Source organism: Sebastes umbrosus, chromosome 1 (genome assembly GCF_015220745.1).
Source record: "Sebastes umbrosus isolate fSebUmb1 chromosome 1, fSebUmb1.pri, whole genome shotgun sequence".
NCBI classification, from domain to species: Eukaryota; Metazoa; Chordata; class Actinopteri; order Perciformes; family Sebastidae; genus Sebastes; species Sebastes umbrosus.
In genome coordinates, this window is record NC_051269.1 from 38,708,156 (window position 1) to 38,780,244 (window position 72,089).

Here is a 72,089-nt window from a genome sequence, read left to right on the forward strand (position 1 = left end):
AACGTCCACTGTACATTCACTAGATATTCTCAGAGCTAAACTAACTCTTCTGCAGTGTGTAGTGTGTGAGAGTGGAGCGAGCTGAGTGAAGGCAGAGGAGCAGAGTACAGCTACGGTCTCCCCCGCGTCCTCCGACCGCGGCCAACACTGTTTAACAGACGGGCTTCACTAGATAGAACTTTGCGGTTTTGGTGCTTCCTTGTTGTTTGTGTTGGAGTTTTGTCTGAACAGTGTAGCCACTCGCGCATATGCACGAGCGAGCGCGCATGGGACACCGACCCGGGTGATTTATACCTGTAAGAAGTTACAAACAGTCCCTTTAAAAACATATTGAATGGATTTATATGTGGTTGTGGTTTGGGCAGCAGGTTAAGAGTCACAGTTGCCGTCAGAGGAGGCGCTCAGCTCATCACACCACTTTGCGTAAGCTCTGTGCAGGATCTCACAAGGTGTGTCATTAGAAATTTCTGCAATGAAAGAAAGGAGAGAAAAAGAACATGCTTTAAATACAGTACACAGTACAGTCCGCCATATTTAGTGCCATCCCAAATCAATTAGCGGGGAGTGGAAGTGGGTTATAAAACCCTCCGACAGCGAGTCTGCATCGACGCCGAGTTAACCAGCCGCCCTTACTGACGACGTGCAACGCCGTTTTGTGTTCGTCATGGAACACGCTCCAGTGTCAGTTCCGTGCGACTGCGGGTACAAACATTTACACGTAAACTGCTCAAACTAAGATAGACATTTAATTTATGCTACTTTCTTGTCATACAGATGTTATCAATTTAAAGTAAATAGATTTACTGTAGATTAGATCTGTATTTAGGATCAAATATACCCTTGTCTACTCTAGAAAATGGTGACATGTCCATTTGATTGTAAAGTGTTGTATATTTATACACAAATATAACACATATTTATCATTTGTTTTATCAGCAGCTGCAACACCATAATTTATTTAAATCTTGCAATACTGGCATAACAGTACAATAATTTAGTGCAATAATTCAGCTTTTCAATAATCTGGTTCACTCTGGCATTAATACTGCATTTATTTATACGGTACATTTAAACTAATATTCATATTTATCTATGCTATTCTTGCATTTTTACACACTTAATGATAGATCCAGTTTTCAGCATTATTATTAGCACTACTGTTTTGTTATGATTTCTCTATTATATCATAGAGGAATCATAAGATTGATCTATATATATAGACATAGATATAATAGTATTTCTTATTCTGATATTTTTTTATAGTTTCCTTGCTGGAGAGATGGAAGTTTGTCCCGAAGTGTCCGCTGTATTTCTACCCTCCACCTTAAAGAAGGGTGCTTCATTGAGCTGTGAGTGTGACTACAAACAGAGTTCACTCTGTCACTTAGTGGGAGGATGTAGGGACCGGATTGTAATTGGGCCGTAGTCACAGTAGTCTCTACATCAGAAAGCTTCCAGCCAACCTATTTTGCAAGGACACGCTGACTTGTGCAGCTTTCTGCTCTAAACAGGCGCTAAGAGTTTTTGTTTCAGTGAAAAGAACATCACATTACTTCCTGCTTAATTGCTCCTGAATGACAGTTTTATGCCGTTTTAGAGCAAAACCATCAATGCTGTTGTTTTTCTGGTCAGGACAGTCTCACGCTAGCGCGCTTACCCGATTCCCCAAGACCGACAGGAAGAGGCATCCTGACCAGGCCTCCCGAATGCTTCAGCCTGTCCTGCAGAGACTTCTGTATGAGCTCCATGGTGCACGCCTCGTGCCAGACAGGCAGCTCCAGGCCCACCATGCAGCTGATGATCCTTTGCTTTTCGTCTTCTGTCAACAGGCCGCGCTCTTTGGACACGTAGACCATGTACGACATATCGATGTTCACCGCCTCGCCGTGCAGCAGAGACGGGAGAACTTTCTGTATTAAAAAAAGACAAAGATAATGTGAGGATACGTGTTATAAACTCATATAGAATCCAAAACATTCTACAGTATGTACTGTATGAACAATAGCATGTATCAACAAAGCTATGTCTGCCATGATGAAGGATCAATTACCATCTCTAACGCTGGACTGATAAGGTGGCCAAAGTCCACAAGTCTGTTTAGGTCATCCTCCCAAAGGTTTGGGGCAAGCTCCTCCAGCATGGTTACGATGGCGATACGAGTCGCCTGTGATGCAGCCTGTAAGCGGTTGCGTCCGTACACACTGTTGTCAGCCTGGAATTTAGTGTCCAGCAGCATGCGGCCGTGTGTCTCAAGAAGCTCAAAGAGGCCTCTGTGTTTCATCAAGGCCATCTGCAAAGAACCAGCAAAAATGCATAGAAGACTTCAATGAGCAGTTCAAACACGAAAAATAAATAGGCAACATGAAATAACTCCACTTCATCTCTCAGAGCCGATAAGTGTATCAAGTTACTACTTCTGGCTACAGTCAATGGAATTTGAAACTTCCCTTTGGTACTGTAATATGATACAAATGTAAATGGCATGTGTGAACAAACAAACACTCACATTCTCACTCCCAGCTCATCAAATACTGCAGTGGCCTACACTTCAAACTATGACGCTCTATGTACGCTCTAGTTTTGGACGTGTCAGAGACGGCGTGTTAGTTTCCGTTGGTTGCATGCTTTGTGTCTTTTCAAAATAAACTACTGTGTTCACAGGAAATGTATAATGTATACAGTCTCTTATCACAATAAACTTTCAACGAAGGTTTATATAGTTTTTAAGTTTACTTACACAACAAAACTACTTGGTCTTAAGAAAAGATTGTGGTTTGGGTTAAAATCATAGACTGTATTGGACGTAGTCACCATGACGTCACCTATTGCTTTGTGGACTGCTGTTTTGAAGCCTTGAGTTCGGCATTTTGACCGTAGCCATCTTGCCACAACTCTCAGACCAGATAACGCCGTGGTAGTGACCTGTCAATCACAAGGTAGCCCCGCCCTAAAGCATCCCCTGCATTATGGTCTATTTGACTCTAAATAGGGCCATAATTTACTAAATGAACATCATGCTGTATTGAAGAAGACTTGAAACTAGCGATTGAGACCATAAACTCATGTTTACAATGTTTACTGAGGTAATAAATCAAGTGAGAAGTAGGCTCATTTTCTCATACACTTCTATATAATCAGACTTCTTTTAGCAACCAGAGGAGTCGCCCCCTGATGGCTATTAGAAAGAATGCAAGTTTAAGGCACTTCAGCATTGGCTTCACTTTTCAGACCCAGAGGTTGCCCACTGGTTATAATAAGTATGTTCCTCATGTAAAATATCTATGTTTGTTACGTAGCTGCCGTTAGTAAAGTACAGAAGTTGCGAAATGAAATTAAGGTAAAATAAGTCAACGTTGAATTGGTTTCACACGGGACATTAACAGCAGTCTCCTGGGTGAAAGTTCATATTTGACGAGTTGGGAGTGAGAACGCGTTGCTCTCCCAACCCTTTTTCACCTTGCGCTGCTTCACATTAATGAACCAAAATAGAGGGTGCACTTTGATACGCCCATACAGCGTGAAATAGGGCCCTATATGTTAATGAGAATTATATTTATATTGTTATGAAGCATGTCATGGTATTAGCTGATGGAATTACCATTCTCCAGTATGTATCAGCTTTAAGGTAAATATTCCACACCCAGGGACTTTAACGTACCTTTAACATCTCCGCTAGCCCGTTGGAGATGTGCCGTCGTGGAACAGTTTGTAAGAAGGACAGGTCGAGGAAGGCGGCGGCGGGTGGAATGTAGGCGCCCAGCTTGTTCTTGCAGTTTGCAAAGTTAACCCCCGTCTTTGCTCCCACGCTGGCATCGACGTAGGAGAGCAGCGTGGTGGGGACCCTGATGTAAGGGGTGCGTCTTCTGTAAAGTGAGGCCGCCAGGCCCACGATATCCAGGCAAACCCCTCCACCAATGGCAATGATGGGCTCTGTGCGGCGGTCCAGGGAGAAGCTGTTGACCTCCTCTAAGATCTTCAAGGCCATTTTCATGGATTTGTTCTCTTCTGTGGTGGGTAGAGACAAGATCTTGTACAGGACATTGTTGGCCTCTAAGTATTCAGTTAGCTTCTCACCGTAGATTTTGTAGACTTCTTGGTCAACGACCACAAAGCGTTTGATTGGCTTAATTGATTTTTTAATGTCCTCCAGCTGCTGCGGGTCGGTGATGTGGCCCAGCAGGAGTGTGTCGTTGCTCGGGTCCAGGAGGTCCCGGGTCTCAGTTACCTTGTAGGTGAAGACGATGGGGCTGACCACTGTCCAACTGGTGCCCTTTTCTGTGATGTTCTCATAGCTGCCACACAAAACATAAGAAAAAAGATTTATTATAGCGGCATATAGGTTCCAATTATTGTTGATGTTTTTTTAAAGTACTTTTTTTTCTGTCAATACATTGCACTCCATACATGCCAGTTCATTAGTTAAAACTAAAGCAGTTTAATACAACAGCCCTCACACAATAATGTTACTATATTTGTGAAAAAGATGCACAAAATGTACAACCAATGACAGAGGCATTATATCGAATTTCTGAAGTCAAAACAATGACTTGATTATTTATTAATTTTGGCATAAAACTACAGGACACAGGCACTTAAACCTGCAGTACGCAGAATGTATTTGGCATCATTGTGCAAAAAATCCATAATACCTTTCAGCATATTGTAATTCAAGTGTTCTGAGAGAAAACTAGACTTCTGCACCTCCTCATGGCTGTTTTCAGGCTTTAAAAAATCTAGCCTGTGACGGGAGACTTGGCCAATCACAGGTCATTTCAGAGAGAGAGAGCGTTCCTATTGGCTGGTCATTCAACGGAGGCAGCTGTCAATCACTTGCAAACTCCAATCAAACGGTAAAACTAGGCAATATTCTGTTACTGTAATGCATATTTCTCACCTCAAATGTTTTCAGAAACATCTTGTAGTGTACTGTTTAGCTGTAAATTGAGAAAAAAAACGTTCTCATTTTACAGCTAAACAGTACACAATTCATTGATTCATATTTGATCAGCGCTGCCTAGTTTGACCGTTTGATCGGAATTTGTGAGTGATTGACAGCTGCTCAGAGATGGCAAGGCTCCAGATTGGCTCTGATTGGTTGTCTTCCTCTGGTCTTTGAAATCTTGCAGATGCCGTTAGCAGCACCGGAAGACACAGAGGGACATGATTTTTTTCAGATTACCTGTCCCATACTACTGGCTGGATATAGCGACTGTTTTATAAAAATAACTGTTTTTTGATCATATTTTCTCCAATCTGCCTACTGCTGCTTTAATGTTGAGAAATACCACATTGAGCACTGTTGACCTGCCCTTTCTGTGAATTTAATAGAGGAATATTTGAGTGTTTTTCCATGTTTGTTCCCTCATGAAGAGAGTGGTCTGATAATAACTTGTTTATTCTGCTTCCAGCCAAAACAGGGAGAAGGCACTGACGTTTAATCTCTTAGTGGCTGTGGATGTGGTGGATGGGGGGGGGGGCTAAATGTGGTCCTTGAGACTCAGACTGGGCCTCTGTCTATCGGAGGAACCATTTAAGAAGCTAATGCTGAAGAGACAAGGACCCTGTTGATATCAGCTGTTGTTTTTCTCTTTACAGTTTGCTGAGGTTTGGCCAAATTAGGGGATAGGTTGCAGATACAGTATCAGTGAACAATTAGATTTGGCTGCAGTTTTCCATGTGCACTTTCAAAAAGCTGTATGAAATTCATTCTTTATTTTACCTTTGTTTCCTTTTTATTGCAATTCAAGTCTTTATATTCACATTGGGTTTTGATTTAAAGCAGCAGTGGGTAGAATTGGTGCCAATATGATTAACAAAAGATATTTTTATAAAACGGACAGTAGTGCATGAGACAGGTAATCTGAAAATAATCATGTGCCTCTGTGTTCTCCAGTGCTCCTAACGGCATCTGCAAGATTTCACAGACCGGAGGAAAACAACCAATCAGAGCCGAGCTCGAGCAGCTGTCAATCACTCACAAACTCCGACCAAACGGTCAAACTAGGCAGCGCTGATCAAATATGAATCAATATTCTGTTACGTTAATGCCTATTTCTCTCCTCAAATGTTTTCAGAAACATCTTGTATGTCAGTCCCGGATTCCAGAGAAGTACATCAGGAATTCTTGTTTGACAAAGTGGTGATGATTGATGACAGGTAGTCTTAAGCACATGAGTCAGAGGTGCTGTAAAAGTCAGACGGCTGCTTAACCGGAGTGACTGCTCTCCACATCAGAAAGACGCAGCAATTATGGTTTGTTTAAACGCTAATGAACGCTAAAATAAAATAAATAGTACTGAATAAATAGTCGTTGGAAAACAAATAAGAAAGTCACTGATAAATGACAGAAAAGAGTCATGAAGAGAAGCAGTAATGTTTCACAACCTAGACGTTTTTTTATACTCAATAGATTTATAATCTTCTGCACTACTAAAGGAATGCACTTTAAATGAAACACCTATATTCCTGAAACCTAAAGGCTAAAATACACTTGTACTTCAGTTTCCTGCCCCCACACTGCATAAAATAGGTTTCCTTTCAAGTTTTTTGTTTCAAATTGCCATTTAAAAAGTTAATAAAAAAAAATGTTCACTTGTTTTTTCTATATCAATCAAAATTTTTACACTATTTTGCACACAGTAAATGTTATGTTACTTTACACTGACTACACAGATTAGTCATAATTGTTCAGCCATGCTTGAATAATGTTTATTACATTTCGTAAGAGTCAGAGACAGAACAACACCTACATTTTGCATAAATAATTTTTTTAAACGTATGTAAAAATAAAAGGAAACAAAAAAAGAAGATATCACACTTTTTCCTTGTAATTAAAGAACGTAATTAAGAACAATGTGTTACTCACATTTTTGCAGCAGAGACGCAGTCAGCTTTGTCTTTATTGAAATTCTTTCCCAGTTTGCACTTCCAGGTGCCCTTGACCCGAACTAAACTAAACTCAGTTTTATTTTCTTCGGTATCGTTATCCTCCAGATGAACCTTTCCCATTATTGTGGTGATGAGTGTATGTTACAGGAGTGGAAAGAGCTAGTCTTAATGAGCAGATCGTTGGTGAACTCTTTTGATGGAGTATGGTATGATATATAGGAGGATACCTTTGGGACAAGGGAGGAGCATTCGCATTCAGTGGGTTCACATGTCATCACTTGTCAGGGTCTTATACAATGTTTATGTAACTGTGATGTAACACCTGTTTCCACTGACTGACAACACTTTGTGTACATCAACGGAAGCAGCTGTCAATCACTCGCAAACTCCGACCAAACGATCAAACTGGGCAGCGCTGATCAAATATGAATCAATATTCTGTTACTATAATGCCTATTTCTCGCCTCAAATGTTTTCAGAAACATCTTGTAGTGCACTGTTTAGCTGTAAAATGAGATAGTGCATGTGCTCTGGCTGGTGGGCGGTGCTTGGTATATGATCTCAACCTGGCAGCTTGCCTACTCCAGCTGTATTCAGGCAGTCTCATTGATATTAAGATCTCTTTTCATGGGAGAGACCTGAGAACAAGATACATTCACAAGAACACAATCAGAAAAAAAGAGGAATAACACAACTGCACAATGAATATGGTATTAAAAACAGTTACAAGAATCTTGGGGTCATCAGATAATAAAGCTTTAGATCCCAACTGGGAAAGTTTCATGTGAACGCCCCAAATCAGAACAACAACTCAAAAACAGTCACATAAGTTTTTGCGGCAATTCTTGGGGTTGATACCGTTTGTTATACAGATTTGGTGCTAAATTTAAAAAAATTGTACTACATGAGATTTGATAAAAATGATCAATAATCCCTCCAAAATACCACATTAAGACACCGAGACCTTGAGGAACACTATAGAAAAAAGCCATGCTGTGATTTGGTATCAAAAACATTTGACATTTGGAGATTTCTGTAAGAATTGCATTTTTAGGCGATTGGATGGCGAGCTCTTCTGTTGTGTAAACTGCTCAGAAACCCCATTATTGTCAATCTACCTAGGAAAGCTATCCATCCTCTGAATGCTCTAGGACTTTAGTTTGTGGCTGTAAAGTTTCATGAGGCTGTGATTATCCCAGAGGTCATCACAGGTCATTTTATACAGTGAGGTCAAGTTTAAAAAAATGGTCTCACTACAATGAAACGGTTACTCTGAGGACTAACATCATCACACATGAATACAATTGGGCTTATTGGATCCACAAGAGTCTCAGCTTTACAGTGATACCCAATTTATGTAATTCCAAAACTGTTTAGCGACCCGAGTATGCAGAAATATTCAACCACACCATTTTAGAATAGACGAAAATAACACATTTATACTGCATTAAAAAAATGCATGGTTTCTGCCCCAAACTGCATGTGATTATCATAAAGCGGGCATGTCTGTAAAGGGGAGACTCGTGGGTACCCATAGAACCCATTTACATTCACATATCTTGAGGTCAGAGGTCAAGGGATCCCCTGTTTGTTTGGAGGCTTCAACAGTCGAGCTTTGTGAATGAATAACATGATTTCTTCTCGACTGTAAGGAGGTCCATCCAACCGTGTGATACAGAGAACAATGATGAGTCCGAAATGTGTCATTTGTGATAAAGCGTAATGCACTCTGATATACAGCTGAAGTGTTGATGGGGCAGCATGACAGTAGAGAATATCTCCAAGGACAGACATGAAGGTTGACTGCACAGTTTAGTTTACGGCTGGAAGAAGACAGACATCCTTTAATTCTATACAAGACACCTAGTTTGATTTTAAATTTTTGAGTAAAATGCTGAATATGAATCTTGAATGACAGTCTGCTGTCAAGCCAAGTATTCGTATGACTCAGCAAGAGTAATATGGGCGCCATTTAAAGTTTTAATGGCAGGAAAGTCTCTGGTGGAGGTTGAGAATACTATGCACATGATTAAAGAATGATAATTGGAAAGCATCAAAGGCAGACTGAAGATGATCGGGCCTGGGCTGCAGTGGAGCCTGGGGAATATAAAATTGTATCATCAGCAAAAAAATGGACATTGAAGTAATAATTAGGAAGAATTATGTTATTTATGTATAATGTATAAGCAGCAACGAACCAAGGATAGACATCTGTGGCAACCTATCTCTGATGGTCAGCTGGTTCAACCAGCAGCAACATTTTTCACAACAATGGAGGTCAATGACACAAATTAAGTTATCAGGTTTTGGATCCAAAGTCAACAGTCATCAAATTCATACATTTACATGCACAAAATATAATTTTTTTCCCCCTTATTCCGAAAAAGACACTAAGCTGTTTACGTGGCTGAAAATGAAAAATATTCCTCTAATATTCCCGTTTACATGCAGCCGTGCATACTCCGATTAACGTAACCAAAGGCGGACTTGTTTGACAGTGCAAACGCAGCCTCCCTCTTTCATTCCTTCAACCTCCTTCTTGAAAAGGTCGGCGTTACGATATTTGTGCACATCCAAAACCTGTTGATATCCAGGTCTTTCATAATGTTTAGAAGTAGGTGTGTTTCTCCTTCTGACCAGAAATGTGGGCTTTTCTTTTGGGCATGCATCTCTGCAAACTGTCGGCTAGTAATTGAGACGCATATTATGAATGCACTGTATACATGTCCAAAGAATGTTCCTAAAACCTGAACAACATCGGCATATCCCACATGTCTTAATCTGATAATGCTAGGAATAAGGACTGATTCAGAAATATCTAAACAGAATAGGCTGTTTACATGACTCGTATCAATTCAGAATATTGTCATATTTGGAATAATAGTGGTTTATTAGTGTCCATTTAAATGTAGTCACTGAAATTTAAGAAAGATGGAAAATATCTCCAGACTTATCCTCCAAGCTGAATTTGTGGTTTAATCTAAACCCAGTTGCTGTTCCTTATAGAAATCATCTAAATGTCTGAGTCGCTGAAGGGCATCTATGATATCCTTTTATGCTGCAGTGCAGTCCTAACAGGGCATAAAATTAACATGAGTGAAGAAGAAAAAAAATCTTAAAAAAACCCCAGTAAACCCAGCAAACACAGTAGACCACTGTTAAATGTATTGACGGTCAACACACTGCTCATCATTCAGATTACTGAAGTCACTATACAGGTGTTCTACTTAAATTCCTAAAAACATTTAACTGCATGGATAATTTTCTTCTTGCCAACAAATCCAGACAAAATCCAATTATCTTATTTATCTTAATGGGGCTAAAAGGGAGCAATAAATCCATACTATCCATATTTTATTGTGGTACAAGCTCACGTAACATTACCGTCTTCCTGACATTGCATTCCCACCTGCAGCAGACGGTGGAACGTTTGTTGTGGTGGCAGTCTAACCTTGACAGATAGGAGAGAGCTTTGCAGTGTAATACAATCCCATTCAAAAATACAATCAACCCTGGCCTCAAAAAATACAATGGAGCTGAACTTTGACACAGTAACTGACAGATAAGTGCTTTAAGTATCTCCTGAGTGCAGCCAGTAGCTGAACAAGAGTAGGTGGAAACCTTGTATATGGCTGGACGGTGTATGATCAATGTGATAAATTGAGGCCAAGTTGTTAAAAGGATAGTCAGCGGTGTATATCATGTGAATTCCTGGATATTAAATGTTCATCTGCAATAATATTTGTTCTTAAAGTGTACTGAAGTAGAATATCACATGACATGATGAAGCTAGGTTTGAGTCAAATAATAGAAGATTGTTTTAATTTAATAAATTCAACAGTATAATCATGCTATTTGCAACAATTCATTGTTCTGAATCACTCATCTAAAGTGTTATTGACCTTGCACTCCTTTGTTTGAATACTGCTTCCTGAGTCAATAACGGCGTTCTACGTTCTGTTATTTCTTTATAACAGAACTTAACCTGCTCCAGAGCAGGTCATTTCCAGACAAGAGATCAACTCATATAAAAGCACCGCCTACTGAGCAATCAGAGCTTAGTGTGAAGATCATATGATCATTTTACACAAATACAAAGTAGTTACAGGCATAATCCAGGCTAAAATCAACACAGTTTAAACTGACAAGTGCAGGAAGGAGAGCAGGATGTAAGTGCCTACTGCTTGAATTATGTTTTTATATCTATTTTTTTACCTGCTCTCAAATTCGTTTCACACCGCCGGAGTCGAGGACGCAGCTGAAAGAAGGCTGAAATAGTCACACACGTCACAATTACACCAAAGAGCATAATGAAATGTAATCTATTCATTCATCCAACATAAATATAACTTAAATACCAAGGTATGTTGAGTGTGAAGAAGATACAAGACAACAGTTATAATGATCTTGGTCAGCCCGGTCTCATTCCCAGGGGCGTCAAATACCGTCATTTTGTCACAGCCGTCGGCGTAAGATACTGACGCACAAGACACCCTTTAGCACCAGTATGGGACGCACCGAGCTTTCCATTAACTACAATGTAAACCCGTAAGCGTCAATATTGAATGCTCGGGAAAGTGCACAGGGAGTGTGTTGATGTAGCTTTAAGAGCGAAGGGGGGTGGATGTGTTCAACAAACACAGGGCTTTTATCCAGGAGACCGCTGTTTGTGTACCGGGCGTCACGTTAGAATCAGCTGTTTGTTCATGTCCCGTGTTCACAACGTTCAGTGTCATTTTAACTGTACAAACGTAGTCGTTTCAAGCCCAACCATGTTTCCTAAATCTAACTATAGTGGTTTTATTGAGAGGATAGAATTTAGAAATTCAGCTGCAAACAGCTGGTGCATCAGAGCTTGGTGCCAGCGTACAGTATATGGCCTTCAATCGAATGTTAAATACAAAATACAGATAAAAAGAGAAGGCAGAGATAAAATAAACAGCTCTCTTTGACCCAGTATGATGACATTGGTAAGGAGAGCAAGGCCACCAAATGTTTGATACCACTGTCTATTCCCTATCCGATACCCAGTCTCTTCCCTCCTCCCCTCTCAGAAATATTTAGAATATTCTAGATGTCTCCTGGCTAAAGTTCAACTAATCAATACACATTCATAACAATAGATCAAATGACTGTGTGTAATGTGAAATGTGTTGCTCATAATGACAAACCCACAGAGAATTATCACCTGACTGATGTGCCCATCAGCTTGACAGAGCATTTTAGTCTATTTTGGATCATTGTTTTGGTTTTCCACTGGTACACCACTTCTATGTGACATCTACTGTTGACCTGCTATCTCCCCCTAAAGACCCCCCTAAAAAAAGACAAAAACAGGTCTATTGTGGGTCTCAAAGGGTTAACCTTTGCTTAAAGGGACTGTTTGTAACTTCTTACTTGTATAAATCTACCGGGTCGGGATCCCATGCGCACTCACATATGCGCGCTCGTGTGTGGCTACGCTGTTCAGACCGCTCCTCTGCCTGCTTGCCTTCACTCACACAACGCGCGTGTCTCGTTCCACCTCACGTTCATGCGCGCTCACTCCACACTGCAGAAGAGTTAGTTTAGCTCTGAGAATATCTAGTGAATGTACAGTGGACGTTTGTGCAGAAATAACTGCTGCAGCTCCTCCAGACCAACAGAGGTTTCCCGTGTCTTGTGAAGTGACGGGGCTCCGCAGAGAGAAATGTTATCGTCTCCGACCGGGTGCCGGTGTCTCCCTGCGGCTGCGGTCGGAGACGATAACGTTTCTCTTCCTGCTTCAGCCCCGGAGGCTGAAGCAGGAAAAGCCAACACTAGGATCAGCATTGATTCATGGAGAGACCTTTGTCTGGTCAGCTAGCATTACTGCCAAGCAGCTGAAATATAGAGTGATATTGTGCTTTTAGCTGACGTGTGTCGCCTCACTGTTTTGAGCGATGCTCGTTCATGTCTATTTAGAGCGAGCAAGCCTGAATCCAACGCTGACTGTTGTTGACTTAACGGCCACAGGTGTCGCTGTTAACAAACATTTCTGAAAGTTACAAACAGTCCCCTTTAAATACAGCAATGATAGGTATGATATTTTTATATTTATTTATTTTTTTTTACCAAATTGAGTCAAACACTCCAATCAACTGGCTCAAACTAAATCAAAACCCTCCCAAATGAATTATTAATGCTCCCTGAATGGAGGGGAATGACCAGGAAACCCTGTTTGATAATCCAGCTATGGTCCACGTGAGGGGTTTCTCCTCCTCTGTGAGTCCATACCTGTCTCTCTCTGTCTCTACTTGTCTTTCTGACAATGACAGACACATAACGAGCTGTTCTATAACGTCTGCTCCACCACGTGCAGTTCATGTCACTCCCCTCACTCACATTTGCATGTAACAGAAAGTCTCAGCACGTTGCCATCCTCTCCTCTCTTTCTGTCCAAAATCGTCACGCCCATAAACCCCGCACCATGTCAGCCGAGAAAGGTAAGATTATTAATCTGTTTTTGTTTTGTTTTCTGCGTTCAGAGATCAGAGACCATATCATAACACAGATCATAACTTTATCATAACTCCACCAGAGTCCAGTCCGGTGCGTAATTGCGCGTCATTTATGAGACCAGAGTGTTACCAACAGGCAGACAGCTCCACACACGGAAGTTCGTGGTCATAAGAAACGTTTTTATGCTGAAAAGAAACCCAAATGTTTACAATAATTTAAACAGAACATTTGTGTTAGTGTTTGTGTGCATGCATATATCATTTAGTGACGTCAATATGAGCTCATTATTACAGTTTTTCCTCATTCGCTTTGGCTCAATTCTTGAATGAATTTTTTTTTTTTCAAAAGAACGAGATTAGAAATTGCACTTTTTGGCACACGTTTATTTATTTATGTATTTATTTTACTTGTTACATGTGTGCAAAAGAATAAGTTTACACACATTTTGCACAATAACCACTTAAACATTGCTGATCAAAATGTATTCTCTTCACAACTTCTAAACATTCCTTCATTGTTTGAGAGATCTATGCAAAATTCAATTATCAAAATCTGTCAGACATGCATGTATAGTCCATAAATATCTATGGCATGGTGTTATTTACTGAAAAGAAAAATGTTTACAATAATTTAAACAGAACATTTGTGTTTGTGTGTATGCTTATATCATTTAGTGACGTCAATATGAGCTAATTATTACAGATTTTCCTCATTAGCTTTGGCTCAATTCTTGAATGAGAATTCTTTTTATTTTTTTTTTCATTTTGTTTTTCCTTTATTTGGTTTTACTCAGACATTTACATAAACATACAAATACAGATACAAATATGAAGTGAACCAACTTTTCCACTTTTTACAATGAAATTATAGAACACACAAATAGAACATGGGGTGATTTTCATGTGAAATAAGATCAAATAAATAGTAATTTAAAAAAATTACATTTAGAAAAAAAAGAAAAAATTAAACAAAAGAAGGGCGTTTTGGGGAAATATACTTTTTCCACTCCTTCCAAATGTCCTCAAATTTAGTTTCTTTAAGCCTCATTGAGAATGTAATTCTCTCCATTGCAAATATTTCATAAATAACATCATACCAGTTCTCTAATGATGGGGTATCTGGTTTCTTAGTAATTGCTTTAATTCTTGAATGAGAATTTTTTTTTATTTTTTTTAATTTATTTTCAAAACAATGAGCTAAAATCTTTGAACAATCGGTTTGTTGTTCACAACAGATTAGAAATTGCACTTTTTGGCACACGTTTATTTATTTATTTATTTGACTTGTTGTTTTTTCCCCCAGGCCATCAGACTTTTAAATAGATAATTCATACGACACCTTCTCACACAAAAATATATCGTATACTGTATATACTGTATATGTTCTTAATATGCCCTTGCACAAAGTATTTCCTTTTATAATTGTAATATAACTTATTATTTTAATGGAGCTTCACAGCAAAAATCATTTCACACGATTGTACCTGTATAACCGGCGTAACAATAAACATCTTGAAATCTTGAAATTTTCAAATGTGTGCAAAAGAGTAAGTTTGCACACATGTTGCACAATAACCACTTAAACATTGCTGATCAAAATGTATTCTCTTCATAACTTCTAAACATTCCTTCATTGTTTGAGAGATATATGCAAAATTCAATTATCAAAATCTGTCAGACATGCATGTATAGTCCATTAATATCTATTGCATGGTGTTATTTACTGAGAGGAGGTACAATGTGTTGTTTCTTTACTGAACTACCAGGGTTTGTTTTTTGGCATGGATGTCATTTTTTGACAACTTTTCTGTTCACTTTATATGACTTTACATGAAAACTCACAGTACATGTTTGGTACATAAATACATTTACTGTATACATATAAATGTGCATACCATTTTTCTGTGCGCTACAGAATTGTACGGTATCGACTTCTCCCCTTTTACAGATTTTTTATCAATCGTTTTGGCTCATTTCTTTTAAACACTCTTAATATACTCTAAACTGTAGGTGCAGTTGTCACAACTGTTTCATGGGGCATCACAACTCTATTGCACGTCTGCAAAAGGTAATAACTCACCCAAAACACTTCATTCATGCTTCAAAACCGAGTTATTGTTTCAGTAAACTAGCCAACGCCACCAAAATGAAAAGATGTTTTGTCATCGTGTGAGCCGTAACCTATTGGTCAAAATGTTAAGGTGTTTTTTTCACCCTGGCAGTCAACCCTGGAAATGTTCTTTATACAAGTCTCTGTTTTGTTCTTCTGTTTTCTTGACACTGACTGCTTAAGTAAGATACAAAAATGTCAGTTTTGTCTAGCTGAATGATGTTCTGTATCACACTGAGCTTTTTTAGATTCAAACAGCAGGTAAAAGTTTATCGAACGTCAAAAGACCGACTGTAGCGCACTGAAAAGGGATAAACACATTTTTCACTGTAAAAAGAAAATTCACCTTTTTGATCTTTCATGTGAAGTCATATACAATGACCAGAAAATTTGCCATAAAATGACATCCATGCCAAAAACAGGTAAAGCAAAAAACAACTAATTGTGCCTCCTCACAGTACATAACACAATGTAATATATATTTATGGAAAATACATGTATGTCTGACGGATTTTGATAAATTATTGGATAATTTTGCATGTGATGGCTCAGATGATTAAAGAATGTTTAGAAGTTGTGAAGACGACGACAACTCATCAGTTTTGAGCAGCAAGACGTGCAGGTGGTTATTGTATTCTTACTTTTTTGCACACATACACGTGTACGGAGTCCTAGACAACCTTGGAGAAAAGTTTTATTAAGTTGTTCCCTCGAGTTAGGTATCTCGTTCCCTCGAGTTAGTGTCTTCTAACTTAGTAAGTTACTTCGTAGTAGTGAATTTTTAATTGGAAAAATATATACCGAAGTACATCATCTAGCAATGCGTGGACTGTCAGGAATGATTGGAAGAAGTACACTATGATGTAACTTGAGAGAATGAGTTACCTAACTCGAGGGAATGACAGTTACCTAACTCGAGGGAATGAGAGTTACTTAACTCGAGGGAATGAGAGTTACTTAACTCGAGGGAAGGAGAGTTACTTAACCCGAGGGATGAGAGTTACCTAACTCGAGGGATGAGAGTTACCTAACTCGAGGGAATGAGTTACCCAACTCGAGGGCACGACTAAATAAAAAACTTCTCCGAGGGTCCTAGGGGGGCTCCGTACACGTGCAATTTTCTTGAATGAATGAGAAATTAAAAACTGTTGTGAACAAAAAACTAATTGTTCAGAGATTTTCACTCAAGAATTAAGCCAAAGAGAATAAGAAAAGCTGTAAACTTTTCTGTGTGTCACTTAGTCAGGGGTCGTCAGTTTACTCAATGGTAGAAAAGGGTTCCCATAAGGAAAAAGGTTGGAACCACTGATCGACTAAAGAAATCTTAGTGGACTAAGACCAAAAACAACTGATTAGTTGACTAATCAACTGAGCGTGGGCAGCCCTAGTTATTTACATTATATATAGTTGCAGCCCTACGTCATGTTGCCTGCAGCAGGACAGCGCGATAGTTGATTGTTAAATGTTATACCCCCAGTTCCCGACACCCCAGTGGAAGTCCTCGTGGATCTCCTAACAAAAGCCAAGGAGTTCGCCGCAGCGAGTAGCAATGTGCCAGGCAAGTTGACAAGTCAGCTGCAGAAGGCTCTGGACATCGCCAGCGGCCTGGACGACTACCTGGAGAAAATGACCACACAGGAAAGTGAACCTCTGGCAGAGCTGTATAAGTATGTCTTAGCTTCCTACATCTATAACTCAAAAGCACTACTGTGTGAGATAAATATGTTAATATTTTCATTCACACTTTATTGTAGAAAAACAGTTTCCCATGACTGGGATCAAGTGCACAAGGAGGGCAAAACTATGTTCCGGCTTCCCAAAGAGTGCATCACCGGACACGTTGAAGGTTGGACATTTATTTACAGGCGTACCGCTCATTGCCATTTTATTCACTGGTTTACCATATTGTGATAACTGTGTATGTGTGTGTTTTTTTTTCTTGTCAGGTCAGACCCTGAAGATGCTGATCCACATGAGTCAAGCTAAGAGGGTTCTAGAGATCGGGATGTTCACCGGCTACGGGGCGTTGTCCATGGCCGAGGGGCTTCCAGAGGACGGCTGCTTAGTCGCCTGCGAGCTAGAGCCGTACCTCAAAGACTTTGCTCAGCCCATTTTTGACAAGTCTCCACATGGCAAGAAGATTACTGTCAAGACCGGGTCCGCCATGGACACCCTGAAGGTGAATTGTATTGAAGGACTGCCACCTTTAAACCTTAAAAGACCTAGTTAGACCTGTTTTTGTCTTTTTTTAGGGGGTTACTTTAGGGGCGTCTTCAGGGTGAGATAGCAGGTCAGCAGTAGATGTCACATAGAAGTGGTGTACAACATCTGAAACTCAGCACTGTGTGTCAAGTTGTTCTAGTCATAAATCAGAAATAAACATCAATTCATTTATTGATGAATTAATTTGAATAAATTGTGAAAGTGCATAAGGGTTTAGAACATTATGATGGAAGTATAAAATGGTCATCCCCATGCTATATTATGTATTTGGTGCTATATTTAACCATTTTTTACCACTCGAGAATTGATAAAAATGATCAACAATCCCTTCAAAATACCACATTAAGACACCAAGACCTTGAGGAACAACATAGGAAAAGCCAAGCTCATGTGACCGGAACTTGGTGTTCTTTCAACAGATTGTACAATGCGTCACAAACTTTCTTATTTTACAGCTAAACAGTACACTACAAGATGATTCTGAAAACATTTGAGGCAAGAAATAGGCATTAACGTAACATAATATTGATTCATATTTGATCAGCGCTGCCTAGTTTGACTGTTTGATCGGAGTTCGCGAGTGATTGACAGCCAGCTCTCATAGACGGCAGCTGGAAAGCAGACCTCAGATCAGCTCTTACTGCTTGTTTTCCTCCGGTCTGTGAAATCTTGCAGATGCTGTTAGGAGCACCGGAGGACACAGAGGCCCATGATTTTTTTTTAGGTTACCTGTTTCATGTCACAATATAGCGATCGTTTTATAAAAATAACATTTTAAAATCATAATTGGTAACCTGGTTACCTTGTAACGTTTCTAATTGTAGTTACTGCTTCGCATAATGAGAGCAGGCGAGGGTTAACACTGACTCTTATTCTTTTTGGTATTAATAAGTGAACAGACTGTGGGGCACATGGCCAGTTTTCTAATAACTGTCTGTTCCTTCCAGGAATTGGCTGCTGCAGGTGAGCAGTTTGACATGGTCTTCATCGATGCTGACAAGGACAACTACATCAACTACTACAACTTTATTCTGGACAACAGTCTGCTGAGAATGCGAGGGGTCATATGTGTGGATAACTCACTGTTCAAAGCCAAGGTTTACCTTAAAGACACCACAGACAGCAACGGACTGGCGCTCAGAAAATTCAACCAGTTTGTCTGCGATGATCCACGCGTGGAGCAGGTGAGTTTCAAACCTTTACATGTTACAATATGTCTGTCAGGCATTCGTTTTTATTCCATTTTAACAATGTCCTTCTTGTTTTTAAAGGTCATTATCCCTCTTAGAGATGGCATCAGTGTTATCCGCCAGGTACCTGTGGCCTCCGAGTGCTCAGGGACACAGGTACTGTTTAGATAACCCCAGATCTCCATGAGCCAGTACTGACATGGGATCAAACCGTCATCATACCTTCACTTCTCTGTAGCAATATAGCGTCATTCTCACTGATCCGTCTTTTTTATTTGTCTTAGAGTAAAATAACAGACGACGAGGTTTTCCGCGGAGTCAATGGGCGCCCCATCCTCGATCGGATGCGTCTTGACGGAAAGGTGGCCTACGTGACGGGTGCCGGGCAGGGCATCGGGCGAGCGTTTGCTCACGCACTGGGCGAGGCCGGTGCCAATGTGGCCGTGGTAGACCTGGACCAAGATAAAGCTGAGGCAGTGGCTCGAGAGCTCTCCCTTAAAGGTAAGGGGTATTAGCAGAACAAATGTAGAGTTAAGCATGAGCAGCATGTCCCCATCCTGTTTCTAGGGATGCACCGATACCACTTTTCTTCAGACCGAGTACAAGTACAAGTACTTACATTTGGGTACTCGCCGATACCGAGTACCGATACGAGTACCGATACGAGTACTTCTCTGTGCCAAAAGACCCTCGTTAACAGCCAGCTGGAGGGTGTGAGTGACACACGGCAGGCCGGGGAGTCCCGCATACGAGACGGTGCGCCGCTACTAGCTCTAGCTTCGCTTGGAAAGGCTCGGGGCGAAGGTGGCATGCGGCCGCAGCTTTACAGCACTCCCCGCCAGGACCTCGCTGCACCGAGGACAAAGGGCTCGCTGCGCCCTCTCTCCCTGCTGGGGGCGTCCCCCTGCTCCCGGTGCGACTGTCGACTGCCCCGACCACGTCGTGCCGCCAGATCGGGGCTCGGCCCACGCAAAAGGCGCCAGGGGTCCAGGCGCGAGGTCCGATGTCGTCAACCCACCCGACCCGTCTTGAAAACAGGAACCAAGGAGTCTAACGCATGTGCGAGTCAGAGGGTGCAAGCAAAACCCTGTGGCGCAATGAAAATGAGGGCCGGTGCGCGGTACGAGAAACGCCAAGTTCTGGTCACATGACCAGAGCACAGCCATTAGGAACGCTCTCTCAATGAAATGACCTGTGATTGGTCAAAGTCTCCCGTCACAGGCTAGATTTTTTAAAGCCTGAAAACAGAGCCATGAGGAGGTGCAGAAGTTTAGCTATCTCTCAGAACACTTGAATTACAATATGCTGAAAGGTTATTATGGAATTTTTGCCCAGTGATGCCAAAAATATACTGCCTACTGCCACTTTGAATTGGTGAATCTAGTCAATCTGTAATGACAGATGGGTGAATGGTCCTCGTGTTCAACCATGTGCTGGTACAACACCAGCACATACTCAACCACGACAACATGAATCTATTCAAACTGGGTTTGCTCACTTCAAAGTTTTGTCATAAATTGTCAGTGTGGTCATGTGTTGGTCTTTGTCCAGCAGATGGCAGCATACTACAGCTTAAGATCTACTGTGTCAGGTTATACATGTTCCTCTGAACCCCAGTATGTGTGATTTTACCCTTCTGTTTGCTTCTTAAAGAATGAAATGTCCTACACATAAAAAAAAGCAAAATTAAGTTTAATAGTATTTTTCATAACTTGTATTTTTATTTTTTTTATCTCTGGGATTTGTAAAATAAACTTTTAATGTGTCCAAGCAGGATAGAAGTTGCTGATATCATTATAATGTTACAATACGTGCAAAGTATTCTAACAGGCATCCATGTTTTTGGATACAGGCATCAACGCCATGTCGATCACAGCGGACATCAGTAAATCCGATGATGTCCAGAGGATGATTGACGACATCGTCTCCAAATGGGGGGCGATCCACATCGCCTGCAACAACGCCGGCATCAACATGAACTCATCCAGCGAAGACACCAGTCTGGAGGAGTGGGACCAGACCTTCAACGTCAACCTGAGGGGGACGTTCATTTGCTGTCAGGTGTGTATCACCTGTGTGTGTGAGACATGATTCTCTCCACCGTATTACACTATGATGTATCATGTGTTGGGAAATTTTCAGACCAACAAAAAATACTCTGTTTAAACGTAAATATTGTATTAAATTTGAGTTAAAAGTTTTATTTATGGTTTAACTCCAAAAATAGTGTCATAAGATTTTCACTCCCTGCTGTTAAATTAGATGCAAAGACAAATTGTGCTCCAAACAATATACAAATTTCAGTGTTGCTGCAACAAATACTGGACTCTCTAGGTTTTTGGAATATCAGAGAGAAGAGAAAAATTATAATATTTAAAAAAAAAAAGCTTTTGAATATTATGACAGTCTGCACCGATGCTCAATGTCGCAATTCACCAAACAATGAGATACTGAAATTGTGCATAGATTACTTTCATATTTTGGGTAAACTGGAATTATTGTGCAGAATCAGACTAAACTTCCATCTTCAACCCACAACATGTGAAACAGAGATACAAAAGAGTGTGTGATTAGGGCATTTATTTTTTTGTTTATTTTTCAAGTCTATTTTATTTATATAAGAAAAAACAACAACATTTTAACAGGGAAAAAATGTTAGAAACCTCAGGAAGAGCAACAGAGGGGGGATCCCTCTCTCAGGATAGACAGTCGTGCAGTAGATATCGTGTGTACAGAGTAACAACATAATGAAAATACAACAAAAACAATCCATATGACAAATATTGATACATGTAATGTGAACATATGAAGAGATGGATCCAGGAGGACATGAAGGTGCTGCCAAACAGATAGAGCCTGAGCAACATGACTTCCTCTTCACCATCATATCAACTCTGTAATGGTTAAATTATAAGTTATTAAATCATCAGTTAAGAAAAACACAATGTATTTTTCTAATCCAATAGGTTTTTTAAATGGTATTTATAGCTTTGGAAGCAGGAGGATTTTCTAAAATCATAAAGGAACAATTGATCCTTCGTTTTATAAAAAAAAATAATTTAAAATCACCAAATTCTGAAACGTTTTTCAGCGGACGGCAACAATTAAGCAGATCACCATTACAGCAGGTACAAATAATGCAAAGTCACAAACCTGTGCTTTCATACATACACAATTATCTTTAGTAATGTATGCTATATTCAAAATAAAAAGTGGAGAATTTGTTTAGAAATTCTAAATATTTCTGTAAATTCTGCCATCGATTTACTAGAGAAACTATCATGTCTTCCTTCAGTAGTTTGTTTCTGTGAGAACTAGTTAGAGCGCTGGTTCCCAACCTTTTTTCCTTAAGGGACCCCTTTTCTATCATTGAGTAAACTGACAACCTCTGACTAAGTGACATATTTCATAAATATCTCATATTATATTTAATGCATAACAATAGCAGTACAGAACAACTGATAAACTGTACAATTAACACAAACAGTGAACGTAATAACTGCAGAAAGTTTGTGTAAAACGAGCGATTTGGATGAATTTTGAGCAGATTATTTCCTGTGAATGTTGCATCAGAGATGAGTTGTCCTGTTATTTTTAGGAACTTTTAAAACAATAATCTGTATTATGTATTTTTATGTTTCACAATCATACATACTTAATAGGCTTCTTTTTTAACAAATTCAGTGGTTTCTCCTCCATGACGCCTCTATTAGCTCTTTGGTTGTTTTAACTGCGTTGCAACTTGTTTCTAACGCAGGACGAGGCTGTTTAGCTCTGTGAATATAACCTGTGTTCAGGTGTTCACCGTGCCCTTATCCTGCTTATATCTTAAATAATAATTCAAACTTTAAAAATAACAATTGCATTTAGTTTTCTTCACATAATAAATGAAATGCTGAGATATAGATCAACTGTGTATTTTATTAAAAAGTTGTCTTACACCCCTTAAAATCAAGAAAGTCCTCACGACCCCCTGTGAAGCTTTGGCGACCCCTAGTGGGGGTCGGGACCCCCAGGTTGGGAACCAGTGAGTTAGAGTATGACCTAATTACTGATAGTCCAACCAGCTTTAGCTGCAACTAAAATTAGCTCTAAATGATCTAGTCACTGTCAGACATCTCTATACTGTATATATATATATATGTATGTGTGAGTGTGTGTGTGTGTGTTTTTATTATATAAGCCCCACCACCCAAATGTTGTTTAAGTAGTATTCCTGTCTCCAAGGATAAACTACATGTTTTTGTGTTGATCCGTAGCGTATCAGTGCCATAATAAGGTGTTTAATGTGTCTCTTCCCCCTGAATCCTCGCCTTAGGCAGCAGGTCGAGTGATGTTGAAGCAAGGATACGGCAAGATTATCAACACAGCCTCCATGGCCAGTCTAATAGGTGAGTGATGATTCTATTCCCCCACCTTCTCTCTGGAGCCCCTCCATGTCTGCTTTTAATCTCTCCATTTGGCGTGGAGAGTCGGGTCGAGAGGAGGAGGAGGAGGAGGAGGGGGAGGAAGGGAGAGTTAAATACATTTGTGCTGTGCAGCTATGTGCGGGAGGAGTACACATCACGTTAAATAGTTTTTATCGTCAGACAGAAGGTCGTCAGAACCGACTTTAGAGCAGCACAGTGGTTGAAATAAGAGAAAAAAAGTGCCTGTTTTCCTTTAAAACAGGATTAGCCAGCTTTTCTGCTTTGCAACTTTTACCCCAGTTAAACTGTTGTATAGAGATGCATCCACCCCCTGCACACAGTAAGCAGGAAAGTGTCGGTGATTGCGTCTCGCCGAGGCGGTTTTGCATCATAATAAACATCCCCTCTCTGCGGAGCTGTCTGGAGGATGTGGAAGGCAACCTGAGGTCCAACTTGGGAAGGGAGGGTTCCTGTGCAGCCTGCGCCGGCAGCCTTGTTTGAACAGCGGAAGACACTTTGAGAGTTTAGCGAGAGCCGAGTAAAAGCCGTGCATAATGTTCCTCCTTCCAACAGGTTCCTCCAGAGGAGCAGCAACACTTCATCAGCAGTATAGTCAAATCGCCAGTAAACCCGCTGTGCCATATGGGCCCCGGTCCCGACTGCAGGGGCAATCTGTAAAACAGGAGCATGCTGGTAAATAGAGGCCGGCGTAAAAAAAATGATCAATTACTCACATTACGTACAGTCCTTCAGGAATTTACTTTATTGGTCTGGACATCTGTTATAATATTGTCATAATGTGTAATCAGATGGGACCTGTTCTAGCCAAGTGGAAGCCCAAAAAGCAGCCGTAAATGCCCAATTAAAATGCACAATGACAGCTTTTTGTCCATCTGCTGAATAGAATGTGTGTGTGCCCACTAACGCCCCCTCACACACACACACACACACACCGTTTCTTTTTTTTTCAGAATAATGGCCAGCAGCTCAAAGACACCCAGACAGGAAATATCCAAGTTGATATGATCACACTGACCTTACTGAGGGATTTGTGACTCTCACACTCTTACCTGCAGACCTCCGCTGCATAGTAATGCACGTTACAACAGCCGCGGCATTCTGGGAAAAAAAGAGTGCATCATTTGAACTCGGAAGAATTCAAAATGTAAAGGCGTGCCTGATAAAGAGCATGTTTTCTCCCACTTGAAATGGGCAATAAGTAGCGGGGTGAATGTTAAAGAGGGCTTTGGAGAATGCTCTCCTTCTACCTCCTTTTCCCTTCTCTGGGGATTACTGCTCTTTAAGACGGCGAAAAACATCAATGCAGGTTTATTTAAAGGATGAAGGCATTTTCTGAATGGTATTTTGGGGCCGTATCATCAGGTCTTGAGCGAGGATTAGTGCTGTTAGGCATTTTGAGCTGTGTTTCCTGTCCTGATAAGTCGGATTTCACCTTCAATCTGCGTGTAAGCCCTGGGCTCTGCTCCTCCTCGCCTGCTCCTCTGAGGTCCTAGCCTACCCTTATCCAGCCCGGCCCAACCTCGCCATCCTCTGCTATCTCGCCACGCTCTGCACAATCCCACTCAACCGCACTCTCAGCTACGGTGCCCACCCTTTACATCTTATTTTCTTACCAACTTTTACCTCTACCCCTGCACATTTTCTCTCCTTTTTTTTTTTTTTAACCGAGCAGTGTAAGCGGGATGCTGCAGCCCTTTTTCCTCCCCAGGACCGGTCCCTGCCTCTCCGCAGCTGGCCGGTATTCATCATCCCGGTCTCACACTGAAGCCATTTGGCAGTGAGATCGGCGGGTGATGAGGTTAACTACTAAAGTTGTATGTAACTTGGAGCCTTCCTTGCGATGATTAATCAACCAGCAGAAAATGAGCCCCTGTCCCGTTATCCCATGCAGTGTGCAGCATCTGTGATGGTCAAGGCAAACAAATGGCTCCCTGTCTTTGTTGCTGAGGACAGAGCATAACTGGACATTATGAGCAATTAATTTTACATGGCTTCATCCTCAGAGTCCCCAGCAGCTAATGGAAGAGCTTTTATCTAGCAGGCATCCACGAGAAACCGCATGAGCTGCATTATGAAATGTATATGTTGTCAGCTTTTGTGAGAAAGGAACTCTTTGTTTTCTATCTGTAACACACGTTAACGCAAATTTGTTTTGACGCCAATAATTTCTTTAACGTATTAACGCAACTTGCGATTTTTAGGTTGTAGTGAGATCAGTTTTAAAGCTAGAATGAAGATGCTGGCATCATATGAAACTAGAAAAACCTAGGGAATCCATCGGTACCAACCAACGTCATACTAGCTTGTTGCGAAGGAGGCTAAATAATGCCACAAAATTGCGCAAAATTTTGGCGAGGAAAAACTGTCATGGCCATTTTCAAAGGGGTCCCTTGACCTCTGACCTCAAGATATGTGAATGTAAATGGGTTCTATGGGTACCCACGAGTCTCCCCTTTACAGACATGCCCACTTTATGATAATCACATGCAGTCTGTTGGGTTTGAGTTTGCCATGTTATGATTTGAGCATTTTTTTTTGCTAAATGTAGTACCTGTGAGGGTTTCTGGACAATATTTGTCATTGTTTTGTGTTGTTAATTGATTTCCAGTAATAGATATATACATACATATTCATAAAGCAGCATATTTGCTCACTCCCATGTTGATAAGAGTATTAAATACTTGACAAATCTCCCTTTAAGGTACTTTTTGAACAGATAAAAAATGTGCGATTAATCGTGATTAAATATTTGAATCGATTGACAGCCCTACTAAAAATAAGATTTTTTAATGAGAATTGTGAAAGTGCATGCCATTATTAATGATGCAGTAAATGTTATTATTTATATAAAACGCTGTGTTGTTTCTATAACTGATTTTCTTTCCATCCTCCACCCTGCAGTCCCTCATCCCCAGAAGCAGCTTTCCTACAACACGTCCAAGGCCGGAGTGGTCAAACTGACTCAGACTCTGGGCACCGAATGGATCGACAGAGGAGTGTGTGTCAACTGCATCTCACCGTAAGTGCTGTCTATTCTTCTAGGGCTCTCGCAATAACCGCAATATTGCTATACTGCTTGTCTGCCTGTACTGCTTTTCAATATTGCAGTACTGCAATATTGACAAGTCAGGGGATGGCAAGCAACCGCCACAATCGCAATGTTCAAGTTTTTTAATTTTTTTAATTCTTTGCAATAAGAGCGCCACGTTTTTACACTTTGCTACAAACGGCAGCTGCGTGACGAGGCGCCGAGCGTCTATTCTGTACTGTGCGCTGCACGTATGATGTTTTTTTCTGGTCATCAAGAGTTGGAAAATGTTCAACTTTGTGTAGAACTCCACAAAGACCAACCATCACATCCTGCATGTAGGCTACAAGTGCTGGACAACAACAACAACAATGGAGGAGAAATTCACAAACACAGACCAGCGGGTCCGTCCTCTCTCCCTACGTGGTACTCTACCTTGTGCCAACATTTTGATATTCCATATCAAAGCAACCAGAAGCAACCAAAACAAGTATTTAATATGTTTTAAAGGTCCCATATTGTAAAAAGTGAGATTATTTTATATTATAAAGCAGGTTTAAGTGATATATAAATACTGTGAAAGTATCAAAACACTCAATCCATGGATAAATGCACACAGCCCGCATACATAAACTGTGCGTTTAAAACTGTGCGTTTGAAACAAGCCGTCAGGATTTCTGTCCATTTGTGATGTCACAAATATCACAATATTTAGACCTTTTCACAGTTTTAAACGTAAACATACTAAATGTGTCCCAGTTTATTTCCTGGTTGCAGTGTATGTGAATGAGATCAGCTGACAGGATGTAAACATGGACCCAAGCTGTTTCCGTAGCAACGCAACTCTGTTGCCATTCCGTTGAAATGCGCTAAAACGGAGCGTTTCAGACAGATGGTGAATACAGGTATATTCAGACAGACGGTATGAGAAAAAATAATGTTTTTTTAACATTAAAGCGTGTAAACATGTTCTAGTAGAAACCCAAAATACAAGTATGCACCTGAAAATGAGCACGATATGTCCCCTTTAAAACTCTCATCTTTGTCATTTAAAAAGCAACAATATACCCAATTATAGCCTAACAATAAAGCTTATTTATACAGCATTAAAATCAGGATAAATATAGTAATTTGCAAAAATAAAAGATGCAATAATATTGCATATCGTACTGTTGAAATGGTCTTTATCGCGACAGCCCTAGCCTCCTCTTCTCTTACAGTCTTGTGCCAAAAACATAACCGGTCCACCTTTTTGTGATGGATTGAGCTGCAAAAAGGAAGTGGCGATTAGTGTGTTTGCTTTCATATGAAGAGCCCCATTTGAGAATGATGCACTAATTTAAGTCCTCAAACAATACATCAGTGCTTAATTAGATGACGTCTTGAGGGATGAATCAACCAAACACTTGCTCTAATTGTTCTATTCAATTAGGGAATCAAATTTGCCGCCTCACTCCAAGTGTCGGCGCAACAATAGCGTCCTTGTTTGTATCTATTTGTCTGTGAAGCTGAGCAGGGGGAAGAAAGGAGGAGAACACAGGAAGGGTTGTGTGTGTGTGTTTGTGTGTGTGTGTGTGTGTGTGTGTTAAGTGGAGCATCCCTTAGCCCCAGCCATCCCTGAGCAAATCCGTCCGGTGGCACCGGGGCGAGCCAGGCCCAGCCACAGCCCCAGAACAAAGCCCTCACACACGCGTGCCGCGCTCAGCTTTATTTATCGGCAGCTTGTTTGCTAATTTTAATTTGCAAAGAAGCAATTCTCTTTCTCTCTCCCGCCCCTCCTCCCCCTTCCCCGTTGCTAACCGGGTGTCTCAATGGGCCGCTGATTTCTTTGAAGTGACAGTCGGTAAATATGCATAAAAAAAGGGGGACACAATTAGCGCTCACGAGGTTGACTGGAGCCTGATTCCATTGGCAACTTTAGCCGCAGCGGTGATAAGCTGCATTATCTAGAAAATTGGCTGAGGGAAAACAGTACCTCTGATTGCCAGCAAAGGTTCCAGATAACAGGGCAGCTGAAGAGAAATATAATTGAGGTGGAATATGTTAACCAAGGTGTCACACGCTCCTTGGAAGTGCTAATTTAGCCAAATGTTGGAATTCCATATCAAGGCGCCGGGATACATCGAACAATGATTCAGGCCTCGTGGCTTTTAGTCACTGTCACGTCAATTGTTGTAGAGAGTCAGAAGTCAGCTAGTGTTAGGAACAGGCGGCTGTGTTGACATATTTATTCAAATGTAGGATCTGTGATACATCATTGTAGAAAGGGGAGAACCACATTTGTTGTGACTAATGGTGTCGCAGAGCTTTTCAACACAAGTGAAGTCACAAAACCAAAAGCAGCAGTTTTCTTATAAAGTCCACCTGCGTCAGAGTTGATATCCTTTTAAAAAAATTGTTTGCATGATCCTGTTTAACTCAATGTAAAATAAAAACCATAATAGCCAGAGCATTCATTGTTTTTGCAGCAGAAAGCTCAGGCTTCTGTCTTTCGTGTCATTACATTGTACGCTCGTGATGACATCATTACATTACGTCACGTTATAAAACAAAACACCTTTGCACCAGTGAGCAACCGCCGGTTTTGAAAAGTGAAGCCAATGCTGAAGTGTCTTAAACTTGCATTCTTTCTAACAGCCAGCAGGGGGCGACTCCTCTGGTTGCAGAAAGAAGTCTGATTGTATAGAAGTCTATGAGAAAATGAGCCTACTTCTCACTTGATTTATTATACCCCCGCGACAACGTAGTTGAAAACTCGAAAACGATTTAACTTAGGAACTTCAAATTTTGCATGCTGGTTGACAGTGTGGTCTAGTTGTGCCTTTTGGGGGTTAGAAGTCCAGGGTGTCCATTAGTTAATTAGTTAATACCCATTAATTCCATTTGTTCCAAAAGGGCAAAACCTTTGGCAACGGGGTCAAGCAGTGAGCGGGGAGCCATGCTCATTTTTGCCTTGTTACCTCAGTAAACATTGTAAACATGAGTTTATGGTCTCAATCGCTAGTTTCAAGTCTTCTTCAATACAGCATGATGTTCATTTAGTAAATTATGGTCCCATTTAGAGTCAAATACACCATAAAGCAGGGGATGCTTTAGGGCGGGGCTACCTTGTGATTGACAGGTCGCTACCACGGCGTTGTCCAGTCTGAGAGTTGTCCGTGTTTTCTTCTTACAACTTTAACCCTTTCACAGTGTGTTTTCAGTTCATGGAAGTTGATTATAACCTGTTTGGTCGCCTAAAAATATCTTATTCAGCATTCGGTTGTACTATAGCTCCACCCACTCGTGTCAGCAGCGTAACATCCACAAACAATTCACGGATTTGATAAAGTACATTAACCGTAGTACAAAAGCCATACTTCTAAATAACATACTTCTAGATATCAAACATGTTATTTATAAACATTATGTAATATTCATCATCGCATATATCAGAAAATCCAACACCTAAATTAAAAAATATTACATTAAGGTAGAGGAAAAAGGAAAGAAGAAATATTTAATATGTACAGTAATTTGGTTTAAAACACCCTTCTAAATAAGTAAAGTTAAGTTATGACTATATCTATATATATATAATAATAATAATAATAATAATAATAATAATTCAATATTATTGACTTACATCACCTTTCACACTTGTACAGATTTTAAGGAGATGAAGCATCTGAAGATACTCCCAAGAAATGACGTCACAATAATAGCAAAAATACCGATGTAGGCAGCGGTGGACCTTTTCTATTATAAAGTTCAAAGGGTTAAATCATGTTTCAATCAGGAATCGGAGCAGGAATATGAAGGAGTAGTTGCATTTAATACGTATTTAACCAAAGGCTTTGAGCAAATGATGCCAGACGTCCCCTCACACCCGTGGGCTCTTCCTGAGACGTGCCAGCAGTCCCACAGTAAACATCATCAGAGATGCCACGCCGTGCCCTTTCTTCAAAGGATAATTGGGTTTATTTTTGTCACCAAAGTGGTGGCTCTGAAACAACGCTGTCACTCCTGGCTCTGAGCTGTGATGCCTTCTGATTTCATTGTGTGTGTGTGTGTGTGTGTGTTTTTCTTTCTTTCTCCGTCTCTCTTTTCAGGGGGATTGTTGACACCCCTCTCATCCACTCGGAGAGTCTGAGGCCTCTGGTGCAGCGCTGGCTGTCAGATATCCCTGCTGGTAGACTGGCTCAAGTGACAGACCTGCAAGCTGCAGTGGTCTACTTGGCATCTGACGCCTCCGACTACATGACAGGGCATAACTTAGTCATAGAGGGTGGGCAAAGTCTGTGGTAGAAGGGCTAGATGAAGAGATGAAAACTTTTTTTTTTCTCTCTCTCTCTCTCTCTCTCTCTCTGTCTTCACTCTCCTGGGAGAGGTGGCATTCACACGATCTCCTTCTGACACATTCCCAGTAGTATTAGTTAAAATCTAACCGGGTGTTTAACTTTCTAGTGAGTTCACATCTGTTTTCTAGTGTGATGAGATAACTGGCAGCTTTTTAGTCCTCTTGTGTGTCCTGTATAGGTTCAGTTTGCTGTCACGTGTGTTACGACTGTGGCACGCTGGACTTTTTAGAGGATGAAAAACACTGTATCATGATAAATACAAGATAAATAAAAAGAGGTATAACAGCTGCCAGTCTTCTTGTCACACTGTGGAAATGTGCTGCTAACATGTCTGAGAAAATCTCTGTGAAGTCCCTAGAAAGAGAAGCACAAATGCGTCACAATCTCTGCTGTATGTTCTCTTGATTATTTTATACAACAAATGCTGTTTAAACCAGGATTATTATAGTAAACTAAAACAAAAATAAGTAGTGAAAATCATTTTTTTGTAAATTGAAACTAAATAATAACCATATCCTTTAAGAAAAACTAAACTGAAACGATATGTCCTTGTTAAAAAAAATTAATAAAAATGAACTTTAATTCATTTTGGTCTTTTACCTATAATATATCACTACCGAAAAAAAAATCCCTGATAGCATGAATTTCCATCAAGTCTCGTGACATTGAACCACAGAAATTGAACAGACTTGACATTCCAGTAGATGGCGCTATCTATGCCGCAGTTGCTCCACTAAAGTAGCGCAAATATACAATATACATATAGCTACATACTTCTGAGACATTATACCTGGCTCTACCAAAAACAAACGAAAAATAAATAAATAAAAAATAAAAATAAATATATAAAAACTAAACCTCTCTAAAAAAAATTTAACTAGCAAACACACTCTGAAAACTAACTAAAACTAAACTAAAATCAAAACTAATTGAAAAGTCAAAACTATTATAACCTTGGTTTAAACACACAACACTTTTGATTAATTTGACTGTTAGTGTCGTCTTAAATATCACTTTGTTGAGTTTATTTTTCAATCTCTGTCTCATACAGATGCATTTCAAAGTACTGTACGTGATAATTAAAGAAATGGCTGTTTTGTATTGTGATAAATAAAGTGACGGCTTCTTTGCACAAGTACATGAACTGTGTGTGATTTTTGAATAACCAGATTAGAGCTGCAACGATTAATCGATTAGTTGTCAACTATTAAAATAATAGCCAACTGTTTTTATAATCGATTAATCGGTTTTGAGTAAGAAAAAAGTAAAAATTCTCTGATTCCAGCTTCTTAAAATGTGAATATTTTCTGGTTTCTTTACTCCTCTGTAACAGTAAACTGAATATCTTTGAGTTGTGGACAAAACAAGACATTTGAGGACGTCATCTTGGGCTTTTGGAAACACTGATCGTCATATTTCTCATATTTTCTGACATTTTAAAGACCAAACAACTAATTGATTAATCAAAAACATAATCGATAGATGTTGCCGCCCTAAACCAAATAAACTGGCCAATGTAAGCTGCATGTTATAAGGTAAAAAACCTTGTTGTTTATTAAGTTTAAAATACTCAGAAAGTACCAGAATGTTTGGTTCAGTGATGACCACTATGTGAGTCTGATGCCAGTGAGTTTATATCGTGCACCTTGACTCACCGCTCCTTCTGGTCCTTTTGTGTACCACATGCAGGATTTACAGCGTCCCAGTCCTCCTCTCTTCAGCTCTTTCTTCCCAAATGGTCCCCACAAGTGGTGCTTGTGAGCGCCATCTTAATTGCTCCATTAACTGTTTGTGCGCCGAAAAACAATACTTAAAGGAGAGGAGAGGTTGGCCGAGGACGTGACCCCACCCCCCCCCCCTCCCCAGTTGCTGCAATTATGCGAAAAGTAGCGGCCAATTAGCGCCCTCTGCAATGTGACACTGTTGCTGTTTATGTGAGCAACTTCAACTTCTCACTGTTAGTGACCGTTCTCTGATTTACATAATTGAGGGATTGGTCATTAATGGGAATGGCGTGTGAGAGGATCCCATTAAGATATGGAGTGAGATCTGATCGTCTCCCTCTGCTCTGTAGCTATTTATCTCCAGCTGCAATAGCACTTTAGAAATTATTGGGATTCTTATCCTCAAACTTAATGGCCAAATATCAAAGTTTGTCACAGTGTTTGCATGCAAAGTCTTGCAGAATTTGTTCACAAGAAGGCAGATTGTTTTTTGTGGGCCATTTCCCCCATCCTGCCACCGAGGGGCAGTATAAAGACAGGCAGCTACAGCACTGACACAACGTTACAACAAGAGGTTATCACATTATTTGCTATCATCTAAAGGTAATAACGGTGAACTCTTGTCTTACGTGTGTGAGATAAAACAAGTTCACCTCTCCAATTCTAGTGTGCAAACAGCTCAACATGAGAGACAATCAAAGAAATGCTGAATAAATACTCATGTTTTCAATTAAATGTGGTTTGATAGTGGACAGTTACATTTCAAATGCATTAAAAAAATGTAATTTTAATCAGGAGATTGGAGTAGCCTTTAAAGTCCAGAGACAATGAAGTGCAAATATGAATCCAAAGCAAGCCGATAAATTACAAAATCTATTTGCATCTTCAGACTAAATCTTTAACGAAGACAAATAGGATTCAACCTTATTGTTTTTCATTTATTCAAGTTAAATAAAGGTGAAGTTGGGACACACTTCTGTGCTTAGTTTCCCTGAGTCTACCAGAAGGGATGCCAAAAAGTTGTAATGCACCAAAAGCTGCTTTTACCCAGAGTCCTTCTGTTTCCAGCTGTCCGCTGTCATCATTCAGTGTCTAAACTGTTGTTTTGCCATCATGTTTTGCGCCACATTAAACTCTTTCAGAGCCCTCTTGGAGGTCTTGTTTTCCTTTACAATTGCAGCTCAAAGAACCAAATGTATAATTTGAGCAGCAAAATGTGATATCCCCCCTCCAACGCCATACAGTGGCCTGCTTCATGAAGTGTAAGTGATCTTGAATCCATTATTTATGACCTCCTTTTGCTACCATTACACTGACGAGTGGGGACCCTGTTGTACACAGCGCTGTTGTGCTAAACAGTTCTCCAGCAGAAAAAAAAGCCACTTGCGCCCTCACACTTGAAATCAACTTTGATTAATGCCCGGCTCTGTCACGGCATGCAACGTTTTACAGCAGCAGACGTTCAGAGGGAGACCCGGGTCGATGGCGAACAACACGATGAGGCAATGTGTGTTGCTGAGCAGGCTGCGTCCCGGTGACAAGAGGACCCAAGGGTTTATGGATGACATATTAACATTTGACAATATCAATACACTTTTATTGATGGATTATGGCGTCCTGTTACACGGCCACTCAGTGAGGTGTTTGAGGATGAAATGTTACCCCCTTATAAATTGAGTTGAGCCCCCTGATGCTATCATCTGAGGTGGGACTGTGCAACAGCAAAATGAAAATGTCAACATTTATCTTCTAATAAGGGCTGGCGTGAACTTCTAACTCAATGACCCAAGACGATTTAATTTGACTAATTACCTGATGACAAATCTGCTTCACAACAAATATAAAACTCTAACTTTGCTGTGTCACGCATCATTTTTTGAAAATGTCTTCAATCCATTGAAATGACCAAAGACAACAGCTGGAAAAGATAAATGCAGTAGCCAATGTATCTCGCAGCTGCTCAGACATTTCAGATATCTTACATTACCTGTAAGTATCAGTAAATATCTTTTATTAACAATGTCTGCTGTGTTGCGCTTAAAGGAATACATTGACATTTTAGGATATACACTTATTCGCTTTCTTGCCATGAATTAGATGAGAAGATTGATATCGACTAACTCCATAGACGGCAGCTATATAAGACGTGGACGTAGTCACTGTGACATCACCCATTGGTTTGTGGACTGCCGTTTTGAAGCCTCGAGTTCAGCATTTTGACTGACGCCATCTTGTTTTTTTGCAACCAGAGGTGACACAAGAGGGTGGAGCTAATTACAACCGAACGCTGAATAAGACACTTATAGGCGACTAAAATGAAAACACGAACAACTCCCAGACCGGACAACGCCATGGTATAGCGACTTGTCAATCACATGGTAGCCACAAGCTAAAGCATCCCCTGCTTTATGGTCTATTTGACTCTAAATGGGACCATAATTTACTAAATGAACATCATGCTGTATTGAAGAAGACTTGAAACTAGTGATTGAGACCATAAACTCATGTTTACAATGTTTACTGAGGTAATAAATCAAGTGAGAAGTCATTTTCTCTACTTTCTTTAAAATCAGACTTCTTTTTGCAACCAGAGGAGTCGCCCCCTGCTGGCCGTTAGAAAGAATGCAAGTTTAAGACACTTCCACATCGGCTTTAATTTTGAGACCTGGAGGTTGAATACTGGCTAACTCATGTTTGTACGGTGAATATCAAGATAGCTTAGCTTAGCTTAGCTTAAAACCACAATTTACCATTTTAGTTTTTTGTTTGGATTAAACAAGAACATTAACTGTAGAGGTTCGGGTCGGCATCCTTGTGTTACCTCTGGACATTGCTTCCAGTCTTAATGCTTTATAGCTTTATATTTCCTGTACAGAAAGTGGTATTGATTTTCTTATGCAGGCTAACTCTCGGCAAAAAAGCAAATAAACATATTTCCCAAAAATGTAAAACTACTCTAACTGCTCTTTAAAGACAGAAATCACCAACAAGAAACCAAACAAATGAATTCAAAATGTCTATTTAATCCTCTCTTACAAAAGCATCGGCACCAACTATTGACTGCTGTTTCATTTCGATCAAGAGAGGTTGCATCAAGTTTAATTGTGTTCTTGTGTGATTGTGTATTTGTGTGTGTTGCACTTGACTTGCTGAAGGCATTGGATCATCGTCTACCGATGTTTGTTATCTCATGTGTTATTCATTGAAAAAGCTGTTTTGCTGTTTGCTCTCCTCATGCTACCTGCTGACTTCACATGGGGTCACTTTAACTGGCTGCTGTGTGTACTCAGATGGATTGCCAATAGATGAAAGTGTGAGGACTTTGTCAAGCTGCAATATTATTATTATCGTATTCCCTTTGAAGGCTTGTGAGGTGACTTGCACAATCGGGCTTTATTGAGAACTTTTTTTTTTTCCACCAACATCATGTTTCTCATACTTTAGTTGTGTTCCCGTTTAGTTTCTTGGCTTTAAAAAACGTTTTCATAATCAAATCAAAACATACCTGACGTGCTTTTCTTTCATTATTTGCCATGACTGCAATAATGTGTTCCTGCTGCATTATCTTTTATCCATTATTTCACTGTATCAGATATGATACCAAACAGGATTAGGATTTATTTTTCACAAGATGCCTCCTATGACATCTCAAGAGGTATCTAAGAAACAATTCAAATGTCCACATCCTGTATCCACATTGTAAATGTATCAGGCTTTTATTCAACGTTAATACTGAGCCGGGGAAACATTGCACTCCGAGTTCTCTAATTACAATGCAGCTAATGTGTTATTTCCTCCCCAAGTGGGATTACTTTCATCTTTCCCATTAAGATGCACATTTTGTTTGGATACTCAAATTACAAACCCCATATTAAATCTGACTGTGCAAAAGGCATTGATCATAGCCCCGATAGCTGCACTCCAACTTTGATTTAATTTGCACTTCCATTAATATCTATGAGACGTCCGATTGTCGTCTTGGGCATATTGATGGTATTGTAAGCCCTGCCTTCATATAATGTTCCCCAGCGGCAATGAGGAAATGTTACAGAGAATTAGGCCGAGAAGCAGGCTCAGTGGAACTGGCACTGCAGTCGGAAATTCATTACCCTAATAAATAGAGAGGGGGGATAAAAAAGCGAGAATCTTAAGAGAAATTTCTCTCTCCCTCTCACCACAAAAACACAAAAAAAGCCCTCACTTTGGCCTGAGAGTGGATGACTGTAACCAGCTCATTATTGCTGCCCGAGCACCCAAAGGTCTTCTTGGGACCCTGAGAAGTCTTTAAAATGTGCCTGATGATGATTCAATAGAAAAGCAGCCTGTCCATCATGAAGCTTTATGTCTACATACTGAGCTATTTGGATATATATATATACGTGGCTGCATCAATGAGAATGCGGCCTAAATCTCATTAAAACCTTCAGAATAGAACGAAATGAACATCATTTAAAGAAAACACAATACAGTCGTAGATTCATTGTGAGCTAGATAAGTGTCAAGCCAATGCTGATTTCGTATGTTGATTAATGAAGTGCCAACTGAGTATATGTACTGTTCCCTTCCCTTTGTTGAAGCCCTGACACGCTGTTTTCTATGGGGAAAACACGACCGGAGCCAAGAGACGTGAGTTATGCTGTAATTAATGCAATCATGAAGATGAAAATAGCTGTTGTTGCAACTAGAAAACGACAATGAAGAGCGTGTGAACCGAGGAGGAGGAAGATTCATTGTTAGGTGACTGCGATCAGAGACTGCGCTGTCCTCCGAGGCCCTCACCGAGGCTCGACAGTGTATCTTTCGGCGTGCGGCGTCTCTGAAACAAATATGTTTTACTGCATCCCTGTAGCACAGCTTTCATTCCAGACATCTGCAAGCTTTTTTCAGTGGATGGCACAATTTCCCTTTTTGTTTTTCGAGAAAAGGGGGAGGGCTCCGCTTCTCTTACGATTCTGCCAGAGTGATTCATTTGCAGGTCATTAAAAAACTCGTCTTTTGAAAGCGTTAGGCTGCTCAGGTGGCGAAGCCTGTGCAGGGGAGACACGTCGTAAATAAAGGCCGCTACATTTCAAATGCCATAAATAGGGGACACCTAAGGACCTTGCATGATTGCAGACATCTAATCATTTAATTTATGCGTGTCTAAAGGAGCCCTCATTAACATTCAAGTAGCACTCATCTGTCTAGCGGGATCACTCCGAAGGCTGCATCACTCTCAGATGGAACGTATCTATTTGGGCAACACAGCATGGCTACACACTCAGCAAGCACCTTCTCACTTCTCCCCCCCCCCCTTTCAATGTCATGAGAGACACAGCATGTAACTCATAACTTACAGTGTGTGATTTGTGATCCAGTGATTGTGTTGCTGTTAATGTGGAGAACCTTTGACAAAGTTAAAGTCGTATTCTCGAGGTCACAGTATACAGCGTTGGGACTAACAGTTCAGGCTGGGTTGCGGCTAGGGCTGGGTATCTTTAAAATAATTACAATGCCAGTACCTTTAGAGAGCTACAGGAATGAGTCCTAAAACCTAGATATGAGTTAACATTTTAGCACTTCTGGATCCCTCATTTGGAAGTCGGTGGGTTTTTAGTTAGATGCCTGAAATAAGGTCTGTGGTTAACGCAAGCTTAAGAGATTCTAATGTTTTGTTCTAGGACATAAAATGCATCAATAAATACCCCACTCGTGCATCTTTAAGGCGTAATGTGTCCTTAAAAAAGGCGGTTGCTAACAAGTGACTAAATGAGACTACTAAACGTCATCGTGCCGACTCGTCTGCCTCGTTGTCTATAATCACGCTCATGCAACTGTGGTTTACAGCCTAACGTTAGCTTTTTACTTCTGGCGATTTTATTTACTCTTCAAAAATCACAAAAGTGGTGTTCATCTGTGAAGATTATCTTGTTGAACAAAACGTGCAAGTGTCATAAATGTGTGTTTGCCACAGAGCTCCTTTTCTGCCATGATCTGCCGTGATGCTGACTTCCTGGTTGATCTACAAAAATACATCATCCTGTGAGCCCTCTATACCAGTACCCTTAAAGTCATACCGATACCAATAGAGTACTTCATTTGATACCCATCATGTGAATGGAAGCTGTGTGTGTGTCCCACTGGCTAGCTAATCACCACCACACTGCATAGCGTTTTTTTAAATAGAGGACTCACTTCCCAGCATTGGACACTTGATGGGCTGCCACACCTGATTGGACGAACGCTTTCTGGACTGGGCTGCTGCTCCCAGCTTTCAAAACGGAACCAACATGGCAGCTTGTTTGGACACTTTTTTTTCGTATATTACAAAAATAGTTACGTTTAGATTGACAATGATAAGTTTATAAGCCTCTGATTTGCATAAAGTAGCCTAAAGTAGCCTAGACCTAAACTTTATGTAAATGAGGAGCGGCCGACGTGACGCCGTCACTCTAAACGCAATGCTGCACTAATGCATTGCAGAATTAAAGGGAAGCGTTGCCCTTGTTAGTTCTGTATGCGCTGTTAGCACCGTTAGATGTTAGCCGCCTGCTCAGACACCTCCGTGTTCAGAGCCCTGTGCTTGAAGGCAATATCGGCTGTATGGGTTGTAGCTGCTGCGGTAGTGGGCCAATCACACGTCGCATTAAATCGAAGAATGCTTGTGGTGATTGGCTGCAAGCAAAACCATACAAATAGCCATTTTTTTCTAAATCTGGGCACAAAAAGGATCGATTATAGGTATCGTTTGACTGGAGAAGTTTCCATACTATTTAGTACTGTGTTATTTCGGTCGATACCTTAAACCTATCGAGTACCGATACCCAGCCCGAGTTGCAGCAGATCATTTAACCTTTTCTCAAAGAGCTCTGTCTGGACAAAAGGTGCATCTTGGACTGTGTTTGCAGACGATCATCATCATCAGCCTTTTGATGAGGACAAGTGAAGCGTGTGATGTTTATTTTTAAAAGACTGTCTGAAGTCTTTGTTAGCACTGCGATACTGTAACACACCTCAGTGTCTGCACAGCAGATGCATGCATGACAGAAACTCAATAATAATTGGCGTGGATTGCTTTTGACACGTGCTGCTTGCTGACAGCTGCTTTGTTCTATGGTCAGATTTCATATTTAACACATCAAAGAGTTGGGATACTTCACACTCTGCTAAGGACTGATAGCAAGTCTGACACTTTGCTGTTAGGAGAGGAGAGAGTTGGTCTTTCTCTGGCGGAGAATAGAACAAGTTGCATTAAGTGTTCCTTTTTTTCTGACTTTCCTGCCAGATAAATGAAGTTATACTCATGAACTCTTTTACAAGGAACGCAGTAAACATCACAGAGGAAGTGTCATGTTTACAGTGATTATGAAAGAATTATTGGCAGGAAATTCCTGCAGCATAAGAGCATACTTAAAAACTGTCCCTTGCATGAGTAATGTGTACTGTACGCATGTGGATTTCATAACTGTTGTGAACATGCTCTGGGGGTGACACTACGGAAGTGTCAGAATGACTTCGCAGTTAGATGATTTAGTGTAATGGTGAAAAAGGAAAGAATTGACTTTTCGCTAAACCCTGATCTAAACAGTGATCGTCCTAATAGCTTATCAACCATAACTAGGCCCAGCAGGTCCGTCAAGCTTTGGATTTCTCCACACGCAGAGATAGGGGGCATATAGGGCTGCAGTAAGAACGATTGGCTACCAATCATTTAAAGAGTTTGGAGGGTCTTTTTTCAGCCTTTCCAAAACTAAAAACAGAAGAGCTAAGGAAGTGTAAGGAATGGATTTATCCACAGTGACTTGAGCTGCAATCATTAACATGGCCAGCTAACCAGCTTACTATCACAGTAAGTAGCCTAATGGATCACTTCCAAGACCTTATGAATTGGCATATTATTAATGGACTACATTAGTTTGTGGTGCTACAGGTTACATAAAATCTCAGCATACAACTAGCACATCCACTGTGTACCTCTGGGCGTCTGTAGCTCAGTGGGTTGAGCGGGTTGTCCTTTAACTACAACGTTGGCGGTTTGATCCCCGTCGCCTACTGTCTGCTTGTCGAAGTGTCCTTGAGCAAAACACTGAACCCCAAAGTTGCTCCCCGGGCGCTTTACAGCAGCCCACTGCTCCTACAATGCTTAGGATGGGTTAAATGCAGTGGTCAAATTTAATGTATGTACCTGTATGTACATGATATATACTGTATGTATATACTACATATACAGTATATATATATATATATATGTATATGTAGTATATACATACTGTATATGTAGTATACTTGTATGTAATCCACGTAATTGTGAACCAGGAAGTATAAAAAGCACCAAATGCTGCGTAAGGAGGAGGCCGGGGTGGACGGGTGGGTCAAACAACACCGGACTTTTGCCCAGGAGACCGGCGGTCATGAAACCAGAAGTCAACGTTGATTTATTTGTCACGTAACTTCCATACTTAAAGGCAGGGTTGGCAATGTTCTCCAGTAAACACTATTTGTTATATTGGTTGAAATGGTCTTTACACCCGACAGCGATCCATTACTTATGAGCTCTGAAAAAGGATCGGAAAAGAGTCGCCATCTGTAGCTGCTGTAATCCTGTAAAAAGGTCTACCAATCACTGCCTCGCGGTCCGCTTGGAAAGAACCAATCAGATACTTCCCTGCCTCCCTGCTCGTACTCTACCCTTGGCGTGCACCAGCCTGAACTCAAAGCGCGTTGCCGCTGCAAGATTACTGGAGAATGGAAGAGAAAACTAAGCCAAAAGTATTATAGTAAGTTTAGTAGTAAAGTATTATAACATACAGGCTACAACACTGCATAAACTACTGTTCATGGAGCCACCAGTGGAAAATGTCTTTGTCGTAAAGGACAAAAGTGGACACAGTGTCAGGTTTTCCAAGAGAAATGGACCAGTTCCTGTTTCTTCACAGAGCTTAATGGAAAGCCAGGGTGGTTAGTGTGTTCACAGCACCTTTCAGTGCTCAAGGAATAGAATATTTGGCGGCGATGCACTATCAGACTCATCATGGCGGAAAATAACAGAACTTCAAGGGCAACTGAGAACACAGAAGATAAGTGAATTGTTGGCAGGTTTGAGCAAACAGCAATCTGTTTTTCATCTCAGGCTGTTCATCATCTGTTCTGTAAATGGATTTTTCTTTAATTGTGAACATTTTCAAAATGTACTTGTACTTCTATACACTAAAAGAAAGGGAAACATTTGGAGGTGTTGTTATTTATAGGTTATTATGCAACGGTTTTACTGGTCCGGCCCACTTGAGATCAAATTGAGCTGTATGTGGCCCATGAACTAAAATGAGTTTGACACCTCAGGTTTAGGTTAACATTAGCAGCTTTGTCCTGCTGTTGATAGGATTTGGGGACATTTACACTCCAGCAACCCTGGCCAACGTTACCCGAGATAGACGTTTGCCAAACACATCGGTTAATCCTCATCCTAAAAGCTCTTCCTCTTGTACTGTTAAACATGCAACATATTGTGTGAAAATACAAACCAGTGTGTATTAAGCAGCCCAGAAAAACAGAGTTATGTTAGAATGAAATAAGATGTCCATGTTTATACATGAATCATTAACTGCATGGTGAGGGGGCTGATTTCTTGCCTGGGACATGTAGCTTTATCTTCAGTCTTTTAGCACCAATACATATTTAAGACCCATATATGATTAAACTGGAAATGTTAAAAAGTTATCCGGAGATTGTGTTTTAAACCAACTCATGGAGCTAACTTCAGCTTAATTAGCTAGCCTGCTAGTTGATTTCTGGAAAACAGTTTCTGGTTACGAATTAGAAGCCTGCCTTTCTCTTCCTCTGATTGAAATCAATGTTTACATGATTTAATGTTCAAAAAACGCTTTACTTCTCTCATACCGGCTGTGCTACAGCTCCTCTATTTACCCTCTGTCTGAAACGCCCAGTCTGCTCTGATTGGTCAGCTGGCCCACTATTGTGATTGGTCACCGAAACAAACTCTTCGGATTCCACTCCAACTCCGCTCTAACTAGCTTTGTTTTAGGGCCTGCCAAACTAGCCGTTTTTGCAAATGTGTTACTTGGTGACATCACAACATTACGGAAGAAAAGGCGGGACATCCATCAAGGCGTTTCAGGAGCAGTGTTTCTGTGGGGGATAGTAACTCCCTTTGGTGTTGACTTTGTAACTTTGCAGACCTTTTACATGCACAAAAAAACTATAACACTAAAGGAAAGAGGGAAAAGCACAAAAGCATAATAGGTCCTCTTTAAATCTGCCACCGTTATCATTGTAAATTAAAGGAGAGAATAGAAAGCCAATGGTCAGTTGTAGTTTACACATCGTCAGCACAAGCCTTGAAAACTGACTGATCCTGAGTCAGTGTAGCTCTTATTAGGTTTTACTATGAACCCAGACGGCCGGGAGGAAAGTGGAAGTATGTAAGGATAATGTGATAAGTCCCCTCATCAGCCCATGAAGACCTGCAACACCCCCGCTTCATAAGGTAAGGAAAAGCAAGGCGGGGGCCCTTTAATGGCTGTGAGTTAAACACCACATTTCACCCGAGTGAGAGAGGCATGCTCTTCTCTATAGGCAGTATCCAGCAGCATTTTGATGTCTCTAACAAGAACACAATAAATTGTTCCTCATTATTCAGTAATTAACTCCAATGCGCCGGGTCCCCATCCCCCTGCGCCACGCTCTAAATCACCACCCTCCTCCCCTCTTCTCCTCCTGCTACACAGCTCTTTAATTTCCTCTATGCTTGTGGGGGGTGGGGGCAAGAGAGGCTGGAAGTGAGGGAGGGGGGGGCACACACAGCTTGATGCACTCCATCATCCCCTTGCCACCCTCTTGTAACCCCTTCGCCCTATCCAAGCCACACCCCTCCCTTTCCTCCTCCACCGGTGTGTGCTCTCCCTGCAGGACGCCACCTGGTTAAAGGAGGGAGAGGTCACCTGAGCCGGGACGACGGGCTCCAGTCACGTTCGACGCAGCTCCTTGTGCTATCAAGGCATCAAAACTCGCCCCCCGGCCCTGCTCGCTGTCTTTTTCGCGGGGCTTTCCCCCTTCCTCCTCTGCTCTTAATTGTTAAAATGAGGTCATTAATTGGAGGCTGAGTCAAATCACCTGTCATTTCAGCTGGGAATCATGCGCTGATTGAAAGGTATCATAAAAACCTGCCCAGGGCCTGGTTTTGGCGGCGCCTGCTGGGAGCTCCCTTTGTGCCTTGACAATCTCCGCCCATGGGCACACAACTCACTTTACTTTTCTCCGGCAGAGATTAGGCGGGTATAGTCTTGGGTGACACACATCCACGCGCGTGGCCCAAATATAGATTCAAGAGAGTCAGTAGTGTCAGGCGCAATTCCTGGAGGATGTTGTGGGGAGTGTTCGCTTTCCACTGTACTATTAACGCCCCTGACCTAATTGAGGATGATGCTCGCACACACCACTTCCCTATATGAGAGTGAGGTCAGGTTCATTTGATGGGGGGGTAATTGTGAAATTGCATGTAAACTAGGACAATAGAACAAAAAAAATTAGGACAGATGACAAATTTCTTGACAGATTTATAATAAATGTCCCGCTGTATAGAGATGTAGCGTGGTAGTCCAGCAGTAAAAGTAAATGTGGACTTGATTATGTTGAGGAACGGTACTGTTTACTGTCTTCTAATGTCATAATTTGGTGAAGCTAAATGTTATTTTGCTCCGACAGCGTTCTGCATCATGGGTGTAACTGCAAACTGGGTTTACGAGAAACACATGCGTCGGAATATTTGAAGTGACGTCAAGCTGAATGCACCCAAACATTCTTCACCTTGTGACAGCTACACTAAGGTAACAGAGAGCGGTACTCTCAGCCACTTAAAAATGCTCCATTTGCTTAAGAAAATCACAGTGAAAATGTTGGCAATATTAACACAGAAAGACCATTAGAAAAAAAACAGGCTTAAATTATTCCGAAGGCACAATGAAAGCTTCGGGACCCCATTTTCCACATGGACTTAATCTTGAGGAACACTACATAAGATGCTGACAAACCCGCTGTTTGAAATAAAAATCCTCTAAACACATGGCATTAATATTTAATGGTGCTGCTTCCTCGGGAGGCCACTCTGGGCTGCAGCGCTGTGTCTGAAGGGAGACGGTATTAGTGCTGTGTGCTCTGGAGGAAGAGCAGCCTCACACTAATGAAGCGATCAGGGCCTGAACTCTGAAGAAACCTCATATCCGATTAGTGAGCAGAGATGCATGTAAACACGGCGAAGCAGCACGCGATTAGATCACTTTGTTAATGTGAGTCTTGTGTCACTAAACACAACAGCCGAGGAGCGGCGTGCAGCTTTTTTGAAGTGTTTTTTTTGCAAGCAACAACACGTTTCGCATTTAATCATTTCAATATTACAGTTTTCTTTTTGACCCTCTGCACAAGTGTTTTGAATTAAGCTAGTATGCAAGCTAATGGGTTAACACTATCCTCTGAGCAACCATTAAAGGTGCATGCATGTGTTGTGCAGCAGTGAAAACCACCTGACCTTGTCCACGTCCGGATGGGGGCCGCATTCGAGCCCCGGCCAGTAAAGGACAGGCCATTTGGATGTTATTAAAAAAGCCGAAGCCCATGCTGCTCCCAAAGCCATCAGGTAATTTGAAAGAGATCCAGCGAGTTTAAGATGTGCAGATGTTTTCGCTTTAAAACTGGCATCTGTTTATGCAGACGCACTTTATGTTCGAAAAACCACAAAGGACCTCCAATAGGTTTTATGGAGCAGTATCAGCTCGAGCACTCAGCTTTGTAATTGTGCTGCACCAGGTAATGAGAAAATTGGTCACAAGCAGTGTTCCCTGTAGATGTAACCCGCAACATACAATTTTGCACAGCATGTGCAGTATCTACATTTATTTTTTGTAGTCTGTCTGAGCTCCTGTGCGGCATTCAGGAGGTCTAACGTGGTCACAGTTTAGAGCCTAATTCATATACTGTAAGAGGACGGATTCTATCTGAAAAATACATGTGCAGACACAACAGTTTTCATTTAACTTCATACATGAAATAGTACATAGAAAGTCAACTGCTTCAGATCTTTAGTATAGGGACATAGAAAAGGTATCATGTCTGTATGTAATGTGTAAACTCTTCGTCTTAAAAGCTCTGTGTTTTCCTCTAAAAGCAACCGATCCGACGAGAATTTGAACAAAATATTTCAGTCTGGTTTTCATAAAATGACAGAACTGAAACAGCCTCTCTTTGAGTTGCTGATGATTTCCTGACAAATCCTTTTCTGTGCTGTGTGACTAAACTGCAACTTTCAACACAACTGATCAAAGTGTTATAATTAAAAGATGGAGGATTTGGATTAGTATCTCTGCAGCTGCTCTGGCCTGGTTTTAATATTACCTGTCAAACAACTTTCATCCTCTATTAGAAAATACTGCATGTGAAAAAAATATTTCTTAAATATGACTCAAGGCTCAGTTCTTAAGCCAACATAATAATATTGACCAATATGTCATGTTATCGGTAATGGTTACCACTTGGACACACAGACTATGGACACAGTTATGAAGAAAAGTAATGTAGCATTCAGTGATAATCAAGTACATAACAAGTACGATCATTATTTTCCTTCAGTCCTCCATGTGCTGTTGTCACATATTCAATCTGATATCATGCCAAAGCATGAAACAGACCCACCTGTTCGCCAGAGGACATCGTGTCAGTGTCCAGTTTTGCCTCATATTACACACGTGGTGCAGTACCAGTAGGGGGCATCAAAACCACTCACTTAGGTTTAGGAAAAACGCCATGGTTTGCCTTAAAATAAGTAAATTAAGTACAATACGAACAGAAACAACATAGCATAAGTACTGAAAACACATCACAAACGTCACTAACGTCTCCTGGTTGAAAGTCCTGTGTTTGTTGGACCTATCAACCTTCTCTCCTGCCCGTAATAAGCAGTCTTTCTCCCATTTTATTCTACGTCACTATAGCTCTGAGCGTAGCATATTTACGCGGATGCGTTTACATTGCAGACGGTACAGACTACATGGTGTACAAATAACACCCTGAAAGCAAGAACGGCGTTCATATTGTAAATTATCATGTCATTAATATGCTTTTTCGTGCGACAAGGCTGACATATTATCTTGAGTCCTTGGCAGCGGTGTAGGTTTGATTTCAACCCACGACCATTTGATATGTGTTATTTCCTCTCTCTCTCTCTTCCGCCTCTGATGTCATTCTCCAGCTGCACTAATAAAGGCAATAAAAGCCCCAAAAAAGTAATCTTAGAAAAATTTAAATAAAAATACATCATATTCCATTTCTGCCAATAGATCCCCCCCAAATACACTGGACCTTTAATTAAAAAAGCCATACATGTCATGTTCAGAAAGTGCCTGCTGTAAATGCAAGAAAAAAAAAAAAACATAAGGAAATATGATATTTATTGTGATGGATTACTTTCAATATCGCAAGCAACTTTCTAGCTTCCAAATTGATTTCAATAAGACACTAGCATGAACCTCCTTTACAAAAATGTACAAATTGTTAACAGAGCTGACATGTGGCCATAGTCTTTTTCTGTGTGAAACACATGTATAGTTGGTATAATTACTCTTTTCCCCCTCTCTTTTTCAGTGCTAAACATGACATCTTCCATTGGTGGCTCTAGGGCAAGAATAAAATAATTCTGAGCTACAAAGCTGAAAGACGTGAAGTAAAATGATAGATCATGGTATATCTGCTTTACACATAATAGTGAATGATCAAATTCCCCCTGCAGTTCAGATCCATTCTGTACCATGTGCTTTCGCCATTACCTCAGTGCACAACTGTGACAACGGGAGACGGCAGTGCTTCTGACAACGGCACTATAATAGTCTCCTTGTTTGTGGAGTGAGGTTACTCTCTTGGTCTTTACATGTAATGGCAGAAAACAAATGTTTGGTAATGGGAGATAATCCAGTAACACTGTGTTGTGCGCCTCGGCTCTCACGCTGACCTCTCTGGGAAACAGATGATGCTTAAGTACAATGTTGTCCTGTGTACTGTTCTCACACTGACATAGCAGCCATGCTCCTGTGTCCATTTCCCATTATGTGACAAGGACATATTTCAGACTGAAGTGATCCAAACAGTAATCTACCACTTGAGAGAACTGTCTTTGAGAACAGAGGTCGAGGGGAGCGACAAGGACGAGTGTCCTACAAATGCCATATCCAACAGCTCCTGTGTTTCCAGTGGCACTTGAACTGAAATAGGCACGCTCAACAGGGGACAGGCTTCAAGATTTTTTTTTTTTTTCCTCCATACTTCAGAAAGACTATCATGTTGAAGCTGGAGTGCTTGTTGGTGTGTGTCAGCGTGCGTATCAGCGGAGCAGCGGTGGAATTCGCAGGCCTCAAGGCCAGTGTATTGTTTGTGAGGACAGTGCTCCCTCGCTGCATAGTGATTCAGTACTGTACCATTGAAATTCAAGACTCTGCATTTGTAAGACTGTTAAGGTATTCATTCATTCAGAATCTACAGTAGATGGTGATTGTTGCAGCCGTGATGTGAACGAGGTCAGAGACAGAAGAAATATTTATTTACAAGGGCAGTGTTGGGATGCAGATGCATCAATCAGTTATCAACAACCCATTCTTAAAGGAACAGTGTGTAACATTTCAGTGGATCCATTAGCAGAAATGGAATATAATATTCATAACTATGTTTTCATTAGTGTATAATCACCTGAAACTAAGAATTGTTGTTTTTGTTAGCTTAGAATGAGTCCTTCATATCTACATAGGGAGCAGGTCTTCTTCACGCAGTCCGCCATGTTTCTACAGTAGCCCAAAAGCCTTTCACGTTTTTACATTACCTGAAGGTCACATTAGTTCTCCGATACGCCTATGAAACTGCAGTGACATGAGCCGCAGAGTGCAAAACCGTGGTACCGCCAGCCGCCGTCTGACTTCCGTTGCTCTAAAAGTAGTGTTACAGGGTGCTCAAGGGATGACGTATTTTTGTAGACCAACCAGGAAGTTAGCATCGCCCTGGTTCCCTCGAAAAAAAGCCAAATGGGATTTTTCCATTGGGTTTTGGATCATTGCAGAAAATAAGCTTCGTGGCAAACAAACGTTTGTGATACTTACACGTTTTGTTCGAGATAAACTTCACAAATGAACAACATTATTATGATTTTTGAAGCGTGAATGCTTCAGAAGTAAAGGCTATAAACGAACTACACCACGGTCGCATGACTGCGAGTATACACAGCGAGGCTGTAAAGCCAGACGTGTCGGCGTGATAACGTTTAGTAGTCTTATTTAGTCACTTGTTAGCAACCGCCTTTTTTAAGACACATGAAAGCTCCAAAATTCACGAGCGGGGTATTTATTGATGTACTTTATGTCGTAGAACAAAACATTTAAATCCACAGACCATAGACCTTATTTCAGATATCCAAATAAAAACCCATTCAAAATATCCATTGATTTCCAGACAAGGGAACTAAATGTTAACTCATTTCCAGGTTTTAGGACTCATTCCTGTACTATTATGGTCAGGATGGCCTCTGAGCGAGGCAAACGGCGTTACCACGGTTTTGCACTTGGCGGCTCACGTTACCGCAGTTTTGGAAAGAGAGGAAAGAGCGGTGTTGCTAATCTGCAACAACACCACTAAATACCGCCAAATCCTACACACTGTACCTTTAAAGCAGCAATATAAGATGTTATGGCTGAATACTGGTTCAGGGTCTATTTCATACATTCAGGAGACATATAAACACAAGGTAACGTGCATACACAGATGGATAATGTATATATTTATTGTCATACAAATGTTGCATATTTCAGTACAGCTTTAATTAGATTTTCTTATGTATGTATTTGTGTTTAAGCCCTTGGAAATCCTTCGCTTCACACGGGACAGTCTGATATTTGATCATCCAGCCAGTTTCTTGTCATGATCAGTGATTAGTATTGGTTTCCCACTAGTGATAGCATAATTCAGACATCTCCATAGCCAACTCCAGGCAGTCACCTGCATCCTGACAGGAACTGAACAGACCACAGTCCCAGTCCACACGGGACTCATCGTTACCGGGCGCTGACTCCATTGCCGAGACGACTAGTTTGTAGTTGGGCCAGCAGCGACTGACAACTCTCTCACAGGAGCCGGGTAGCATGAGGATCAAATCGTAGAACCGGCAGAAGAGACAGTTCAGGACAATTCCTGCACAGTCAACTGAGGGAGACGCATACAGTCAGATAGGACATTCAAAAGGTTTGTTAATTTTTAGAAATGTATTTTTTATTTTTTGTTGGTCTTCAAATAAAGGCCTCTCCTCTTCACACGTTTGCAGTGACCTCTTTGAGATGATGTGTGATGAATTGTGTCTAAACCATATCTTGGGACATAAATCACCTGCACTGCTATAAGAGCTGCCCTTCACTTATATCTCTAGCATTTTAAAAGCCTCCTTTGCTTCCTTTACACATGCATAATTTAGGAATTCATGCCTTGATCCCTCACAGAGAGACAAGCAAGAAAGCTGTTTGGAGACATAATCAATTATCAGAAGTCTCTCCCGTATACTTTGCCAGGAGCTTTTCTAAGTTGCCTTGTGGTTGCAGTGAAACAATGTGCTACAGTATGTGTGTTCCCAGCAACCTTTGCCAAATGGTGCCCCCACGGGTGCTATGAAGCATGAGATCATCAAATGACACTGACCATGAACAGTTACTCACCGAAGACATGTTGTTGGAAAGTCCTTATGGCCTGTGTTGTAAAGAATTTGGTGAAGGCGCCCCTCCTACAAGACTGCACAACCCTCTACATATTGATTTTATCTTTTTATCTGCATGTGGATCAAAATCAAATCACTGTTGGCAATCATGCTGATTTTGGGGGAATTTACTTTGCAGTCTTACGAGGGTTTTGTATGAGAATGAATTATGCTAAATTTCAAGTTGTTCAGAGTTATGTCAGTTAAATTCACAATGTTGCTGTAGCGCCACCTATTATCAAAATCCTGTTCAACTTCAGCAGAGTGACCTATACTTGGTATGAGTATAAATTATATAAATGTGGTTTCAATTTCACAATGCATTCAATATCAGTTTTTGTCGGATAGGGGTTTCTCACAGAAGACATTTTGACTTGTCACAATAAGGAAAGCACAGGTGTAAATGATGAAATTAGGGATGGCGGTGTTCCATTTAGCTGGTTTGATTTCTGGTTCCTGGTATCGTGCATGCTGGCTCACTGTCACTCGCACTAAATGGAGAAAAAAATGACATGGCAATTCGCCATGTAGTCTGTATTGGCTGTAAAGTAAACACATCTGCATAAATATGCAGAGCTAGTGATGTAGAATAAAAAGCAAGAAACATTGCTTATGCTGGGTGGCAGGGGGGGTGGATGGGTCCAACAAACACAGGACTTCAACCAGGAAACCGGTGTTCGAGACCAGTGTTGTTGAGTTATTTTGAATTTATGTTCGTGACGTGTTTTCTGTACTTCTGTTATGTTGTTTCTGTACATATTTTTTTGTCATTTACATACTTATTTCAAGCCCAACCATGATGTTTAACGAAGTGGTTTTGTTGCCTAAGCCTAACTTCGGCCGTTACCGTCATTTTGTTGCGTGGCGTAAAAATTACTCGCAAAAAGCCTGAAATGCGTCCCCATGACACGCAGAATGTCTTCTCATCATTTGTGTTATTAGTAACATGTGCTTTTCCTATTATGACCAGTCAAAAAGTCTGCTGTGAAAAAGGTCTATTATGTCAAATTGTTAATTATGTCAATTATGTCAAAAAATACATAGAATATCAATAGACAAATAAAAAGCTACAGTGGTAAAACTAGTTCTGTTGTTCGTCAAGAAATATCTCCAGCAATTAATTCCTTCTTAAACCAGAAAGTCCGTTTTACATTTCAGTCTGTTTATGGATTAACCAAACGAGATACATAAGTGTTGATTAGTGAACTTTAGAACGGTAGGTAGAAGTATTTCTGGACTTTGAACAGAGTCAGGTTGTTTCCCACTGCTTCCAGTCTTTATGCTAAGCTAGGCTAACCCACGTTGTGATTTCAACTCCATATTTAATGCACAGACATTAGATTGACATCAATTTTCTCATCTCTTGGAAAGAAATTTTAATGAATAATTTCTTTAATTTAAAATACTTACCAGTTAATTTAATATTTCATTTGATAGAAGCATGAGAACATAAACAGTGTGTGGTGTAATCACTTATGCTGCTAGATCTATAATAGTGAATCTACTTTGGTGGCCGTTTTTTTTTTTTATTTTGCATTAGTCTTTCTCTTTTTTGCTGTAGTTTCAGATTCTAAATTATTCACACATTTTCATAATTGATTATATGAACTGTATTTAAGCTTTCTCACAGCATGGTGAGGCATAGAGCTTGCAATTTGTCAAATATTCTATTCTGTCTGTGGTCTGTGGCATTATTAGTCTGCATATTAATCGTCGTTTATTTCATCAGTAGAAAAGATATGTTTGGATGAAAAAGTTCATTTCATAACAGTTTTACTGAGGTCTCGACAAAAGATTTTTCCTTCAATAATTTCAACAGCTGTGTGTGTGTGTGCAGCTAGAGGGCATCAGATGGGGGTGATAAAGTGATGGTGTCACTAACCTCCCATGTTGCTCTGCTGAGAAGACGACAGAGAGTCTATGGAGGAGGAGGAGGATGCTGCAGAGGGAGACCTCCTCAGGTACTTTTTCAAAGAGAACAGAGGAGAAGAAGGGCTGTCACTCTCTCTAGGCCGCTGAGTGTCTGTGTCTCTACCGGTCTCCCCAGGCTCAGCGTCTGTAGGGGCACCAAGTCTCCAGTCGCTGGCTTGAGCCTCACTTTGTATCCTTTCTGTCCAAGAGATGAAATGTTTAATAACTAAAGACACATCAGGCACAATTTCTGATTGAGAATTTAAAGACCACAATGCCAGCAAGAGCACAGAGGTCTAAAGATGGTCACAACGGGCACTGGTTTAACTGGTCAGATTTTGATATTTTTGGAACCGAATTAAACGATACAACACAACACAACACAATGCATCACAAGATGATACGATGCGATAAAATATGACAACACGATATGATACAAAACGGCATGATACAATACGACACAACGCGATAAATACGATGCGATTTAATATGACACAACACAATACAATACGACACAACACGATACAATACGATACGATACGATAATGTACGATACGATACGATGCAATGCTTTACAATACGATACAATATGATACAATACAATATTTCTGTGTACAGGATTATCCATTTTTTTATGGTCCAGACGTTGTTCTTTTTTTGTCGGCACAAAAAGCCTTTAAAAGAGCGTGTATAACATCACAAGACGCTACAGTCTTTCAGTGAAACCAGACTATTGAGATTATTTTAATAAATCAAGTGAGAAGTAGGGTAATTTTCTCTTACACTTCTATACCTCTCAGCTGTTGATTATGTCTCAAAGGGCTTCTTATGATGTTATTTAATTATTGGTGTATTGTAAATACTGTGTTTTTGTTGATTACTGTTGTTTGTTGTTGTTTTAATTGGTGGCAATCAAATTTTCCCACGGGGATCAATAAAACTGTCTATCTAGCTATACAATCGCAATTCTTTTTGCAACCAGAGGAGTCGCACCCTCAGTTTAAGGCACTTTCGCATTGGCGTCATTTTTCAAACCTGGAGGTTGCTTACATAATATAATGTAAGCAAATGTACTGAAATTAGTTATTAAGTTCATAAACATACAGTCGTGATAGTAGTTTACACTATTGTTGTTTTGCTCTTTTATTTGGTGTACTGTTTCTTTAAGAAGTGCAGCAGGTAATCAGCCAATCAGGAAGCTGCAGCGCCGCGTGCTGGAGAGAGAGAGTAAAGACAGCAGTAGACTGTAACGGTAGTAGATCACAGGTGATGCTAGCAATGCGGAGGATGGAAATAAGAGGAAAGAAGAGAGTTTGAGGGGTAAACTTTTGTTTTTTCATCTTTGGATGTTGTTGTGTTCACCTTCTTTCATTGTTGCTAGATTCGGTTTTTGTTTGATTAAGGATTTGGTGAGTTAACACTATTTTCATCATGTCAGTTAGTTAGCATGCTACTTCTTGTGTATCAAGCTAAATGAGCAGCAGACATTGTCAGTAACAGGTAGCTAAACTAAGACAGCGTGAGGACGTTTTATATTGTGTATTTTGACGTTGTTTTCTCTTTAAAGCGGATTGAGAAGCTATATGCAACAGGCATGGTCAAGTTCAGCCTTCTTAGTAAAGGTGAGTAGAGGTGAACGTCGCCATTTCACAGCGCATTTACGTCACATCCGGTGACTGAGAATGTTTCAACGCTTTCTATTCATTTCCTAGTTGTAGGTCTACGGTACGGCGGAGTATTAGAGCCACCTTGAGGAAAAATAAATAAATCCGAGATTTCGAGAATAAAGTCATAGGTTTACGAGAAAAAAAAGTTGTCATATTATGAGAATAAAGTCATAATATTACAGAGTAGTAATTTTATGTATTATTTTCTTTTTTTCTTGTAAAGTTATGACTTTATTCTTGTGATATTACCACTTTTTTCTCATAATGTTATGACTTTATTCTCGTAATATTAAGACTTTTTTTCTTGTAGTTTTATGACTTTATTCTGGAAATGTTATGACTTTTTTCTCGTAAAGTTATGACTTTATTCTCGTAATATTACAACTTTTTTTGTAAAATTATGACTTTATTCCTCGAAATATTATTTTTTTTTGTAAAGTTATGACTTTATTCTTGTAATATTAAGACTTTTTTTCTCGTTAAGTTATGACTTTATCCTGGAAATCTTAGACTTTTTTTCCCTCAATGTGGCCCTAATACTCCGTCGTACATTTACACTTTGTTCCTCACTGCATTAGACTTATATACTATATATTTAGACTATTAGCTGTGTTACCTTCATCACAATGCTCAAATGTTTTGCAGCTCCAGACAGATTTTTTTTTTTTTTTTTTTGCCTAAAATGGCTCTTTTGATTGTAAAGGTTGCTGACCCCTGGCCTAGTTTACGTAGCGCTGCATGTCGTTTAGTTGACTTTAAATATTTCCATTTTGTAGTGGGTTTTGGCAGCTAACTTTGTTGTTACCTGTTGTATCTGTCTGTAACCTGTGCCGTGTTGGCGAAAGTGACCCTGTCGCTAAGCAACCATGAGTCTAATAGGAGTGGGACTCACTAGAGACCCCATGATATGATCTTATTGCGATTTTAAACATTTTACATTATACTGAGAATTGTGATAAGATATATTGCGATTTACTACCTTTTTTCAACTGAAAATTATGAAGTTTGTCAACATCTGTTTTATCTAAAAAGATGCAGTTTTCATTCACATATCTTGAGGTCAGAGGTCAAGGGACCTCTTTGAAAATAGCCATGCCAATTTTTCCTCGTCAAAATTTCGCGTAACTTTGGAGCATTATTTAGCGTTCTTTCTGACAAGCTAACGTGACATGGTTGGTAGCAATCGGTTCCTTAGGTTTTGTAGTTTCATAAGATACCAGTATCCTCACTCTAGCTTTAAAACTGAGTCCGCTACAGCCTCTGAAATGCAGAATAGCGGCCGGATTAAGAGGTTAACAGTTTATATAATAAAAGATGGATACTTGTTGTCCGTGTATCGATACAATATTCACGCGTAAAATATTGCGCTATATCAATTTTTTTCCCCCACCCCTAGAGTTTAACTTTTTTTGTCAGATGCAAAGTGCAAAGGTTAGACGCGTCATAGCTGTGGTATGTGGGAATTATATCACGGCTATGAACCAATCAGATTGCTTGATTTGAGCTACGTCGTTTTATAAATAACTGTCATACAGAATGTGTCTACCCTGCAAACACAGGAACTTGAAATAAAGGCCTAAGTAGCCGGGGATCCTCTTAAAAGTTTCAGAATCAGTATGGAAGATTCATTGCTTGGAAATTATTGATTGACAACTGTCCATTACCTCCTGATGTTTGAGAACAGCTTTGTTTCTTGTGGAGGCGTATACACTAATAAACACCACAGAGAAACACAGATCAGTGGAGCTGTGAACCTTCATGATGTGTCATGACCGAAACGTGTGGTGTAGCTCAGTCATGTTATTTTCATAGCATCAAATACAGCTGATGAGAAGCATGTATGTTAAGTTATACTTAGTAAATGTATAAAACCTATACTGTTCACACCACAACATGTACAGTCTGTACACAAAGAGCCGAGTCTACATGTGCTGAAGTTAGACTGTGAATTTTAGTGTGCAGGAGTAGATCTGTTTGTTAACATCTGATTTAAATAGATATTAATGAATTATTGCGCGGGGTGCAGACTGTTTACTTTTTCACCACCTATTCAAGATGAATTATTCACCATTCCTTTCTGTGTTTTATTTAACATTTAATGCGTAATGATTTATTCACACTCTGGACACATTTTTGAAAGTCGAATAAACTGTATTTGTCTTACCTAAATTGTTGAAAGAGAGATACAAATGGACGTTGCTCAGGGCTGTATTGGCCATTTTTAAGATTTTATTAGCTGTTTTTCAATACGTACGAAATAACAAAGTTCAAAATAGTCTCCCATGTTATCACCTTTCAGCTTGAGGTTTCCTTTTATCTCTCATTAGAATTGTCTGTGTTTTTGATTGAATGAGAAGTGCAGAAGGCAGAGGTTGGCATTTGAAGAACAAAAAGTGAAAACGAACTTCAAATCGGCGCTGTCTGTGTGTGTGTTTGTGCTTAGAAGCTGCGTGATGCTCCCGGGTTATCAAATGAATTAAGTAAGAAGTGCAGCTGGTCCATGCCCATGACCATTAGCTGATAGAGAAATAAGGCCTGCAGGCATACTATGCATTTTTCAGGTTTTGTTCCAGTGTTTCGCCCGAGCCACGCTCACTCATTAGACACCGCAGTTACTGGATCTGAAGATAATTTCACTTCATGTTTTTAAATTAAAATGCAAACTTGAATTTGCAGCACATCAGAACCACAGAACAGAAAACATCCACACAATTTATAGAACGTATGTAAGCAGGTGACGGACAAAATCCATTTGTTTCATTACTGCAAAATGTGATTTGCTGGATAGATTGTTCTAAAACTACAACTTTAAAAAAAAAAAATTCTCAAGTTAAGTATTTAGTTCAACATAGCAGTAAGGGTGCTTTCACAAGCCAACATTTAGTCTGTTTCAATCAAACTCGGGTGTTGTTCAACCACTGGTGCAGTTTGTTTTGGCAGATAATTAGCAGTAATTGTAGTCTGGTGTGGACCAAAACACAGGCTGCCTGTAGGGCTGAACGATTATGGCCAAAATGATAATCACGATTATTTTGATCAATATTGAGATCACGATTATTTATCAATGATTATTTATAGATCAGAGACAAAATATTTTATAGCAATTTCACATTTAAATAAACATCGCGTTGCTTTCACTTCCATGTTGTGCTATATTCCAACTGTCAAAAATTGTAGATATTATCCTTTTTACTTTGTTATTGTCATTTATACTGGTTATTTGCATAAAAACACATAATTGATTAGGAAATGAAAGACTGTATTTGTATTTAATTATTTGCTTTGATTGGAAAAATCTTGGCATCAGTAGTTCTAATAATGTATTATAAGCAGCTTAGAGGTACTGTAGTGTTAGGAAGTTAAACAGGTCATATTTCTCTCTAATATCTTTTTTTATTGCTGCGAAACTATCTCCTTCAAACAACCGTAGTTATTCAAGTGTCTTGCCAAAAACTACATTTTACAAGATTACATTGGAACGCATCGTGATAGCGTTATAATCTACCATCACCCAATTATCATTTGTACTGAGTGGAGCTTGAACGCATCATAATGTAACTCAATGGAACCTCCGTTAACGGAGGTCTTTAGCTCGGTGCTGTCAGCAGACGAGTCGGTCACTGTGATTACTGAGTGAGCAGCATCATTGGAAGGAATTACAATATAAGAAGAGTCTGATTAAGTTAATTGTTCCAAATGTTTTAACGTTGTTCCTCCACGGCTTATTATGGACTTGCAGTTGCAAATTGCAGCTTTATGTCTTCTTCACTCACGCTGAAGAACTTCCACACCGACGACCTGTTGGTGTGTGGATGAAGTTACTGATTGTGTGCCGCTGTGTGCCGACATAAAGCCATCATGTGGCGGCTGTACGTGTGTGTGACCGGCAAAAACTCAGATATATGAGACTTCTTGAGACCGCTTGATTTATGCAGCAGAGTTTTCTATTTAATTGTGGGAAGCAATAGCTGCCTGTTTGGGCATTTGTTGAGATGGACACAGGTAAACGACATGTTAACATCAGCGGGAGAGGACTGACCTGGACTTCTGCAGAAGTCTGATGTACGTGTGTATGATGAACATACAGAATATGCTAAATAAAGTCCACAAAACTAGTGACGTTTAGAAAGGTATTTGAAATAAACTGGAGGAGAAGGGACTTGTACGCACAGTAGATCAGTGCCGAATCAAAGTGAGAAAACTTCGACGGCAATATGACAAAGTCGGCGATTCCCTTCATAGAAATGGCAGCTCTCCAGACTTCGTAAACACCCCTCAGCAAATAATTTTTTTATTTGTTCCGCCTTAGTTTGTGCACTTTGAAACCGAACCAGACTAAATAGAAAACACACCAAAAGTATCAATTTCACGAAACGGACTATGGCTTGTGAAAGCGCTCTACTTGTGAAATCGCCTCGGCACCAGGAACAGGAAGGATGACGACCGTACGTTATCACAACAGAGATTTATAGGCAACAATACTGACGCTCAGATTTTTTTCCACAGACCTGAGTCACATCAACTTACCTCCTCTCACCCACGCAGAGCTCTCCTCAGCGGTGTTTACTCTCCCTTTGTCTTTCACATCGGCTCTCAGAGTCATTTCATCTGCCATCTGGTCCATTGCATCACAAATAAAAAATGCACTTCTTATGACAAACCTGATTACCTCAAGCCAAAAGAAAATATGTGGCTGCACACAGCCGAGGCCGACGGGAGTTAATGTCAAACACAGTGTTGCCACGGCTCTGTGTCTCCATGCACTCGTCGGCTCTCAGGATTAGGTTCTCACGCAGCGGGCTGCGACATAGTCTTTCTCGTTCCTAGCTGTGTGGAGGCAGCTGTTTACCTCGGCCAAGCGGAGAGCATCCAGGAGAAATTATCCTTTACATTGCACAGGGTCCATTTGGCCTGCTGCCTGCTGTACTGTAAGCCTCTCCAATGTTCCAGTGACGTTGGCAAAAACACTGTAGATCCACTCCAACTAATAAAATGTTGCTGACTTCGTCCTGGTGATGTTTTAATAGGACTTATTTCCCTCTATGAAGTGATAATGAAGCCAAGGGCAAATGCAGAGCATCACATAATAAAAGGAAATTTCACATTAAAACTGCAATTCCCTATACAAATGCATTATTAAGCAATCAGGACACACTATAAAGAGGTTTTGTGATGTTATAGCAGAATGGGAGGTAGAAAAGTCACTGTTTTATATTAAAATATTTGGCAGATTATTGTAAAGAAAAGGCACATTTAGACAGACACCCACTCATGCACACACGCCACATTTCACTCCTTCAAGGCTGTGTTTCTGCCGAACATAATATGCATGAGGCAGCCAGCGCCAGTTTGTTTGTTGGGGCGAAGCATGCGGTGAAACATGGATAGCGAGCTGCATTCAAATTTCTCCGAATACAAGCCAACCAATTTACCCTAATTAGGCTCAACACTAGAGTTGCATTTTAATAGACGCCCCGCTGTGTTTGCATATGTTTAGAGAACAAGAGCCATGCTAATTGAAAAATTAAGATGTGAGAGTATTTGTCTACTGAGCTCCCACTATGCAGCACTCAGTGTAAATATGACTCCTGAAGAGAGGAGAGTTTCTAGTGCTTTCTTTCTTTCTTTCGTTCCTCCTCCTTTCATTTTCTTTTTGTTGTGATGGTGATACGACGTGATGGAGAAAAGACGAACCAAGATTGTGCTCTTGTGTTCTTCAAGTGGCCCACAGTGGTGATGTGACAGCACCGTATTCCCACTCTTGTGGTCTCGACGCGGCGGGTTTAGTTTCATTGGTCAACGTCAATCACACCGTCAGTGAGGTTCAGCAGGTTGCGTGGTTAATTTGGCTCCCATGGAAATGTGCTCTCTGTGGAAATGAGCTGCGCGGCCCTGCGTCTGCAGAAAAGTCACCGTGGCTGACACTCCACCCCATTAGAGCTTTCCCTAATGCAGAGTGAAGTGACAGCCCGAGATCAAGTTCAGGTACAAATTACACTACATCTAAGTGACAGCTTTCTGACCCCCTTCGCCGCACTTACGGTCCACTCCATTATTTACAATTGTAAACAGGTGCTCACACATATCCAGCTTCAGTCTTGCTGTGTTTATGTGCTGTTTGTGACTCAAAGGGTAACCTGTTACTTCTCCGTCTTAATTTCCCTTCAAAGAAAATTACCAATTTTTTGGGGATCTTGCTTGTTGTTGTTGAGTGGAGCGACCGCAAATATTAACCCGACGATAATTTGGTTTATAACCGCACTGTGGCAGAGCACTCCATTAGCAGCGCTGGGTCATCACATTTTGCATGTGTACGCCTTAGTCAGATTTCTGTCTGTGGTTTGATTCCGCTCATGTGCTACAGAATGTCAGAAGGTGAGCCAGAGTGTTTCGTTTGAAAATGAAGAGCAGCACAGCCGCAAATGGTGAGAGAACTACTACAGCAACTACAGCAAAAGTAGCAAAAACACAAGTAATATATCTTGCATTAAAAGGATTTATAAATGCATTCCCATGAAAAACAATGCCAACAACACCAACAATGTTTATTTCCCATTAGCCTCGAGTCTACCACAGCTTCGAGGTTGTGGCTAACTGAGGGTCTAACCCCCTTTACTTTAATCAGAAGCAGGTTTCATGCAAGACACGGGAGTTGTAGCATTTATTCACCAACAAATAGCCTAAACTGTACACACCAGGGATGTCACAATACCAGAAATGTAGTAGTCAATACCAATACCAGTGAAATTGCTCAATTCTCGATACCCAATTCGATACGGTAAAAAAAACAAAAAATAAAACCTCATGTACTTCAACATACACCGCCAAAAACTAAATTAAACGTTTTTTGTAACTTTTGATAACATTATAATTTACCTTCGCCCAATACTCATATTTACTGAATAGAGATTGGGCGTATCATACTCTATCTCAATGCAACCTTCGGTACGTTAACTGTTAGCTCCGTTATTTAGCCAAGCAGGACTGTGCTGCCCACCGACTGCTAACAGCTAACGTTACCAGCTCTACAGCCGACTTCAACACGTATTTGTTGTTCACAACTTAGCATTATCTATCGTACCCGGGACGACGTTAGTCTCAAGCCCTGATCCCCGGTACCTACGGTACTGTTAGAAAAACGAGTACTGTCGCGTTTTCAGAACGTTGGCATCGACTTGTTTTCAGAACGTTGGCATCGACTTGTTACCGAAGTATCGGTTCTCGTGACATTCCTAGTACACACACTGCACTGCTACGTTCACAGCTTACTGATAACATCATACTCGCTCGCTCTCTCTCTCTCTCTCTCTGTCTCTCGAACCGCACACACGCTAATGTTACGACACACACGGCGGGCACCGACGTTACCGACATATCAGTGGGCTGAACGGAGATGATATGCTGGCGGTGGTGGCAGTCTGGCAGTTAAATAAAAATATAAACTGCTTTTGTAGTTCGAAGAAGACTAAACCCAAAACACTCAGTCGCCATCTTTCTGAGCTCAGCTGCCTGTTACACCATAGACACCGACCTCTGGTGGCGCGTGCGGTGCACTACAATACATCACATCAATACAGCAGAGCGTCTGTATTTATGACGGTATTGAAAATCATACCGACAGGATTTCTAAATACCCTGGTATACTGTAATACCGGCCAAGCCTAGACCACATCTAACATATTTATAATTATAAAAACATTTAACACACTGCAGCTACCTTTAATACTGTATTAATGTATTTTGTTCTGCTGAAATTGGCCATTTGACACAATGTGTGCAACTTGTATTGACACACCTTCACAATTTGTGATGCCTCAAAAACATCCCACATGTCCTATCTGACATTAAATGCAGCATCAAGGCACAGTTCGACCATGTGGAAGTCTTACAGAAAGTATTTTTTTTCTAACGCTGCCTTGTCTGGATCACCTTGGAAGGACAGCTTAACATTTACTGCGTGCATGTGTGTGGTCCTGGCAGGTGTTTCGTGTAACTAAATGGAAATTGTGACTTTTTTTTTTTTTTGGTTTTAGTAAAATGTCTTCGTTTGTTGAACATGCTGCCGGTGCAGAGGTCCCCTTTGCCCCTTAATGAGTTCCACAGAGAATAAGTGTCATAGTGGGCTCTGGTGATGAGAGCAGACTCCCATGTCACCTTGAGGCTGGCTAAGACAAAGAGAAGACGACTCTTGATGTCATATTCACTCTCTCCTTTTACAAATGGTTAACCCTGGTGGACCAGCTTTATTTTTATAGGCATTTGTCGTTGTCTTCATATAGATAAAAAGTACAAATCTAACATGTGAGCGATCGGAAAACAAACATTTGTAGTATTTGATATATGTTAAATAATGAGACTACAGTTTCATGCTCATGCTTGAATTATTATTACTATACTGATAGCCTAATAATCACTTAATAAGTACGTTTTTAAATGATAAAACCCTCGACATCTGTTTACACAGCATTACATAAAGATTTGCCCAACATTTTTTGGCTTTGTGTTGCTGGTGGCTTCGTGCTCGCCGACGCCACCACAACACACATACAGTCTGTCAGCGCGGCGAAACTTTAACGAGTGTCTGACAGACCGCGTGTGTGTGTGGCGGCGGTGAGTGTGGGGTTGTTGGTGGCATTATAGCTGCGAACGTAGCAGTGTGTGTACAGTTTACTTGCTACGTCTCGCCAACTTCCTGTATCCTGCAACTCCGGCGCCGCGTCTTAAGGTGGGCTGTTAAGGTGGACCAGCTTTTCTCCTAAAGTGATGAGCCGCTCCTCTGAGCCGCTCATCTTTTTAATTAATTATTAATATTTCTTTTAACCGTTTTAGCCGATAGCATTTATCGGTTATATAATGTCGGTTTACGGTTAATTATTAACATCACTACACTGAATAAAGAAAAACATCCGCACACTCAAATCTGGATCCACTCCTTCGGAGCATTGCAACCAATGGGTCTTAATGAGGATTTTGACATGAGTGTTTTGCTATGAATAAACTATAATAGATTCTATATGCTCTATGATTGATGATGGCTGAAGGCTGATGTTTACATAGCATTTATCTCTATTGTTGCATATTCTATCTTGTTGTGTATACTGTTTTTTTTTTTTTTATTATTCAATATGCTGCTTAGTGTTTCTTGACTGTCTTTATAGTCACTTTGTCTTTAACGTGTAGTCCATCATACCCAGGACTACAATTCCCTTGTTCAGCCACAAAAGTTAAACTGATTTAACACAAGTGCATTAAGGCTAATCAAGTGATGTTTCTCGAACCTTTTGTACAGCTCTCTGACCGAAATTATATTTTTTAACATGTATTTTTGTACTGATTTGAGTGTGCAGGTGCTTTTTGTCATTGAGTTTGATAGTCTACAACGCCAGCACCTCAGCTTAGTCTAATAATGGGTGAGCAGTGTTTTTTTCTCTATAAATTCGCTATAAAAAAATGTATTTCTAGGTAAGGATACTATTTCCAGGGATTCTTTGTGACTTCTACCATCTGTTTTCACATCCAGTTGGTGGTAAACTTTAGGGCAAAAGAGACGGGACTTGCCTTCCAATAGCTATTTCCTTACAGGATTAGGTGATAATCCTGAAAAATCACCTCTCAGAAACTGAGCCGGGCTTGAGAGGAGATGAAATATGAAATCAAAGAATCCCTCTCTTGACGGACCGACTGCTCTACTGTTGGTGAAACACACTTGGCGAGCTCTCCGAGAGTATACATTTCAGCAGTTATTCGTGGGCTTCATTAACTACCACAGAGTTTACTGTGGAGCAGTTAGTTCTGATCCACTTAAAGTGCTGCACCTTAAAGCAGAGCTCACCTTGTGTGCTCTGGGGAGTGTTAACCCATTAAGAACACAATAATTCATTTCAGCACAATTTCGCTCTAATTGAACATGTCTGTTATATTCAATTTTTTTCACCATCTTTAAGGACACCTGCCTACCTTTATGACAGCTGAGCAGGGTGGCGGGGGGGAGCTCCTGCTGCTTGTCACAAAGGGAAGAAATCACAGTTTCCAAATTAAGATTGTAGATAAATGACCTTACAAAGCAAAGGAAATCAAAGAAGTATGGGAATGGGGTAAATTGGATTCTTTGGCGTCTAACAGTATATGACTTAAACCAACTGGGGATTCTCTCCACAGTGGAGGAAGTGAGAGTTTCCTAAGGCTACAGTCCCACCTGGGACCTCCTCATGATCCATGGGGTGTTCGTAAAAAGCCTTGAAGTTATTCAAGGCTAAATAGATTTTTTTTCTATTAACATTTAGGCTGTATTGCTCTGATTTCAGAGCTTCTATACTGGTTTCAGGCGATCTATTTAATTTTATACAGTCAATATGATGTATTTAATTTGCATAGCTGAAAGGTTTAATGTCTGAGGTCTTATTGTGTCACGCTGGATGTCAACAATGATCAAACAACGGTAAAAAGTGTCAAATCTTTTGATTAATGAGATTTGTTACATTTGTTACTTATAATATTTTTGGCATTCTTCATCATATTGTTTAGAATATATCTTTAAAAATGTATCGTGGCTATATCGCTATACAGTAGCTTATAACTTGGTGGGTGTTCCTTATAGGGCTGGGTATTGTTTGAATTATTTTAACTAGTGTCAATATGATACCTGAGTTTTGGCAGGCTACTGATACCCAAAAGTTTGTTTTTTTTAAATTAACTTTTAATCTATAAATATAGATGTCTTTCTAGAAAACACTTTTTAGCAGAAATAAGCAATTGTTTTTTTTTTCAGGTATAATCACAGGGAAAAGGGAAAATAGTTATTTCCCAAAAGTATTACATTAAAGATGATTAGCCTGCCTACAATGCATCCTAAAGATATATGAAGTGTTAAGTAAGTGGCTTTACTTTTATGCTGAAATTAAAGAAAACCCTCCATCAGTGCGGCATTTGTACAAAACGAGTCCTCGCGGCTTCACACCGGCATCATGAGAAATCCCCATTATTACGGACCAATTTGCTCCTTCAGATAATCAATGTTGGCACTGACTCAAGCCCTGCTCCACAGGCTAAATGCTTGAATTGATCATTGACGCTTTCTCACCAATAAGCAGTTTAAAATGACTAATTGGGTGAGGCTAAGAGTAGCCCGGGCTTTTTGCTATTAGTGTAATGATGATATGACATCAGACGTTTTGTGTAAAGCATTGTCTTGTTGTTATTGGGCAAGACAGATTATGATTGGGTTTAGTCAGTGCACATTATGAGATGCTCCTTAAGTAGCATTCATAAAGCAAAGCTCCTCGCCGTGTCAGAGTGATAATAAGGGCAGTGATTCATATATACTTTAGGAGTCAAGGGGAGCAACCGCGTTAGACCTGTATTTTCTTTTATTTGTCCTTGCTGTTGGGGGATCATGGATCTCTTTGTCCCCGCATATAGGCCTACATCAGACGGAGCGCTCGTGTCTGGCGAGTCATTGATATGCCAGCTCTGTTTTTACACATTGTCATTTTATCTTTCTCATTACCGTCATTACTACAGACTCGGATACATCTCATTACAAGGGTAATTGGGACAAACATAAAATCCGTGCACCCCCCCCCCTTTAAGTTGGATATCTTTCAAACGCTCAAAGTAGATAACCGCCGTGTTAGGTCCACAACAGCTGTTAATATTTCATGATAATATAGCTTTATTCCCACTGATATCTGTCTGACTTATGTGTTTCTTTTGATGGCGTGTTAAAATGGAAAACCTGGATGTGCACCTGTGCAGCTAATCACACATACACATGAGCTACAGTGTAATGTGTGAATGCACGCGGACACTCGCTCGAACCTTCGAGCACACGCGCACACACGCTTTTATGTCGAGTTGGCTCCAACTTCTGATGTAATTTTATTTTTAGCCGGTCCTCTTGTTCTGTCGGAGCCCCATGAAGTCTTTTCCATCTACAACTTAGTTCCTCAGCCAAATATTGACTTTGGGATCTGATTATTAAGCAATTTCCACAAAACTTCAAATTACTATCTGAACAATTATTTTAAAGACGTTACAAGACCCAGTAGACCCCCAAGGTCTTGAAACTGATTATGCAAAAAGATAATTGCTATGAAGATTTAAAAAAGAATGAAATTGGTTTGACAAACCTATAAGTTGTTAACTACTGCTCAGTGCAAAAGAATACATTTGCTGACAAGGCCACAAAGAACCGGAGCAGAGGAGGCTTTTCCCCGTGTGCTCAGGTGGGCGGGAGGTATCGCTCTCTTTATTATCGCGGCTAATGGCGTTCCAGATCTGTCCTCAATTATATTGGGATGAGATGAACTATTAATTAATAATTCTTCTGATAGATAAATTGTGCCGTGTTCAGCAGATGTGCACTTCTTAGAGATGAGAGGGGACACAGATGGAGGCTATTGACCAACAGTGGCACCCGTTCAGCGTCTTGCCTTTATAGATGTGCGAGCTTTATCTCCGCTTGACACGCTGTTATGTTCCCCGTCCCTCCTGTCCCGCTTTAACTGCCCACGTACCGTCAGCGGGCGTCCATGTTTTCCTGATTTACTGTGTGTAAAGGCAATGTTGCATAATTTGTGTTTTAAGAAAAGATATTAATCCTTCTTCACATTGCGGAAAATGGTTATTTTTCCCCCCTCCCAGGTTAAATGTACACTGCCTGAAAAATGACACATCCTCAAAGTACTTTTGAGCAAAGGCTGAGTTGTATAATTTTCCCATAAGCTCGGAGCGTTTAAGTGTAGAAAGGAGGAATTATATGGCTGTGAATGGCTTCCTTAATAGTGATATCACTTCCTAGAACAAAAGGAGGTGGCTCCGCAATGAGCTGAGGGAGTGCGGACGCCAGCTCGATTGGCCATTTCCGCGGCTTCCATTAAGGTCATGCACTGCGCCACCGCGCCGGAGAGTGCATGAGTGACAACACGGCCAAGACGAATGGAGCACTCTCCCACAAACCTCGTTAAGACTGAAATCACCGAAAAAATAATAGTTATTAAATTAATTGCAGTCATAATCTCGTAAAATATGTGTCAAGAAATTATGTGCGGTTCGATTAACACATAACATGGGTGTCAAATCTGTAATAAAACCCTGATCAATAAAACAATAACCATGTTGTTAAAAGCAGTCATTGAAAGGTGTTGCTGGCAGCTGGCTCCAGGGGTGAGCAACCCTTTTAATATAAACGGATTTCATCTTTCCACCGTGTCACCTAAATCACCTCAATGTTTGTGTATACAATTAAAATAAGATAATAAATTGCAGCAATGGATGGATTACGAACGCTCCCTTCGACCCCATACATCAGGCTTTGTCACTGGCCCAGAAAATGCGTGTCTAACAATCTGTTGATTACAATGCGGTGCAAGCAGAGCGCCCCCGCCGAGGGAGGGGCGGTGACTGTTGCAGGATACATTATTTTAACATATTGTTATGTCTAAATCGATAAGTTTTAAACGAGCGCTAACGACTGCTATTAATTAAACTTTCAGAATCTTTTATTAGAAAAGTTACCACTTGTGCGCTTGATTTAATGAATGGTTTATTATTTCATTTTGTTGGCCCTGACCATTATGCCCAAACGACTGGTCTTTTATCTTGAAAAGAAATGAGGCAAGGCATAGTTTATTTGCAGTGCGTAGACGACGATAACGCGCCAGTTGAAGGGCATATTTGTTTTAAAGCCTTGGAGGAGTAACCGTGCCTGGTTCTTGATACAATTTGCCTCTAAACCACATTGAAATCATTTTCCTCCCCCCCCCCACTCCTCCCTTCTTATTTCTTGCTATTTGGCCCTTGAGATATTATTATTTTTTATCAGTGTGTTTATATGAAATCATTTGAGTGGGTATGTCAATTTAGAAATGAAATTGTCTGTGCAAGGGAATCATTCAGATTGGAAATTAATGGTATTGCAATTAAAACTTGGGAGTTACAGTATTTGGTAACAATTATGATAATGACTCTAGCTGGAGGTGTGAATTTCACAAGCGGGGTGAGGGGGGGGGGAGGTTGTTAACGAGTGGCGTGCTGGAAAGCTAGCAGTTGTAAGCCTCTTCCTCCCAGTGTAAAAAAAATATGTTTCCACCAGTTTCTTCTAATAGAGCAATGCCACTGAGAAAAAACTATCTGGGCTTCTCCTCCGCAGAATGTGTGTTATTCCATTACTGAGCATAGATAAACTGCCTTTTGTGATATTTCTGCAGGAAGCTCTTTGCTCTCAAGCTACCATTGAGTGAACGTGTCCTACATTGTGCCGTAGTAATAGAGTGGTTTATCAGCTCATGTTGAGAGTAGCTATAGGCTAAGTATGGTTGAGAGTCACAATTACCAACAGACACAACATGCTGTTTGTCTGCTCATGATTAATGCGCTGGATCAATGTGGGCCGCCGCCGCTGCAAAGAAGCCGGGTGATGGAAGATTCCTGCGAGATATTTTTTCTTCTCCCTGTTTTCTTTTCTTTTTTTCCACACACACACACAGACACACACACACACACACACACACAGACACACACACACACACACACGCACACACACACACACACACGCACGCACACACACACACACACTGCTTTCATCCAAATTGGATGATCAGTGGGGGAATTCTCCCACTCTCTGGGGTTTTCGCTGTGGTTTGTAGATTTTGCCTTCAGGTATGAAATTCACTCAAACTGGAGAAGTCCTTTATCCAGAGACTGGCTTTTTTTTCAATTGAGCATTAAGCAGCAGTCCAGATGGGGGGGAGGGGGAGAACAGTCGCCTTTTATTTTTTAGCCGGAAAAAAGTGTTTACTCTGCTACTTGTAGTTGCATGTGAGTAGAGCTACAACAAGATTAGTTGTGAATTATTAAATTAATCTCCAACTATTTTGATAATCGATTCATCGGTTTGAGTATTTTTTTTTAAGGAATAAAAGTCAAAATTCTCTGATTCCAGCTTCTTAAATGTGAATATTTTCTGGTATCTTTACTGAATATCTTTGAGTTGTGGACAAAGCAAGACATTTGAGGACGTCATCTTGGGCTCTGTGAAACACTGATCGATATTTTTCACCATTTTATAGACCAAACAATTAATTGATTAATCCCAAAAAAGAATCGATTGATTAATCGACAATGAAAATAATTGTTAGTCGTTGCTCTGTTTTGTGATTTGGGTGAACAAACCCTATAAGTACTTGTATGAATAGCAGTATTAGCATTGGATTGAGTTGTAGCCGGTCTATGATTAGTTTTAATGTCAATGTTTAGCATATTTCCTTTACCTGAATCATGTCCTGTAAAATGAAGAATAGAGACAGATTATGTTAGTTGAGTTTTTACCAAGAGGTGGGTTGTTCAGGGAATACAGGCTGCTACTGTGACAGCATGACAAAGCATTAATGGGTTTCCTTGTTCTGACCTACCTTGTGACCTATTAAAAACCTGCCTGGGCCCACTTTACACTGTAAAAATAAACTGCCGGTGCAAATGCCACGGTAACCATTACGCATAATGTAAACACCCAATGTAAAGACTAATTTGCACCGTGACACTATATACTTAATAGACAAGACTACTAATCAATTAATTGAGAAAATAATCAACAGATTAATCAACAATGAAAATAATTGTTAGCTGCAGCCCTACATATGATTAGGATAAACCATAAATACCTGGCTAATGAAGTTACTGTCGGCCTACATCAGATCTGTTCTGTTTGTGTGATGTGGAAGGAACACCCAAAAGATGAGATTTATTGGCTAAATAATAATAAATACTAAAAGGGCTGGTGATACACCTATCTCCCAATTCGATACTATCATAATACTTGGGGGCCGATTCGATATGTGTTGCGATTCGACTTTGCGATTTATTGCAATTTTTTAAAAACCTTTTTAACACTAGACCATGGGAAAACAGTAAATCATACACTTCTAGGGACTTTTACTTAGGAAAATATCTACATTGATAAAGTAAAAATGTTTGATTTTCAGCATGTTTCAATATTTTTTTCCCCAGCAACCTAAAAATGAAAGAATAAAGACATTTCCCTCACAAATTAGTGGTATTTTATTTTTTATTTATAAGGGAAATGTAACATGTTTTATACTTCTGGTGAATATAATCCAATCAATCATATTTACATATATGCATCTTGCATATACAGTTCCCTTTGTTAACACCTTATTTTGAAAACCGGACGTAGTACATAGGTACAATACATCGATTCCCCCCCCCCACCCTTACTAAATAATATTCCACTCATATTTCCTTTTATACTGTAACTACTTAATGGAAGGAATGGTTTGACATATTAGGAAATATGCATTTTGGTTTTATTTTCGAGAGTTAGATGAGAAGATTGATACCACTCTCGCGTCTGTAGGGTGAATATGTAGCCGCAGCCAGCAGCCAGTTAGCTTAGCTTAGCATATAAAGAATGAAAACAGACCTATAACAAATCTATGACAAGTATTTGACAAGGAAAAATTTGAGAGTGCTCCCGCTCCCCGTGTCCGCCGCAGCCTCTCGCTCCTCCTATGATTTTCTCCCGATGCATGTTGTTTGATGTCGCAAATCTCTCCGTGACTAATAGAGAAAACCCGGTGGCAGACGGGGCAGTTGGCCTTGAACACGTTCTCACTCACGCATCCCAGCCATCGGTAATCGTTTTCCCATTCCCTTCTGTATTTCTTTAACTTGTTTTGCCTGCGGAAAATGCACGTAGGTTGCCATTTTTTAAAATCCTGCACCACCGTCAGGCATATTGAGTGACAATATGGATACAATACATAAGCCTGACAGCGACCAATTAGAAACGCATTCTCAGTTTGAGTAGTGGAATATAGCGTGACAGCAGGCTGAGATGACAGATCTTCTATCTCATACAAATCGCCCATCTTAATAGTCTAACCTGTAATATTTCTCTCACATAGATTTGCATTGAATTAAAAAATATGGAACAAAGTGCGTCCTGTATCAGTTCAATACGGAAGACATCTTTTAGTTTCCAAATGGGGTGTTTCCGTATGTGACAGGATGATTCCGTATTTTACAGGAAGGTTGGCAACGCTAAATATTGGTGACGTCATTGCAGATACATTTGATAGATACAAGCTTCGAAATTTTGTCGGTTGCAGCGAGGGAGAGAGTGCCTGCGCAAGAGGAAAGGGAGAGACCTTGTGCTGTTGGCAGAAGGGCCGTTGACTGTGTTTACTCTGAGCAGCATTGGGAATGAATTACAATATAATTTGAATATATGTCTTGCTTTTTCCCTGATGGTCTGAGTAAGTCCCTAAATTTGCAGCTTTTTAGAAATAAAGTTGCTAAGAGGGTCTGAAAAGTCTCTAAACCATTGAGCAACTCCGGGGTCTGAAAAGTGAAGCCAATGCAGAAGTGCCTTAAACTTGCATTCTTACTAACAGCCAGCAGGGGGCGACTCCTCTGGTTGCAAAAAGAAGTCTGATTGTATAGAAGTCTATGAGAAAATGAGCCTACTTCTCACTTGATATATTACCTCAGTAAACATTGTAAACATGAGTTTATGGTCTCAATCTCTAGTTTCAAGTCTTCTTCAATACAGCATGATGTTCATTTAGTAAATTATGGTCCCATTTAGAGTCAAATAGACCATAAAGCAGGGGATGCTTTAGGGCTTGGCTACCTTGTGATTGACAGGTCCCTACCAAGGCGTTGTCCGGTCTGGGAGTTGTCCGTGTTTTCGTTTTAAAACTTTAACCCTTTCACAGTGTGTTTTCAGTTCATGAAAGTTAATTATAACCTTTTTGGTCGCCTAAAAATGTCATATCAGTGTTCGGTTGTACTTAGCTCCACCCTCTCGTGTCACTTCTGGTTACAAAAGAACGACATGATACTGCCAAAAGCCAGAACTCAAGGCTTCAAAACGGCAGTCCACAAACCAGTGGGTGACGTCGTGGTGACTACGTCCACTTCTTATATACAGACTATGCTTTAAATCTAGCGAGAAAGTCGCCCATAAAACGGCAAAATTAAATTGTAATGCTTTTTGTATGGATTAAACCAAAAAAAAGATATAACATGTTAATTAGTGAGCTTTAGATCTGCTGGAAGCCAAATTCTTATGCTAAGCTGAGCTAACCATCTCTAGGCTGTAGCTGCCTGCTTACCATTCAGCCATGGGAGTGGTATCAGTCCTCTCATCTATCTCTCAGAAAGAGAGCGAAAAAGCATTTCACAGAATGTCGGACTATTCCTTTAATGACCACCACCTCTCATCATGAACATTTAATGTCATTCCAGTGGACACTCTGAATGCAGCTCGATTGTTCTGCTAGATTCAGAGCAGGCCATTAAAACGACCAGTACGC

General features: G+C 40.4%; 2 protein-coding genes across 2 annotated transcripts; one reads left to right on the top strand and one right to left on the bottom strand.

Annotated features, from left to right (window-relative positions):
* Positions 1-355: 355 nt before the first annotated feature.
* eevs (2-epi-5-epi-valiolone synthase) lies at positions 356-7,088 on the bottom strand. Its single transcript, XM_037785553.1, has 5 exons — positions 6,866-7,088; positions 3,659-4,292; positions 2,051-2,290; positions 1,658-1,910; positions 356-467 (listed from the first exon to the last, which is right to left on the bottom strand). The coding sequence occupies exons 1-5, from the start codon at positions 7,006-7,008 to the stop codon at positions 370-372; spliced, it is 1,368 nt and encodes a 455-aa protein (XP_037641481.1). The 5' UTR covers positions 7,009-7,088; the 3' UTR covers positions 356-369.
* A 6,143-nt stretch (positions 7,089-13,231) lies between these two features.
* Positions 13,232-31,832, top strand: zgc:113054 (uncharacterized protein LOC541322 homolog). Its single transcript, XM_037763423.1, has 11 exons — positions 13,232-13,352; positions 16,955-17,144; positions 17,232-17,323; positions 17,424-17,656; positions 18,648-18,884; positions 18,972-19,046; positions 19,175-19,391; positions 20,743-20,951; positions 23,209-23,281; positions 26,222-26,339; positions 30,440-31,832. The coding sequence occupies exons 1-11, from the start codon at positions 13,232-13,234 to the stop codon at positions 30,633-30,635; spliced, it is 1,761 nt and encodes a 586-aa protein (XP_037619351.1). The 3' UTR covers positions 30,636-31,832.
* Positions 31,833-72,089: the final 40,257 nt, after the last annotated feature.

What these genes read in the sequence shown, in the direction of transcription:
- eevs (XM_037785553.1), bottom strand. Translation starts at nt 7,008, where the DNA reads ATGGGAAAGGTTCATCTGGAGGATAACGATACCGAAGAAAATAAAACT. An exon ending in TGCGTCTCTGCTGCAAAAAT is followed by an intron (nt 4,293 to 6,865) that starts GTGAGTAACACA and finishes TTTGTGTGGCAG; the next exon opens with CTATGAGAACATCACAGAAA. An exon ending in TGTCGGTCTTGGGGAATCGG is followed by an intron (nt 468 to 1,657) that starts GTAAGCGCGCTA and finishes CTTTCATTGCAG; the next exon opens with AAATTTCTAATGACACACCT.
- zgc:113054 (XM_037763423.1), top strand. Translation starts at nt 13,232, where the DNA reads ATGTCACTCCCCTCACTCACATTTGCATGTAACAGAAAGTCTCAGCAC. An exon ending in CCTCTGGCAGAGCTGTATAA is followed by an intron (nt 17,145 to 17,231) that starts GTATGTCTTAGC and finishes ACTTTATTGTAG; the next exon opens with AAAAACAGTTTCCCATGACT. An exon ending in CATCACCGGACACGTTGAAG is followed by an intron (nt 17,324 to 17,423) that starts GTTGGACATTTA and finishes TTTTCTTGTCAG; the next exon opens with GTCAGACCCTGAAGATGCTG.